Source organism: Harmonia axyridis, chromosome 5 (assembly GCF_914767665.1).
Source record: "Harmonia axyridis chromosome 5, icHarAxyr1.1, whole genome shotgun sequence".
Classification (NCBI taxonomy): domain Eukaryota; kingdom Metazoa; phylum Arthropoda; class Insecta; order Coleoptera; family Coccinellidae; genus Harmonia; species Harmonia axyridis.
Window position 1 is genome coordinate 12,510,050 of NC_059505.1, and position 72,089 is coordinate 12,582,138.

Sequence of the window (72,089 nt, forward strand, 5' to 3'; positions counted from 1 at the left end):
TCTAGCCCATCCCCACAACCCGCAAAGAAGATTCATTATTTGGTAAGGTCTATCTAGAGGAATAATTATCGGTCTATTATTTTCCATGGTTCTTTGACCGGACCCCGTTACATTAATTTATTAACAAGAGTGTTCGAAGAGTTTTTCGATGATCTTGATCTGGAGGCTCGTTAAATGATCAATTTTCAGCAGGATGGAGCACCAGCACATAATGTCAGTGGCGTAAAACGACTGCTGCGAGGCTGTTTTGGAAACAGATGGACTGCTACAAATAGTCCTGTTAAGTGGCCCTTTCGTTCACAAGACATGACACCTCTAGATTTTTATTTTTGGGAGATGTACAAAATAAAACAACCAAATTAATACAATTGAAGGCCGAACTGTGTTGAATGCCACATGTAGTGTCATTTGTCAATAGAAGGGCCGAAATATGTGTTCAACAAGAAGACGGTGTTCTGAACAATGGTGCACACTTAATTTAGAACACCCTGTGTAAGATAAAATCGATAAAATGCACGAAATTATTTCATCCTCATATAGGTATTCCCCTCCAAAAAAAAGTAGTTGGGTGACCCGCAGCTGAGTATACTCCTGTATACAATGTCTGCTTCCATCTAGGTACTCATACAAATATCCTTGAACTTCGTACCAAAACCCGAGGAGTATGGCGCAAAGTGAACAATCTAACACACCCTAAACACTCCATTTATAATAAGATGAGGTTTTGAATATTGTGAATGTGATGGGAACGGCAAAACCTAAATGCTTACTTTTGAAAAAAGTTCTGGGGGGCAGTTTTATAAAGAATTTTTCTATTTTTCATTATAAAGGACACTCCAAAGCTTCCTTCAACCTTAAAATTGGTTTTTAGAACACGTTTCTAAAGGAGACTTTATTTTCGATTATGAATCTAGCCCTTAGTTTGATATCGATATGGGGATGTTCAGTTGATTTATTTAGTGAATTGAATTGAAGATAACGATATTCAACTCATACTATTGTTGATTTTCATTTTCTAATTGATTATGCATGGATGCACACTCAATCTCAAAATTTTCTGCCCATCGTCATTTCTATTGAACGAGAAAAGACATCGAGTAATTCATATTTTTTTTATTTATTTTTTATCTGAGATATTTTCATGGTTCATCTTTTCATTAATGCATATAAATATTTTAATCCGTTTTTCCACCGAAAAAAAAAATCCCGAACTATCAACTAGAAATTTTCGCGTCGCCGATTCGATTTCCATAGCATCAAAAGGCCGTGAATAAGCGCATGAAAACTCAATATCCTGTTCCTTTCCATCCTCACAAACTTTTCCAATAAATCCTCGACAGAAGAAGAAGAAGAAAACCCGACTGAATTCCATTTCGTATCCGATCGCAGAGTGCGGCTTGGAATGACTCGAGGCTTTTGCGTTTCGTGAACACCTGCTGGCTTCCTTTTGCTCTTATTTCTGCAGGACTGCGGGACACATGTTGCTGTATTTTCATTCGCGAATAACGAATTCTACTCTATTTAGACATAATTATGGGGGCTCTCGACTTTTGTCATCTGTTCCGTATGGAGTTAATTCTTGCTTTTTGATGTGTACTTCCTAAGTGAAATTCCATGTTGCTGCTATTCGACTAAGTCCGCCTGTCAGTTGTTAAGGGATTGATCTCAATCGGGAATGTGAAAGTTTTTTTTCTGATTAATGGTACGAGTATATTGGGGGGAATATCTATCCTACTCCGTTCGTTGGATATTGATAATGAGTTGAGAAACTTTTTCAATCAGAATTAAATCATATTGAATTCGACGAACTTTCGAAACCACTTTGAGTTATTAATTTGAGATTATTAATTGATATGCATTGCTATTTAGTCCATTAGACCAAATTTAGGAATATTTTCAAAAGTTTACCACGAGAAACATTCACATTTTGGAAATATACTATCTGACAAAGAAACTGCAACACCCAGAAGGAGCTGTTCAAATTTAATTTTTTTTTGGTAAATCATAGATAGTATAGCAAGGAGTAAATGATTGAAATTTGGAGAAACAAACCAAGGGTTTGCATTTTTTTCAATGAATTTGCTAATAATGTGTTTGTCCACCGCGATTATTTATACACTCCCCAACACATCTCGGCATTGATGCAATAAGATGATCTATTTCTTCTTGAAGGATACTATCCAAAACTACTTGTACTTCATGTCTCAGAGCCGCCAAAGTCCGTGGGGGCTGGGGTAAATCTCCAAACCTTCTAACCATGATGGCTCAAACATGCTCCATTGGCGAAAAAGATTCACATGGGTCGCTACGAAAAAGTTTAAACTAACTCTAGCAACATGGGGTCGGGCATTATCTTGCTGAAATATTGAATTCTCGAACCGGTTAAGGTAAGGGAGAACACATGGCTCCACTATTTCCTGAAGGTAACACAGCGCTGACATTTAACCTCGAACAAAGACTAAAGATGACCTACTTGCATGTGTTATAGAACGCCATACCATAACGCCTACAATCCGGTGTACATGACGCTCAACATCAAACTGAGGTTCACGTCTTTCTCCCCGATGACGTCTAACCCTTCTTCAGCCATCATGTTCGCCCAATGAGAATCGAGATTCATCAGAAAAGAAGACCTGATGCCATTCCAAATTCCAATGAAAACGTTCTTTGCACCACTGTATTCGCTGCCGGCGATGTTCAACAGTCAGAGGTAACACAAGAAGGGGTCGATAATGCTGCGGTAAACCGTTCGGACAGTTACAAGATGGCCTTATTCTCCTAACCACCCACCAGCCAAAGATCTGATTTTCGCAAATCGGTCTCTAATTAACATAAGTCTTAGACGACGATCTTGATCTTCATTTGTGCCCCATCGGCCTCCGGTGCATACTCTTCTTCGATTTTGGTCATTATCAAACCACGCTTAACAACATCTCATAACAGTAGTTGGATTTCCGTTCGTACGGTTAGCGGTTTCTCGAAATGACAACCCCGCCTTCCGTAGACCAATAATTCGACCTCTTTCAAATTCACTTAGCTGGCGATAAATTCCGCGTACACGTGCTCTAGGCAACAACTAAACATCGACTTTGAATCTCCTCGGACAGCTGGTTTGTTGTAAAATTTGAAAAACTTGCAAAAAACGACTACGATATTTGAGTAATAAAAATTGTTCACATGAAAAAACCTTCACAATTTTTTTCTCCAAATTCAATTATTTACTCCTTGCTCTACTATTTGTTTTCTCAGAAAAAAAAATTTAATTCAAACATCTCCTTCTGCGTGTTGCAGTTTCTTTGTCAGTTAGTATAATAAAACAATATTAATTTTTTCAGATAATATTTATTTAACTTAGGTTACATAGTTGTGGGTATACGCTTTTTACTTTACGCAGAAAAAATAATGCAGGAAGGTGACGTCTCTTTTTCCAAGCAATTTGCTATTTTGTCCACGAAACTACTCTACACTCCTTCCAGTGTCTCCTTCGTGATCAATGCTACCTCTTCACGTATCATCAATAATGTTGCTAGTAGTTTAAAAATTTTTTAATCCAATTCATAATATTAGGTCGTATAGGGACTGCTCCATACCGCCCATGTTGAAATGAACGCGAAATGCTCGTTGAGTTGCTAGCACTGAGTCACTGTTTCTAACATACATATCGAATGTAAACACTCATTGCTCTTACGGCCACTGCTCCATTGTGACTGAAAACCTAAATAACCGTTCTTTGAAAAGCGAATGAAGGCACTCCCACCAAGCCATGTCTCAGCATTTCTGAGTACCGTCCCATCCAAAATGTAAATGTTCCCTTACCTTGTACATTTTTGCCCATCACTTCATAAGAATATAGATTCAGCATCTCATTCATACAACATACACATAAAAACTAAAAAATCTTTACTGTGGAAAAATGAAAGTGGAGTCATTATCTTATACTTTGACTCTTCGAAATCAAATTTGTTTTAAATATTCATGGATGATTGGTTATTTAATCCTGTACTGGCGTGGCCAGTACAGTACTTCAAACGTATCCCAGAGGACTTGGCTTAAGCCTGGCTGGTCTCTTTTATCCTTTCGAATGATTCGTACAAACTTGAGGAGATATCTCGGGAACCATTAGAGATATTTTGGATCTGTTAACACCAACACACTAATTCCTTAATAACGCAACTTTTTTGTAATTCAAGCCATCCTGTATCTCTAACGGTTTCAGATATACCTGTAGTGCTCCTCTAAATAGTTCTCACCCTGTATAATTTCATCAAGTGGATATAAAAATGTTGTAATATTTTTCTCTCAAAATACCCTGAATTTTGTACAGAATTTCGACATTCAAATCCCTAATCCCTATTCGTTTTGGGGTCCTCTGAACCAAGTGAAATTTTATTCTCAATTGAGGAAATTTGAAATGAATATTCACAGAGACATAAGTGAAAATGATAAAACATAAGCAAGAAATAAACATTAATTACCCGAGGATAACTTCATTCGATACAATATCTCATCCTCAAGACCATTTGCACTTGACCTATAAGAGAGTTGCAACTATGAGCTTTTACGATATCGAAGTAAAACGGCAATCAGTATTGATATCAAGTGCTTCCCGAAGTCATCATAAACTTGACCGTAAACCATTTATTGATATATCTAATTTTATTGAAGTGTTAACGGCCCGAGTAGAACGATAAAACTTTTTCCTTGGTACACATCTATTCCATCTATTAAGTCGGATTGTTTGTATCATCATTCATATGGGAATGCGATGCAAAAGGAGCAAAATGATGTTTAAGTACGGTAATTGTCGGTAACCCGTCAGAGAGGAAGAAAGTAAGTCGACCGTGCTGAGAACAGTATGGCAGACGTTGCAATATGTCTTCGATTCTGCTATAACTTTGATAAGTTAAGAGGGATTACCAGCACGTGATTTTTCGCGTATCAGTCAAACTTTGGAACCCATTCATTTCCTCTCTGACGCTCCTGCGATTACCAATCTTCGTACGGTGTACGAATAAGTAGAGGGCAGCACTGTACGAAGACTTTCACGATATTATAATTTCACCTCTTGTAATGGTTTTTGGTAGATTTTTTCAAAAATATTCGTAAAAAAATCTAGCACTTTGTAAAAAGTGAATGAATATATTCAATTACTTTGCGAAAAACGGAAAGTTATAATTCTTTTTAATCCCAAATTAAAAGATTCACTTTCTCCTGTGTATAGATTATTGTTCAAAGAAATTATGTGAAAATCCCATACATTTCGGTAATTTTCAAGAAGAAATATCTCTAATTCGTTTAGAACTAAGCAACCACGTGGGGTGTTTGCTCTTAAGCTTAATCCAAGTAGAAAAAGCTCGCGTTCTTGATCTCTCCATCGTCGAACAATGTGATCAGATAATATAGCTGTATATTGTGCTACCTGTATAAACCTTTTTATCATTACACTCTTTTGGTAAATTTTAGAGTTGTTTGTTCTGACTAGAGGGTATTTTCGGGAAGAAATTTACCTGGCTTCCATTTCATTAACTACTAGCTGACCCGGCAAACTTCGTTCCGCCCTATAATCAAGAAATATCTGTTACCTTTTTATCTGAATTAAGTTAATTTCTTTAATAAATATTTATTAAGTTCATTGTTCCAATAGCAACAATATGCAGTGTACTGTAGTCAATTTCTTTGTTATAATTGAATGCAGCTCTATAGGGGTTGAACGCAAGACTTCTATTTTGTTGGTTCCGGTTCCATCGATTCCGTTCAACTTCATTCCGCGTTTCACGTTGCTCATCAGTTTGACTTGCTCTTGTATTTCTTTGATTCGCAGCATTACGGGTTCTGCGACTTAAGTTTGTACGTCTAATTGCCGGCATTTTCAGAAACAAAAATTCAACTGAAAATAAAAAAAAATAGTACCTATTTTTTTGTAAAAGTATGAAAATGGTCTATCAAACTTTCCCACACTATATTAATTTGACTAACCTTGTTGAACAAACACTTCAGAAAAAACACACACTACAAATTCTCCTGTAGAAACCAATGTGAAGAATACACTAAGAAATAGTAAATGAATTATGTAGGTATCTTGTTATTATAACTCCGATCATAGACCAACTCCGACCGATATTCGTTCATTCATTCTTTCTCGCTTGTTGGGCTAAACCTTTGGTTATGAACCCAGTCACATTTGTTTGATTTCTCCTAATTTTCCCACATGTATTACATATAATTCACACTCGCATTCATCCTTATGTCAACATACAACTTTTATTATTTCTCAAAAACTTGAACAACCACTAAACATCCATGCCCTCACCGGGATTCGAACCCGGACCTTCAGTGCCGCAGTCGAGGTCTCTGTCGACCACGTCACCGAGGCGGCTCTGACCGAAGTATTTGCAAAGAGCATATAAACATTATAAACTACCTACGTTTCTTTGTTTCAATGTCAACTACGTGAATTATGCAACTTTTGTATTTTTTTTTACATAGGAACCTTCTCCTAACAATAACAATAATAAAAAATACAACAAAAAAAGAATTAGTGAAATCGGTCCAGCCATTCACGCGTGATGCCGTGACCAAGGAAAAAGGGATTCATTTTTATATATATAGATTATATCTTACCATCTTGAAGAACTCCCCAGTCTCCACTGAGGCAAGCCGCGGATACCCAAGTAGGTAGTTCATGTAACAACCTCAGATTTGAGGTTACGAAATTTTGAGGTTACAAAATTTCGAGGTTACAACTTTTGGCACTGTAACTTCACAATTTGGGGCCAGGAATGGTCTTAACAACTCGACTGGCTAATGAAAAATACATGATCAAATTCAATTCATTTCAGCCGTCCGTTAATACGATAAGTCTGTAACGAAATAAACTACACCTTTTTCAATTGTAATGCAGAAAGCGTTAAATGTTGTTCGAAAAAGCAAATTGAATATTAGAAGATGGAAATTGTAATTCAAAATGGGATGTTGTTATTCAGAAACGGTAATTTGTAATACTTTATTCAGAAAATATAAATTGGAATCCATATTTCATAAGAAGTTTTTCAAGAAGTATTTGGATTATGCACGCCCACTAAAACACTCATCTATTTTATTTATTGCGTTTAAATAGAATAAATTTACACGTAATTGAGATTCGGCATGATATTACATTGAACTTGTTGCTTCAAGTGTACAAAAAAAAATAAATGTATGTAATTCCATAAAAGTCACTTCCGGTTTCAATTAAAAGAATTGTGATTTGTTTACAATAATTTGCAAGATAAATAGGAAAACAGGGATATATGACGCACCTTTTGTAAAATGCGCAGGAAATCTACCGTTTTGAACTGGTCGTGGTTCTAAAATCATAAATAATTCTTTGGTTATTATCCTTTCGTATTATAACATCAACATGGAAAAAAACTCAAACATTTCTCAAAAATAAAATGAAATACAAAATTCTGATTTTGGCAATTTCTCCCGCATTCCATGGGTGAGACGACGCATTGGGTTTGGGAGAGATTGCTCAAGGGCTCAACATAACATGCTTACTTTTCAGCAATTGTTTTATTCCAACAGTAGTTTTTAAAGGATTTGCACTACTAAATCCATTCCACTGTAGATTTGGTATTTTCGTAGCGCTCCAAGCAACCTAAGCATTCATTTTCGTCAAAAGTTTCGTCGTCTATGGAACCGTTTACCATCGCCATTTTCTTCAGAGAAGAACTTAACAATCGTCGTTTTACACGTTTTATTCTAACAAGGTTGTTTGTCATCAACTTCTTGGGTATGTTTTTTTCTGATGTCTTTTGTGATGTTTTTCTAATTATTTCTTCTAACATTTTATTCTTCTTACGGTTTCCTACTTTTTCCCCCACCAATCTTTTTTTTTATTTGCAATCAGTCAAGTTTTGTGCAGACAAAAGCTCAAAATATTTATGCGCCCTTCTTTGTTCATACCTTCAGCTTTGGACATGGAAACATCTTTGGCTTTCAAATGCTGAAAGTGGGATTTCTTTTTGAAAATAGTTCAAAAAGTCGGTTTTTTGGGTCTGAAAATAAAAAACTATTATGCGTCATCTGTCCCGAAATATCATGAGTCATCGGCCCCAAACTCATGGAATAGATGACGCACCTGTTTAGGTTACAAAAAATTTCGAAAGATAGAGTTAGCTTAGTGAATATAACTTTTATAATAACCCAACTCCAAACTAAATTCGTCAGAACGTCGGATTCAGCGGATTTTTTTTGTCCACCCTGTACCAATTGGAATCAACATGTGATACATTGTTGGAATCAACTCAGCTAGAGAAATCGGAAAATTAAAAAAAAATGACGGTGACGTCATTACTCGAAAGTATTTCACCCTGTATATAAGTTTATTATTTTGAAATACGTAAATTTAAATCAAAAATCGACGTGTTTCAGGATTATTTCTTAAAATGGTCTGTTCAGCTAAAAATGAATTTGTTCTATACTTTACGGACACAGTGTAGGTCACTGGACAATCATTTCACATTGCATGGGTAAATATTAGAAGCATACTGAACGAATATTAGTCTCACATCGCAAAAACTTAGACTAGAGTATTAGAACAAGATGATCTTGTTCTCAAAATATAGTACCTACGTTACATGATTTCATAATTATTTAAATTTGAATAGTAGTGTTTATATTTCCTCCTATAAACGTCAACTGCAAATTCTAGCTGCACTACGAGTTTCAACGGAAATGATTTATACCCTAATTCGATTCAATAATTAGAAATACGCTAACGATAATTTATGCCCTGCTAATCCAATTTATAATCAATAAATGGATTCCATCTTGAAACTCCTTGTCCTTAAAGTCGTGAAAAACAGATTGAGATATTATCAGTTTTATTAAAATCGAAATAAAAATCTGGGAGATTTATAGTCGAGATTCTGTCATTTTTCATGTGCCATTATAAGCCGGGAACACTTTGCGGTTCGTGAGGTATAAATTTCAATAATAATCATGCACATTTTCAGCAATATGGATGTGGTTTCCTGTCAGTTGTCGGATTTTTTCAGGGTGCCGGAATTGATTTATCTCTGTTTCTAGTTTCGGACTTTCCACCCACATCGAAAATCACTGAAATTCTCTGGAGTTCCATCTTCCATCATTTGATTATGCTTGTCGTTTACGTGTGTTTTACAATATGTTAGTTACATGTTATATTTCTGAGAATAGTTTTTGAAGATGAACAAATTATATCAAATATGATGAAATATTATCATATTCAACAAAGAAAATAGGATTCTCATAGAAAACATCAAAATGAAAAAAAACATTCTGAAATATCACAATGAGAATTTAAATTCGATCGCACCTACAGAGCTCATCAAATTGTTGAAAATTTAGTCTGAAAGGATTTCCAATAATAGGTTGAATTTTGATATAAAAAAAACAAGTATGTTTTAAGATAAATCAAAGGATGTTTAATTCATTGTAAAGAGGAAAGTATGCTATCAAATAAAGAAACGATATAAGGCGTAGTGAAAAGAAATCCATTATTTTTCGAATAGATCGTTTTAGTTCCCGTTGTATAAGTCCAAACAGGTTCCAATAGATGGTGTAAGAAATATGAGATTTTGTACTACAAAAACTTCTTTGACAGTTTTGTGAGTAATTGACTCAGTTTAGTTTAAGCGCCGATCAAAGATGATACTATCAAAGAAAAGTACATTAAATTTCGCAGTTTTTCTTCGATAAAGGCGAAAATGCAAGCCAGGCGGCTGGAAATGTAATAGTTATTTATGTACCAAGTACGTTATATAGATCATAACGCCCAGAGGAAAACATTCGGCCCGAGGGCCTCTGGCCGAGGGATGAATGTTGCCCGAAAAGCTTTATGATCTAATAACGCTGATTTTATTTTTCACGAAGAAATCATTTTGTTACAATAAAATCGATTGTTCCTATGATTCTCTTCCCTTTCAACTTCTAGTTGTAACAATGGCATTTGTTAATATCTCGAAGTTTGTTTTGCTGTCATCATATTAGAGAATGTCATTACTGTTTTCTCTGAGAAGAAATAATGGAAATGAATTGTAATTCACCAAATAATATAATTGAAAATGTTGCCAAAGCGACAAATAATTTATCACCGAAAAACTCCAGAACGATTAACGAACAGGATTAAAAAATATTCTATCAATGGAAGTTGAAAAATAAAATTATTTCCATAGATGGTTATTCGCATATTTTCAAGATGTGGTATGCTGTTTCACTTTTCATTTTGTTTACCTATGTGTTTAATTTTTTTTTTATTTCGGTCTGAAAAATTTTGTCCTGCGTCATTGTGGACGAAATATTGTCAATGAAGATATCAACATTTCCCAAATTTTCCGGCTAGTAGCGTTCTTAAAAATGAAATCTAAAGGATATGTTCCGTAAAAATCCAAAGTTTTGAAAGCAGATCAAGTTCATACGTTTATCAATGAAGCTCCTGATGAAATTTATCTATCACAAGTAGTTTTGATAATGGGTGTTTTTGGAAGACTAAGAAGAGATGAATTGTTGAAAATGTCTATTAAATATATAGAAGATAAGGGTAGGTGTTTACTTGTTGAAATACCCAAAACTAAAACTGGTATGTCAAAGGGATTTAGTATTGTAGGGGAAGTGAAATAGGGGCTTTGGTGCTCGTCAGAAAATATATATCCCAGTGAAGTGAAAAATCTCAGATTGTTCCTCACGTTCCGAAATGGTCGGTGCACCGTCCAACCTTTTGGCAAAAATACCATAGGAAGTGTGCTTTCGATGATTGCCAAATACCTAAAATTGGATAATGCCAAGACATATACAGGACATTGTTTGAGACGGACTTCATCAACTCTTTTAACTGAGGCCATTGCATCGTATGTAACCTTAAAAATGTACGGAAGATGGAAGGGTGCATCTGTGTTAGATGGTTACATAGACAAGAGTATTTTCTCCAAAATCAAAGTATCGACAATGATTGAGAATTCGGTTAGTGACCCTAATGAATTTTCAGGTGGTTCTCTTGTGAGAGAACTTCCAAGTAGTTGTAGTCAAGTTTTCGCTTCATAGGTTTCGAAAAAATTTGAAGATTCACTAGTAAATAATTTTTCCGGGAAATTCGAAAACTGCACATTTAATCTTAATTAGACTTTGTTGTTGTTTGTTGTAGTTTGTTGAGTTGTCACTTGTAGTAGTACCAAAATTCTGGGAAATAAATAATTTCATTTTAGCTTTTCCTTCTCTCACAACGAGCGGGCATAATGGTCCATAACGCCCGCTAAAAAAGCCCTTGGGCGCTATGGGTGTATTTAGAGCAACCGTTTTTAAGGTAAAATAAAGAGATAATGTACAAGTGAAAAATAGCAGTATATTATTCAACGAGCGGTAACGTAGGTCATAACTCACGCAGATAGGCGATTGCTGTAATGCATCAAGTGAGTTATGACCATTTCCGCAAGTTGAATACTCTAATTTATCTACGACTATAACAATAACTACTAAAATACAAGAATAGAGAAAGAACTTTATTGACAAACCTCAAAAGGAACCTATGAACGTCAAAATTATCAAAGTGACATTCCTCCCCTCAATAACAATAATGGAATGTTCCCTTCCGGCCAACCGAATAGAAGCACAGAAGTATAGAAGCACAGAGCCATCTTTTCCGATTTATTTTAGTGAGTTATTAAAACTCACGTTGTTTGTTAATAGATACTATTAACTGTTCAAAAGCAGTTGAATAATGAATATATAATTCAATAGGAGTAGATGAATAGTGTTATGGTCCCGATACTGCAACAGCCAATCACACGCAATTTCGATATCAAAGATGCACCACAGACGGAAAAGCCAATTCTCGAAAATGTCGATAAAATCATGGACATCGTCGAGTCTGACAGTCATGTAAGCAATGATTCGAAATTATCAAGAGCCAAAGAATGCACAAATAAGCGTTGAGAACCATATGCATAAGGCTGGTCTCAGGATAGACGAGCAATCGTTCAGAAGCGGCCAGTTTTGGCCAAAAGGAGAGAAACTGTGCTCCATCAAGACAACGCCAGGCCACATCGATAGTGACTTAACAGAAGCTCCCGGAGCTTGGTTGGAAGGTTCCTATGCATCCACCTTATAGTCCGTACCTGGCACCAAGTGATCAACAAATGTTGCTGTCCATGGTGAACAATTTAACTAGTGAAAAATTCAATTAAACTGAGGGTCATAAGAGTCGACTGTCTTAATTTTTTGCCAAAAGTGTCGAGGGTTTCTATGAGAGATGATATAACCTTCAAAATAGCAAGTTATCGAACAAAACAGCGCATATTTGAGCTAAATCAGATCATTCTAACTATGGTAATTAAAGGGTTGTTTTTTATGAAAATTAATGAAGTTCTTTTTGCTTCAACATATTATATCAGCCAAATGGCCGCCACGACTACGGTTTCAGCACCATTTCCTTTTCATGAAATTTTCCATGATCAATTCGCACATTCGTGGCTGTATGTCGTCGATAACTTTACGAAATCCATCTTCAAGATCTTGAATCGATTGTGAAGCATTGTCATAGACCTCATCTTTCACATGGACCCGAAGAAAAAACTTTGAAGGTGTTAAAGCACAAGATCTCTGTGGCCAATTGTGATCACTCCTCCGAAAAATAACACGGCCAGGAAACTTTTATTGCAAAATTGCGATTTTGTCGTTATTTGTGTAGCACGTAGTGTCGTCTTGTTGAAAATAATTATTGCCTACATCGATATATTCCATTTCTGGACATAAAAATCATTCATGTCATGTCATGTCTAATTCCAATGATCGATGAGGAATCGACACTATGTTTTCATAAACACTACGGGCTACAGCAGCAGTTGTTCTTAAGCGACGCACATGATTTTGATTGTTCACATCACTAACTAGATCCATTAGCTCAAATTTTTCTACCAGTAATGATTTTTCAGTATGCTACCACCACGGTAACGAAATCTACAGAACAATATGTAGGTCAATTAATATGGTCATACATTTCATGCAAATTGCAAAGAATCCTTATGGATTGCTTAGAACAATTACAAGCTAAGAAAACCAAGAAACCACTTGCATAAGCCATCCTATAATCTCCTCCACAAGTTGACAAAAGTGGAACCAATTAAAGAACTCATCAAGGTTCCAGTTGTCTGTCTCATAAACATCCTGTAAATTGTTGGCCAAAACCGACCACAGTATTATAATAGTATATTCTAAAACAAGTTGCAGAATAAGCTTCTATTCCAACACGAATGCGAAATTCGAAAACGAGCGACGAAGGAGCGAGTTTTAGAACGCATGAGTGTTGGAATTGCCTTCTGCAACGAGTATTAGACGATATTTTCTCTATTTGAGTCAAGTTTTGTGAAATATTGTCGACATTCAATGAAAAATTCAGATTGTATATCCTAGTGACTTTTGTATTGTATATTGGCAGTTGGTGTGACTGTTACGAAAATTGACAGATTACGGAATTTGAATATGAATCGTACATTTCGAATTTTGAAATAATTAAAGTTACGCATTAAATTCGTGAATTATGTCTGACGAAATCAATTTAACACCAACAGAATTAAGAAAAATTGCGAATAATGTTGCAAATCATTTCGCTATATCCTAATTAAATCATATTGAAAAATATTGACGTTTGTTGAAATTTGATAGGATTTGAAGTCAGTATAAACAACCACAAAACGAAAAATTTAACTGAAAGCTATGCTGTAATGACTTCATCACAGCACTCTTTTTAGAACTGTAATGATCTCTTTACGATACTGAAATAGAGAAAATTGCTCTTTGGCACAATTGAAAAGGATATTTTGAAAAAAACTGTTACAATCATTTTTCCAGAAGAATCCCATTAACTCATGAACCGTTGAGTTTTTCCCCAAGTTATTGCTGAAATTGTCATCAAATCAGCTATCTAATGATGCGATAGTATACTGGGTGCTCCATTTGAAATATGAAAGTAGTAGTCAGTTTCCGGAATAACCGAAAGTTATGAAGGAATAATCATTGTCTCAAACCCCAACATGCAACTTTTCAGCACAAAATTGTGATTTGTTTTCCATAAAAGTCTAATAGGCCATCACCCTGAAAAATGTTATTCCGAATCGATTCGATTTTATTTCAAATCTATTACGAGAAGTACGAAGTTCTGATAGAGCAGAATTTTGCATCGTTCTTTCGGTCAAAAAAAGCGAAGAATTTCCAAAAATCAACGCACGCCACTGTCTAAATTTTAACAGTATTTCGTATGAAGGGGTCATCAGACCGTATCTCAATATAATGAAGTAGCTATATTAAAATAAAACTGCAATTATGAACATTCGCATATGCATTGAATTTTCACGCATGTGCTACTTTCGAGTGCCGCTTGAGGCAGGTCGGAAATCAACGGGCGCAATCAAAATAAAAACAGTCGAACAACACGTAATCGTTGTTCGCCCAGGTCAGTGACAGAGCACCAAGCTGCCAGCCTTCTTTCTTGCCAGCAGAGCGATCGGAGAGGAGGATCTGCTTCTTCTTTCGTCTTACCCAAATTGTTTCAGCTGTCTGATGGCTGTCGATTGCGCCAGCGTTGCCAGATATTCAGGTTTATCTCGCGGACACTTTTATTTTCTACTGAAGGTGTCATCAGAGTGTAATCATTAAATAAATGCAAAGTATGAGGTATATAATTTGTTTCTTCATTTTTGGAAATCGCTTTCGCTATTTTGTCACCCTTCTTGGCTCCTCTCCTATAAAAGTATTGCTAACATTTTCATTATTATATGTACTGATAACCTTGGGTTGGTATCGCTATGTGCACGATAGTTATAGTTATATTAATGATAGTTATGCCCCGAATATTCTTGATTTTTCACTATTTTTCACTATTACACTTCACTATGACATGACGTGATTAAAATTGAGATTAATATTTAATTTAGGAGGTTCGATTTCACTGGGACCTAATGGTCTATTGTGCGCCCAATCAGAGCTATTCTCTCCATAACGTGATCTACAACTCTACTATGGGTACCAGGGCACTGTGGGGTTGAAGGAAACGAAAGAGCGGATTGCAAAAAGTGCATCAAGGTTAAGACCTGCTGGACCTGAGCCTTTCTGTGGGATAGGAAAAGACCAATACAAAGCTGCGGTCCAGCTATGGAAGTTGAACAGTAGGACAATCCACTGGACTAACACTCCTAGACTTGCTCAGGCAAAGAAATTCGTGAAGATTTCACCTACCTACGCCAGAAAGCTCCTGAAGCTGTCGCGAGCAGAGCTTCGGGTGATGGTGGGACTGCTGATGGGGCACTGTCGGTACAAACATCATTTGTACCGTATGGGAAAGTCAACAGACGAGATTTGCAGGCTCTGTGGATCGGAAGCAGAAACGGCCGAATACTTGTTATGCAAGTGTCCGGAGCTGGCTGGCCTAAGAACCATTCACATGGGTAAGCCGGTCCTGGATACCAGAGAGGTAACGGCCAAGGCCCCTAAGGAGGTTGTCAATTTTATTAACGTCGTTGACGACCTCCCTGGTTTCTATGAATGAGTAGGGTAGTGAACAAAAGATCGGCATGGTCGCAGTTCCCGGAAGGCTTACCGAAGCAGAAGGACCCCAGTTCAAATAATAATAATAATAATAATGTTTGCAGGAAATGAATATAAAGAGAGACACGATGCAGTAGGAAAGATACTACACCAAGAATTGGCAACCATATTAAAACTTATTCATTCTCAAAAAATGCCATATTACAAGTACCGACCGGAGACCATCCTGGAAAACGAACGCTATAAGCTGTACTGGGATCGTACAGTTTCGACTGATGAAACAGTGCCTCACAATAGACCAGATATATTACTAGTCGATAAACATCAAAAGACAGCATTACTCGTTGACGTAGCAATACCAAATAACAACAACCTGCGTCAAAAGGAGGTCGAAAAAATTTCAAAATATAGGGAGCTCGAATTTCAGATAAAGCGTCAGTGGGGAATGATATCAACGAAAACTATTCCAATTTTCATCTCAACAACTGGAATAGTGCCCAAAAATCTCAAGAGGAATATCAAGCAACTGGGACTTAGTGAGTATTATGTAATATAATGCAAAAAGCTGTTCTTTTAGGTACTGCAAGGACGGTGAGAAAATTCCTAGGAAGCGAAGGACAGGTCCAAGGATCACGTGTAAGAGGACCAGAAATTCGACGAGAACCAGGGAGACCACAAGGACCGGACACGACCGAGCTCTACCCTTCCGATATTTTAAAATTCTGGGATTGAGTGAATGTTCCTCTTAGCGAGGAGTGAGAAGCCGACGGCGAGGAGAAATCCTACGCGTATAGACAAAATTCGGGGATAATAATAACGTGATCTACAGCTAGCCTTCTAATTTCAGAGTTCTAATGAACTCCAGTACCTGGGATATCTTCAAAGAGGCTAATTCCTCATTCTACAAGTTTCTTATCCAAAGCAGATTTTGCGTTGACTAGTGATAGCAAGGCTGTCACCAGGTATCCGGAGTTTCTTTTGTAATAAACCCCTTTTTTGGGGGTATATGTGTCAATGGAAGAGCGTCTTTTCACTGACTATAAAAGAAAAAAAAAAAGAATGTTATTGTGGGGTTCGGCCCGTCGCACTAGGGACAGGTCTTTTTAATGATTTTCTTGTTTTGGGGCAGGATTAGATTTTCAGATTAATTAAAATCAATTTTTTCTTTAAAATTGAATATAATAAAACAAAAACCAAAATTATAATATTCACAAAATTTGTATAATTTGACTCAACGGCCAAAACTTCAATACAGAAAAATATCTCAAATGATCCACTACTCAACAAAACGAAACAGAATCATTTATTGCACGTTGATTTTGGGAGAATCAGGACTACTCAACAAGACAAAACTGAAAGACACCCAAGAGATCGTAGTTTCTAACCTCTAACTAGACATATGATGCTTTGGATGAGAGTTTTGATCGAGATAATATGTCATTGAAACGGCTGAGAATCCGAACCACCACATGAGTAACCCATTATATTCATATGAACTAATTAATATTCTGGAAAGTCCTATCTTCTCTAGAAAATCAAAATTTGATTGTGCATTGTGTTTTCGGACAACAATGTGAAATGTTCAAAATCTAACAACTACCAAATGAATAAAAAAATGGTATGTATATTCAACGATTTCGAAAGCGTCAATTCTAAAAAAACTTCAATTCCAATCGGCATATTGATAGTTGTGCAGAATGTTTTCATTATACAGTGTGGTCTAATGAAAAATCAACATCTCGATTTTCCGGATTCGAAATGAAAATGTGGAAAATCGTTCAGACCCGTCAATTTCAGCTTCGAGAGATAGAACAACTTTTTCGCTCTTCGCATCCCCGTAACTGCAACCTCCTAACGGGGGTGAGTATAACCCCTTGATTTTCAATAAGGACGATTGAAGATCTTATCGAGTACTGTCTGATCCTCAAAACGAAATAAGAGAAAAAATAGTGAAATAGTACTTATTATTATTTGAGCTGGGGTCGTTTTGCTTCGGTAAGCCTTCCGGGAACTGCGACCATGCAGATCTTTCGTTCACTACCCTACTCATTCATAGAAACCCAGGGAGGTCGTCAACGACGTTAATAAAATTGACAACCTCCTTAGGGGCCTTGGCCGTTACCTCTCTGGTATCCAGGACCGGCTTGCCCATGTGAATGCTTCTTAGGCCAGCCAGCTCCGGACACTTGCATAACAAGTGTTCGGCCGTTTCTGCTTCCGATCCACAGAGTCTGCAAATCTCGTCTGTTGACTTTCCCATACGGTACAAATGATGTTTGTACCGACAGTGCCCCGTCAGCAGTCCCACCATCACCCGAAGCTCCGCTCGCGACAGCTTCAGGAGCTCTCTGGTGTAAGTAGGTGAAAACTTCACGAATTTCTTTGCCTGAGCAAGTCTAGGAGTGTTAGTCCAGTGGATTGTCCTACTGTTCAACTCCCATAGCTGGACCGCAGCTTTGTATTGGTCTTTTCCTATCCCACAGAAAGGCTCAGGTCCAGCAGGTCTTAACCTTGATGCACTTTTTGCAAGCTCATCCGCTCTCTCATTTCCTTGAACTCCCCAGTGCCCTGGTACCCATAGTAGCTTATTTCCTCTGGTCAGTTGCTTCATGGTGTTACGGCACTCCCAAGTCAGCAGAGACCCCTGACAGCACGATTCCAGGGATCTCAGCGTGGTTTGGCTGTCCGTGGTGATGTAGATATGCAGCCCTTTGAGGTTCATTTTGAGACACTCCTGGGCGCATACATAAACAGCCATTATCTCGGTCTGTAGAATCGAGGGCTCACTTCCCAGGGCTTTAGAGATCCTCAGTCTAGGTCCATATATCCCAATGCCGGTGCCCTTCTCTGTTTTTGATCCATCTGTAAACCATATGGATGACTTTTTGTCCAGACGATTTATGAAACTTATTGCACTATGACGGTCATTTATAACCGTTTCAACAGGCGTTTCAAAATCGTAGGTGGTTGGCATAATATCTGATGGTTTTGCGAGGAGGTTTGAATCTAGTTGATTCAGTATCCTCATATGTCCAACCCAGTTCCCAGGAAGGAGCTTTCCATTATGGGAAATCCTTATTGCTTCGAGCAGGCTACATTTCCTTACATGTAGGTGTAAGGGAGGCAAGTCTAGTATGACCTCCAGCGCTGCCGTAGGAGCTGTGCGCATAGCTCCTGTGACACCAATGCACGCCAGCCTTTGCATTTTCTGCAACCTGATGCGTGTGGTGACCTCCTCGGTTTTTGTCCACCATGCTAGAGATGCATAGGTGACAATAGGGCGTACCACCGCTGTGTATAACCACAGTACCATTTTCGGTTTCACTCCCGATGTCTTTCCAAAGAGTCTTTTGCATGCCCACATAGCCGCCGTGGCTCTGGAAAGAGTCTTATCTATATGTTACCCCCAGTTCAGTTTACTGTCCAGGATAACTTAGTACTAAATACTTTTGAAAGGTGTCGGATACGAATAATATTCTCGAGATAAATTCCACATTGTCTCTTTCACTATTTTCGCTGTTATCTATTTCATTATCGATGGATATTTTGAAGCGAAATTTTAGGATCAGATGGAACTCGATACGATCTTCAAAATTAGTTATCGCAACATCCTTCTTTCCTATATTCAAAATCAAGGGGCTGTGATCACCCCCTTTAGGCAGTTGAAGTTACGGGGATGTGAAGAGCGGAAAAGTTCCCCCTCGAATTAGAAATTGACGTGTCATTGCGATTTTCCACGTTTTATTCGGAACATTGAGATATTAAGTTTTTGTTGGACCATCCTGTGTATGAATAAAAATGCGTGAAACCTTCAAACCTTGGTCTTCTGCGAAGGCGCAATGGAATTTTTGAATTCTTTGAATAAATGAATAACCTTGAGATATATTTCCTTCATTAAATCAAGCAAATCGTAAATTTAGGTACATATTTTTGTATATTTCATACAGGTGTCAATTGTGGTTAGAGGTCACCAAGGCTATCCTAAATGAATGATGAATCTCTAACCACTTAGGATATACATTAAGATCTATTCGATGCCTTATTTTAGTGCATAAGTGGGTGTAAAATTTGTTGAGTAACTGTCTTTTTTTCAATTTGAATATAAATTCTTCAAGAAATTCACCAGGCAGTGCATTTAGAATAACCCATTGATCATTTTCTTTAATTTAAAATCTTAAGAGTCTGTTTTCACCACACTGCTTGGGTAGCAGAGGGGTCGCGACGTGAAGGGGCTAGAGCGGGTGGGCGTTGACTATTGTGGTGAATATATCGTGAACGTATTAGGCCCTCAGCCCAGATTGAATGAATTTGTAACGCATTGGGATGATCTCGTTTCTTTCTCGTGTTCTACTAGTGCGTGTCGGAATATGTGGCCGCATTCTTGACATTTTGATGAAATGAAATTATTGTCAAATGGTCATCTATGATTAAAGTTGTAAAGACGGTTTCTTTATAATAAGAATAGACTTGAGAAATACGAACTCTTTTTTAGGTTTTGAAAATGACCCTTCATTTCCATAATTACTTCATATCAAATTGCGAATCCAAATAAGCTTTGATATAGGTACCATTATTCTCATTTTTTGAATTGTTAAAAACCCTTATGAATTAAATGGAATGAATTTTGAACGAATCAAAATTGTTAAGTTTCTTTAAGAATGTTGATGAATTTATTTCATAAATATCTACAGTTAGGAATTCATTGGAGACTAGAACTTTGTATAGCTCAAATAAATAATGAAGCTTGCTTGATAATGATATATTTAATAATAATAATAATAAGGCCTTTATTTCTTTAAAGAAATTTCAAGGGGAAGTTTACCCATAGGTGTTCTACCACTTAACCCTTGTTGATACATGAATGAAAAAAAATTAAATACATACATACATTGTGTGTTATCCATCCAATAACATTGATTAAAAAAAATATAATAATAGAGCATAAAGTATTGAAAAAAAAATTTCCTTTGTACCCTCTCGGAGATGGAAGGTGAGTTAGGAGGAACTGAGCAGGTTTTCTTTGATTTTGTTCCTGAATCTGTGATCAGTTGTTTCAATTCATAAGGTATAACATTGTACAATTTACAGATGTTGTGTCTGAAACTTCTTTGAAATGTTGAGGTTCTACGATGAGGACATGTAAGCAAATTTCTATGTCTGATATGAACATTGTGAACATTAGCTCTGTATTGCAACTTATTGAAGAGATAAGGTGGTCTTCTCTTCACAACTAATTTATGGAAAGTACAGAGAGCATGATAGTTGAAACGAAGTCTCATAGGAAGCCAACTCAATTCTACCAGCTTATGAGATACATATTCAAATTTTCTAATCCCGACGATAAATCTTATACAGTTGTTCTGTAACCATTGAATTCGACCAAGGGAGTCCTGATCCAAGCAATAGCTATACACAGGGGAGCAGTAATTGAACAATTTCAATTTGCCTTTTTTCTCTTCAATTTTTGCTCATCTTGAAGATCTAATTTGTATTGAGGATCCCTTATTTTTAAGCCTCTCGTATGTCTTGGATCAATAATTTCAGGTAAAACAACAAGAGACAACCCTCATCTGAAGAAAAGTTATAATATACAACACAGATTTTCTGCTAATATTTGGCTTGGAACAATAGACGGAAATTTAATAAGCCCTCACATTTTTGCGGAGAGATTAAATTTCGAATTTGGAAAAACTACTTTAGAACTCAGAAAGAGCTTTGTATTGGACGATACAGCTTTACTATCTAGTTCAGAATATTATCACTTCCTTGGAGCGAAATAACGATAGTGTTTATTTTTAAAAAACATTTCCAGGAAAACTGGACGTGTGCTAAAAAAATAAAAACGCTCCAGTAATGTGAACTTATGGTAGAATCTTAAGCAGGTAGCGAATTTTTGAAAACGAAATGTACAGGGTGTTTTTTCAACCTGAAAATTTAATCTGAACTTATCATAATTCCCACCCTGTATTTTCGATAAAGTGTTAGAATTATTGAAAGTAGACAATTATATTGTTAACCATTGAAAATTTCATGAATATTGATCAAGCCATACCAAAGTTATCAATAAAAAAAAAATCGGTCGAATCGGACAAATCACCCTGTAGACTCTCAATAATGGCTTCCAACTATAAACCAAACATTGTTTCGAAACTGTCATGACTAGTGTAAACTTCTCCTAAAATCTGACTGTTTCCTCCGGAATCACATGCCAAATTTGATAGTTCATGTTGGGGACAAAATTTTCGTACTGAAAATGACATATGCTTCCTCTATCTTTGTTTATTACTCTGAAATATTCATCCATGTTTATTACTCTGAGATTTCAACACAATATTTGCTCCTTTCGAAATTTCACGTACAAGTTTCGATGCTATGGCAACATCTCACGAATCTCAAATAGCAAATGTCGAACGCTCTGCTCCAACTCTTTCACGCGTCGCAGAACTTCTGCAAGATCTCCATTCTTTTTACTCTCCCAAATGCCGTTGTCCAACTTGAATTACCCCATTAGAAACCGACAGCCCGGCAAGACAACACGAAATCACAATCCATGAAGTCGTCATCAGTTGATTTACATAGCTGAGATTATGCAGATCACATATCTCGGGAACTCATTAGTCCAAGGCACTAGTTGAGGTAACAAGATTAATGCCATTTGGTTATCGAATGATGTCTTCAGGATGCGAGAGACATCTGATTAGGAGGAGAACCAATTAGCGCTTGAGATGTTTATTTTTGGAGTTTTCTCCGAGTACGTAATGGAGCGAAAAATTCTTAAGAAAGATGACCTGAGGATAAGACCTTGTTCGAAAGTGATAGGTACTGAGTTTTGGTACATCAGATCTTGCAGTCCGAAACCATTAACCAAAAATTTTATTCGTGATCATAATGAAATTATCCATTTTCTCTATGTCAGTATCGTAATGAGTTTATTACAGTACTGATAATAGCACTGTTATGAACTTTAATTGTTAGGGTCTGAGAAGAACCTTTTGCAAACTAGGTAATTTTTTAGAGTTCATATTGAGGGTATCCGGGTTTGAATCCTAGTCATCTTGATTGCATCTGTTCACTCTCACCACTGTTCTGCCAACATCACTGATGATAACTGAGCAGGTACAAACGATCTAAACCCAACTTTCAGTACACATGTGCTAACCGGCGTTCAATGAGTTCATAGTTACACAGATTTTATGTTAAAAAAGGAAATTCAAATCAGAGGAGAAGTTCGAGGACTGATCCTTCAAAGATATGCGCTTCTCTTTGAGGGATGTGTCCTTAAACTTTTCCACAGAATTATGTTAGTTTCCACTGCGCCACTCTGCTGATACAAATAGAAGCTGCTTTAGAAAATATGATCGTACATTTGTCATCTGTGAAATTATAGTAAAGAAGAAATACCAACAAAAATGATTTGTGTCAGCTATAACACTATAAATTTCATTTTTGTTAATTTCGAATATTTTTAATGACTTCTTTCCGCGTTTCCAAAATTTATTATATTCTTAACGACTTCTGAGCACTTTCAACTTACAACCCATTTAGATGTGTTGAAAATTCCCATGTTCCGACAAATTTTGGCATTCTCAAATCTGAGTGGACTAAATTCCTCCCGAACATCACCAAAATTTTTTAGCAGAGCGTGGTTTCGATCCACGGACCTCTGGGTTATGGGCCCAGCACGCTTCCACTGCGCCACTCTGCTGATACAAATATTAGCTGCTTTAGAAAATATGAACTTACACATGTCATTTGTGAAATTATAGTGAAGAAGAAATACCAACAAAAATGATTTGTGTCAGCTATAACACTATAAACTTCATTTTTGTTGATTTCGAATATTTTTAATGACTTCTTTCCGCGTTTCCAAAATTTATTATATTCTTAACGACTTTTGAGCACTTTCAACTTACAACCCATTTAGATGTGTTGATAATTCCCATGTTCCGACAAATTTTGGCATTCTCAAATCTGAGTGGACTAAATTCCTCCCGAACATCACCAAAATTGTTTAGCAGAGCGTGGTTTCGATCCACGGACCTCTGGGTTATGGGCCCAGCACGCTTCCACTGCGCCACTCTGCTTATACAAATATTAGCTGCTTTAGAATATATGACCGTACATTTGTCATTTGTGAAATTATAGTAAAGATGAAATACCAACAAAAATGATTTGTGTCAGCTATAACACTATAAACTTCATTTTTGTTGATTTCGAATATTTTTAATGACTTCTTTCCGCGTTTCCAAAATTTATTATATTCTTAACGACTTTTGAGCACTTTCAACTTACAACCCATTTAGATGTGTTGATAATTCCCATGTTCCGACAAATTTTGGCATTCTCAAATCTGAGTGGACTAAATTCCTCCCGAACATCACCAAAATTGTTTAGCAGAGCGTGGTTTCGATCCACGGACCTCTGGGTTATGGGCCCAGCACGCTTCCACTGCGCCACTCTGCTGATACAAATATTAGCTGCTTTAGAATATATGATCGTACATTTGTCATTTGTGAAATTATAGTAAAGATGAAATACCAACAAAAATGATTTGTGTCAGCTATAACACTATAAACTTCATTTTTGTTGATTTCGAATATTTTTAATGACTTCTTTCCGCGTTTCCAAAATTTATTATATTCTTAACGACTTTTGTCACTTTCAACTTACAACCCATTTAGATGTGTTGATAATTCCCATGTTCCGACAAATTTTGGCATTCTCAAATCTGAGTGGACTAAATTCCTCCCGAACATCACCAAAATTGTTTAGCAGAGCGTGGTTTCGATCCACGGACCTCTGGGTTATGGGCCCAGCACGCTTCCACTGCGCCACTCTGCTGATACAAATATTAGCTGCTTTAGAATATATGATCGTACATTTGTCATTTGTGAAATTATAGTAAAGATGAAATACCAACAAAAATGATTTGTCTCAGCTATAACACTATAAACTTCATTTTTGTTGATTTCGAATATTTTTAATGACTTCTTTCCGCGTTTCCAAAATTTATTATATTCTTAACGACTTTTGAGCACTTTCAACTTACAACCCATTTAGATGTGTTGATAATTCCCATGTTCCGACAAATTTTGGCATTCTCAAATCTGAGTGGACTAAATTCCTCCCGACAATAACCAAAATTGTTTAGCAGAGCGTGGTTTCGATCCACGGACCTCTGGGTTATGGGCCCAGCACGCTTCCACTGCGCCACTCTGCTGATACAAATATTAGCTGCTTTAGAATATATGATCGTACATTTGTCATTTGTGAAATTATAGTAAAGATGAAATACCAACAAAAATGATTTGTGTCAGCTATAACACTATAAACTTCATTTTTGTTGATTTCGAATATTTTTAATGACTTCTTTCCGCGTTTCCAAAATTTATTATATTCTTAACGACTTTTGAGCACTTTCAACTTACAACCCATTTAGATGTGTTGATAATTCCCATGTTCCGACAAATTTTGGCATTCTCAAATCTGAGTGGACTAAATTCCTCCCGAACATCACCAAAATTGTTTAGCAGAGCGTGGTTTCGATCCACGGACCTCTGGGTTATGGGCCCAGCACGCTTCCACTGCGCCACTCTGCTTATACAAATATTAGCTGCTTTAGAATATATGACCGTACATTTGTCATTTGTGAAATTATAGTAAAGATGAAATACCAACAAAAATGATTTGTGTCAGCTATAACACTATAAACTTCATTTTTGTTGATTTCGAATATTTTTAATGACTTCTTTCCGCGTTTCCAAAATTTATTATATTCTTAACGACTTTTGAGCACTTTCAACTTACAACCCATTTAGATGTGTTGATAATTCCCATGTTCCGACAAATTTTGGCATTCTCAAATCTGAGTGGACTAAATTCCTCCCGAACATCACCAAAATTGTTTAGCAGAGCGTGGTTTCGATCCACGGACCTCTGGGTTATGGGCCCAGCACGCTTCCACTGCGCCACTCTGCTGATACAAATATTAGCTGCTTTAGAATATATGATCGTACATTTGTCATTTGTGAAATTATAGTAAAGATGAAATACCAACAAAAATGATTTGTGTCAGCTATAACACTATAAACTTCATTTTTGTTGATTTCGAATATTTTTAATGACTTCTTTCCGCGTTTCCAAAATTTATTATATTCTTAACGACTTTTGAGCACTTTCAACTTACAACCCATTTAGATGTGTTGATAATTCCCATGTTCCGACAAATTTTGGCATTCTCAAATCTGAGTGGACTAAATTCCTCCCGAACATCACCAAAATTGTTTAGCAGAGCGTGGTTTCGATCCACGGACCTCTGGGTTATGGGCCCAGCACGCTTCCACTGCGCCACTCTGCTGATACAAATATTAGCTGCTTTAGAATATATGATCGTACATTTGTCATTTGTGAAATTATAGTAAAGATGAAATACCAACAAAAATGATTTGTGTCAGCTATAACACTATAAACTTCATTTTTGTTGATTTCGAATATTTTTAATGACTTCTTTCCGCGTTTCCAAAATTTATTATATTCTTAACGACTTTTGAGCACTTTCAACTTACAACCCATTTAGATGTGTTGATAATTCCCATGTTCCGACAAATTTTGGCATTCTCAAATCTGAGTGGACTAAATTCCTCCCGAACATCACCAAAATTGTTTAGCAGAGCGTGGTTTCGATCCACGGACCTCTGGGTTATGGGCCCAGCACGCTTCCACTGCGCCACTCTGCTGATACAAATATTAGCTGCTTTAGAATATATGATCGTACATTTGTCATTTGTGAAATTATAGTAAAGATGAAATACCAACAAAAATGATTTGTGTCAGCTATAACACTATAAACTTCATTTTTGTTGATTTCGAATATTTTTAATGACTTCTTTCCGCGTTTCCAAAATTTATTATATTCTTAACGACTTCTGAGCACTTTCAACTTACAACCCATTTAGATGTGTTGAAAATTCCCATGTTCCGACAAATTTTGGCATTCTCAAATCTGAGTGGACTAAATTCCTCCCGAACATCACCAAAATTTTTTAGCAGAGCGTGGTTTCGATCTACGGACCTCTGGGTTATGGGCCCAGCACGCTTCCACTGCGCCACTCTGCTGATACAAATATTAGCTGCTTTAGAAAATATGAACTTACACATGTCATTTGTGAAATTATAGTAAAGAAGAAATACCAACAAAAATGATTTGTGTCAGCTATAACACTATAAATTTCATTTTTGTTAATTTCGAATATTTTTAATGACTTCTTTCCGCGTTTCCAAAATTTATTATATTCATAACGACTTTTGAGCACTTTCAACTTACAACCCATTTAGATGTGTTGATAATTCCCATGTTCGGACAAATTTTGGCATTCTCTAATCTGAGTGGACTAAATTCCTCCCGAACATCACCAAAATTTTTTAGCAGAGCGTGGTTTCGATCCACGGACCTCTGGGTTAAGGGCCTAGCACGCTTCCACTGCGCCACTCTGCTGATACAAATATTAGCTGCTTTAGAAAAGATGAACTTACACATGTCATTTGTGAAATTATAGTAAAGAAGAAATACCAACAAAAATGATTTGTGTCAGCTATAACACTATAAACTTCATTTTTGTTAATTTCGAATATTTTTAATGACTTCTTTCCGCGTTTCCAAAATTTATTATATTCATAACGACTTTTGAGCACTTTCAACTTACAACCCATTTAGATGTGTTGAAAATTCCCATGTTCGGACAAATTTTGGCAATCTCTAATCTGAGTGGACTGAATTCCTCCCGAACATCACCAAAATTTTTTAGCAGAGCGTGGTTTCGATCCACGGACCTCTGGGTTAAGGGCCTAGCACGCTTCCACTGCGCCACTCTGCTGATACAAATATTAGCTGCTTTAGAAAATATGAACTTACACATGTCATTTGTGAAATTATAGTAAAGAAGAAATACCAACAAAAATGATTTGTGTCAGCTATAACACTATAAACTTCATTTTTGTTAATTTCGAATATTTTTAATGACTTCTTTCCGCGTTTCCAAAATTTATTATATTCTTAACGACTTCTGAGCACTTTCAACTTACAACCCATTTAGATGTGTTGAAAATTCCCATGTTCGGACAAATTTTCTCATTCTCTTATCTGAGTAGAGTACATTCCTCCCGAACATCACCAAAATTTTTTAGCAGAGCGTGGTTTCGATCCACGGACCTCTGGGTTATGGGCCCAGCTTTGCTTTGCTTTTATAGTCTTTATTATATTTTAATATATGTACATGTTATAATGGTTTACATCATTTGTTGTTTGATATTTTAGTAGTTCCTATCTATACATGATTTACCTACAATAATAATAATATTTTGGCTGGACGCCTTTAGATATTCAGAGGTTTTGTTTTTTTTTATGTTTTATGTTAGCACTAAAATTCAAAGTATTCACAGGAAAATGTAGAGAAAAACCTGTTTTCATTGTCTCCCAGTATCCTGGGCTTAAGCAGTATCAACAATATATAAAATGAGATATAAAAAATAACATCAACAATAACAACAACAACAACAAAAAAAATTACAGTAGCAATTACAGTAGTAAATAGCTACATGTTAGCTATTTTTGTAGCTTATGTGTTTTCTATTGAATATGGGTAAATGCTCGTAGGGAAGGGCATGTTTTTCATTGACGTTTTTCGAGTTCCTTCTAGTCAAAGTTATTTCGTTAACGGGATCGCTCACGTATCTCGTTTTTTCGTAAAAGTTCGCGGAAATTCTATGTGATTTTTCATTGTTTCAATACCTGCTAATTCGTGCAAATCTGTGATTCTTGTGTATCTATCCTGATGATAACTGAGCAGGTACAAACGATCTAAACCCAAAATTCAGTACACATGTGCTAACCGGCGTTCAATGAGTTCATAGTTACACAGATTTTATGTTTAAAAAGGAAATTCAAATCAGAGGAGAAGTTCGAGGACTGATCCTTCAAGGATATGCGCTTCTCTTTGAGGGATGTGTCCTTAAACTTTTCCACAGAATTATGTTAGTTTCCACTGCGCCACTCTGCTGATACAAATAGAAGCTACTTTAGAAAATATGATCGTACATTTGTCATCTGTGAAATTATAGTAAAGAAGAAATACCAACAAAAATGATTTGTGTTAGCTATAACACTATAAATTTCATTTTTGTTAATTTCGAATATTTTTAATGACTTCTTTCAGCGTTTTCAAAATTTATTAATATTCTTAACGACTTTCGAGCACTTTCAACTTACAACCCATTTAGATGTGTTGATAATTCCCATGTTCGGACAAATTTTGGCATTCTCAAATCTGAGTGGCCTGAATTCCTCCCGAACATTACCAAAATTTTTTAGCAGAGCGTGGTTTCGATCCACGGACCTCTGGGTTATGGGCCCAGCACGCTTCCACTGCGCCACTCTGCTGATACAAATATTAGCTGCTTTAGAAAATATGATCGTACATTTGTCATTTGTGAAATTATAGTAAAGAAGAAATACCAACAAAAATGATTTGTGTCAGCTATAACACTATAAATTTCATTTTTGTTAATTTCGAATATTTTTAATGACTTCTTTCCGCGTTTTCAGAATTTATCAATATTCTTAACGACTTTTGAGCACTTTTAACTTACAACCCATTTAGATGTGTTGATAATTCCCATGTTCGGACAAATTTTGGCATTCTCTAATCTGAGTGGACTAAATTGCTCCCGAACATCACCAAAATTTTTTAGCAGAGCGTGGTTTCGATCCGCGGACCTCTGGGTTATGGGCCCTGCACGCTTCCACTGCGCCACTCTGCTGATACAAATATTAGCTGCTTTAGAAAATATGATCGTACATTTGTCATTTGTGAAAATCTAGTGAAGAAGAAATAACAACAAAAATGATTTATATCAGCTATAACACCATAAATTTCATTTTTGTTAATTTCGAATATTTTTAATGACTTCTTTCCGCGTTTTCAAAATTTATTAATTTCCATATCCAACAAATCTCGTCCTTGCATTCAACTCAGGAAATAGGGATCTTGGCTTCAGGACTGCTAATAGGGTGAATAATACACTCAGTTTCAACTGTCAACGTTTCGATCCTATTTGGGATCTTCTTCAGGACTGTAAAAGTATTTATTAAGAATTATTGAAAAAAATTATAAAAAATCAAGCATCTAACATCAAGCTTGCTTTCTATCCACTCACAAAACTAGAGAACATATACACAAAATTAAAAGACTCTGTTCCGAAATTAATGTCATCTAATTTGGTTTACCAAATTCCTTGTAAAGATTGCATCCTATCGTATGTGGGCATGACTAAACAGTACCTAAAAAATCGTATACGTCAACATAAGTACGATTGCCAGGGAAAGAATATAGACAAAAATGAGAAAACCGCTCTAGCTGTGCACCACTTCCAAGAAAATCATAATTTGGACTTTGATGAAGTGAACATTTTGGATAAAGAATGCAATTATCATAAAAGATGTATCAGTGAAATGATACACATTTCCATACATGACACAATGAATATTAGAACAGATACTCAAAAATTAAGTATAATTTACAACAATTTATTAAGAGAAATCAAATAAATATAATGAATTCGTGTCAGTAAGAATATCATCAGAACATGTTTGAAAATCCAATGATAACATATTTATACTCGAATACAAAACACCAGTATCATATCAGCCAAGCAAAGAGAACAACCGCATAAGTTTCGTGGCAAAAACCAACTATTAAAAATAAGATTATTGACGAAATAGAAAACCTCAACATAGGTCTAATGGAATTCAACAACTCCACCCGCATCGTAATACATATGACTAAATTGGTGAGTGTTTATATTTATTCGTACCGTGGAGGAAAAAGTATGATTCATTTCATAATAATTATATAATAAAAAATCGAAAAGAAAATAACCTAATTCCACCTGAATCCTAGTCATTTCTTGTCTTTCACTATTATTGATGATTGTATATAGAAGTATAGTATAAGCCTATAAGACCGTTTTTTAAATGATTTTGTGTAATTTTTTTTTTCGTATTGTTGTAACCAGATTGTTCATTTGTCCAATAATTCTTAATAAATACTTTTACAGTCCTGAAGAAGATCCCAAATAGGATCGAAACGTTGACAGTTGAAACTGAGTGTATTATTCACCCTATTAGCAGTCCTGAAGCCAAGATCCCTATTTCCTGAAAATTTATTAATATTTTTAACGACTTTTGAGCACTTTCAACTTACAACCCATTTAGATGTGTTGATAATTCCCATGTTCGGACAAATTTTGGCATTCTCTAATCTGAGTGGACTAAATTCCTCCCGAACATCACCAAAATTTTTTAGCAGAGCGTGGTTTCGATCCACGGACCTCTGGGTTATGGGCCCAGCACGCTTCCACTGCGCCACTCTGCTGATACAAATATTAGCTGCTTTAGAATATATTATCGTACAATTGTCATTTGTGATATTATAGTAAAGAAGAAATACCAACAAAAATGATTTGTGTCAGCTATAACACTTTAAATTTCATTTTTGTTAATTTCGAATATTTTCAATGACTTCTTTCCGCGTTTTCAAAATTTATTAGTATTCTTAACGACTTTTGAGCACTTTCAACTTACAACTCATTTAGATGTGTTGAAAATTCCCATGTTCGGACAAATTTTGGCATTCTCTAATCTGAGTGGACTACATTCCTTCCGAACCACCAAAATATTTTAGCAGAGCGTGCTTTCGATCCACGGACCTCTGGGTTATGGGCCCAGCACGCTTCCACTGCGCCACTCTGCTGATACAAATATTAGCTGCTTTAGAAGATATGAACTTACACATGTCATTTGTGAAATTATAGTAAAGAAGAAATACCAACAAAAATGATTCGTGTCAGCTATAACACTATAAATTTCATTTTTGTTAATTTCGAATATTTTTAATGACTTCTTTCCGCGTTTTCAAAATTTATCAATATTCTTAACGACTTTTGAGCACTTTTAACTTACAACCCATTTAGATGTGTTGATAATTCCCATGTTCGGACAAATTTTGGCATTCTCTAATCTGAGTGGACTAAATTCCTCCCGAACATCACCAAAATTTTTTAGCAGAGCGTGGTTTCGATCCACGGACCTCTGGCTTTTGCTTTTATAGTCTTTATTATATTTTAATATGTACATGTTATAATGGTTTACATCATTTGTTGTTTGATATTTTAGTAGTTCCTATCTATACATGATTTACCTACAATAATAATAATATTTTGGCTGGACGCCTTTAGATATTCAGAGGTTTTGTTTTTTTTTATGTGTTAAGTTAGCACTAAAGTTCATAGTATTCACAGGAAAATGTAGAGAAAAACCTGTTTTCATTGTTTCCCAGTATCCTGGGCTTAAGCAGTATCAACAATATATAAAATGAGATATAAAAAATAACATCAACAATAACAACAACAAAAACAACAATAATTACAGTAGCAATAACAGTAGTAATTAGCTACATGTTAGCTATTTTTGTAGCTAATGTGTTTTCTATTGAATATGGGTAAATGCTCGTAGGGAAGGGCATGTTTTTCATTGGCGTTTTTCGAGTTCTTTCTAGTCAAAGTTATTTTGTTAACGGGATCGCTCACGTATCTCGTTTTTTCGTAAAAGTTCGCGGAAATTCTATCTATGTGATTTTTTATTGTTTCAATACCTGCTAATTCGTGCAAATCTGTGATTCTTGTGTATCTATCCTTGTTAGTGATAAGCCTCAGCATTCTGTTTTGAAAAATTTGTAACGGTCGTGTCGGCCATGATTTCAAGTGACACCAGGCCGGTGCCGCATACGTTATTATTGGTCTTATTAAGGAGGTGTATATTAATTTTTTATTTTTTTGATTCATACGGCTATTCTTGCACATTAGAGGATACAGGATTCTGATTGCCCCGTTGGCTTTTATTAAAGTTTTTTCAATGTGTTTGTGAAAATTAAACGGACCTCTGGGTTATGGGCCCAGCACGCTTCCACTGCGCCACTCTGCTGATACAAATATTAGCTGCTTTAGAAAATATGATCGTACATTTGTCATTTGTGAAAATCTAGTGAAGAAGAAATAACAACAAAAATGATTAATATCAGCTATAACACCATAAATTTCATTTTTGTTAATTTCGAATATTTCTAATGACTTCTTTCCGCATTTTCAAAATTTATTAATATTTTTAACGACTTTTGAGCACTTTCAACTTACAACCCATTTAGATGTGTTGATAATTCCCATGTTCGGACAAATTTTGGCATTCTCTAATCTGAGTGGACTAAATTCCTCCCGAACATCACCAAAATTTTTTAGCAGAGCGTGGTTTCGATCCACGGACCTCTGGGTTATGGGCCCAGCACGCTTCCACTGCGCCACTCTGCTGATACAAATATTAGCTGCTTTAGAATATATTATCGTACAATTGTCATTTGTGATATTATAGTAAAGAAGAAATACCAACAAAAATGATTTGTGTCAGCTATAACACTTTAAATTTCATTTTTGTTAATTTCGAATATTTTCAATGACTTCTTTCCGCGTTTTCAAAATTTATTAATATCCTTAACGACTTTTGAGCACTTTCAACTTACAACCCATTTAGATGTCTTGATAATTCCCATGTTCGGACAAATTTTGGCATTCTCTAATCTGAGTGGACTAAATTCCTCCCGAACATCACCAAAACTTTTTAGCAGAGCGTGGTTTCGATCCACGGACCTCTGGGTTATGGGCCCAGCACGCTTCCACTGCGCCACTCTGCTGATACAAATATTAGCTGCTTTAGGAAATATGAACTTACACATGTCAATTGTGAAATTATAGTAAAGAAGAAATACCAACAAAAATGATTCGTGTCAGCTATAACACTATAAACTTCATTTTTGTTAATTTCGAATATTTTTAATGACTTCTTTCCGCGTTTCCAGAATTTATTATATTCTTAACGACTTCTGAGCACTTTCAACTTACAACCCATTTAGATGTGTTGAAAATTCCTATGATCCGACAAATTTTGGCATTCTCAAATCTGAGTGGACTAAATTCCTCCCGAACATCACCAAAATTTTTTATCAGAGCGTGGTTTCGATCCACGGACCTCTGGGTTATGGGCCCAGCACGCTTCCACTGCGCCACTCTGCTTATACAAATATTAGCTGCTTTAGAAAATATGAACTTACACATGTCAATTGTGAAATTATAGTAAAGAAGAAATACCAACAAAAATGATTCGTGTCAGCTATAACACTATAAACTTCATTTTTGTTAATTTCGAATATTTTTAATGACTTCTTTCCGCGTTTTCAAAATTTATCAATATTCTTAACGACTTTTGAGCACTTTTAACTTACAACCCATTTAGATGTGTTGATAATTCCCATGTTCGGACAAATTTTGGCATTCTCTAATCTGAGTGGACAAAATTCCTCCCGAACATCACCAAAATTTTTTAGCAGAGCGTGGTTTCGATCCACGGACCTCTGGGTTATGGGCCCAGCACGCTTCCACTGCGCCACTCTGCTGATACAAATATTAGCTGCTTTAGACAATATGATCGTACATTTGTCATTTGTGAAAATCTAGTGAAGAAGAAATAACAACAAAAATGATTTGTGTCAGCTATAACACTATAAACTTCATTTTTGTTAATTTCGAATATTTTTAATGACTTCTTTCCGCGTTTCCAAAATTTATTATATTCTTAACGACTTCTGAGCACTTTCAACTTACAACCCATTTAGATGTGTTGAAAATTCCCATGTTCCGACAAATTTTGGCATTCTTAAATCTGAGTGGACTCAATTCCTTCCGAACCACCAAAATATTTTAGCAGAGCGTGGTTTCTATCCACAGACCTCTGGGTTATGGGCCCAGCACGCTTCCACTGCGCCACTCTGCTGATACAAATATTAGCTGCTTTAGGAAATATGAACTTACACATGTCAATTGTGAAATTATAGTAAAGAAGAAATACCAACAAAAATGATTCGTGTCAGCTATAACACTATAAACTTCATTTTTGTTAATTTCGAATATTTTTAATGACTTCTTTCCGCGTTTCCAAAATTTATTATATTCTTAACGACTTCTGAGCACTTTCAACTTACAACCCATTTAGATGTGTTGAAAATTCCCATGTTCCGAAAAATTTTGGCATTCTCAAATCTGAGTGGACTAAATTCCTCCCGAACATCACCAAAATTTTTTAGCAGAGCGTGGTTTCGATCCACGGACCTCTGGGTTATGGGCCCAGCACGCTTCCACTGCGCCACTCTGCTTATACAAATATTAGCTGCTTTAGAAAATATGAACTTACACATGTCATTTGTGAAATTATAGTAAAGAAGAAATACCAACAAAAATGATTCGTGTCAGCTATAACACTATAAATTTCATTTTTGTTAATTTCGAATATTTTTAATGACTTCTTTCCGCGTTTTCAAAATTTATCAATATTCTTAACGACTTTTGAGCACTTTTAACTTACAACCCATTTAGATGTGTTGATAATTCCCATGTTCGGACAAATTTTGGCATTCTCTAATCTGAGTGGACAAAATTCCTCCCGAACATCACCAAAATTTTTTAGCAGAGCGTGGTTTCGATCCACGGACCTCTGGGTTATGGGCCCAGCACGCTTCCACTGCGCCACTCTGCTGATACAAATATTAGCTGCTTTAGACAATATGATCGTACATTTGTCATTTGTGAAAATCTAGTGAAGAAGAAATAACAACAAAAATGATTTGTGTCAGCTATAACACTATAAACTTCATTTTTGTTAATTTCGAATATTTTTAATGACTTCTTTCCGCGTTTCCAAAATTTATTATATTCTTAACGACTTCTGAGCACTTTCAACTTACAACCCATTTAGATGTGTTGAAAATTCCCATGTTCCGACAAATTTTGGCATTCTCAAATCTGAGTGGACTCAATTCCTTCCGAACCACCAAAATATTTTAGCAGAGCGTGGTTTCTATCCACAGACCTCTGGGTTATGGGCCCAGCACGCTTCCACTGCGCCACTCTGCTGATACAAATATTAGCTGCTTTAGGAAATATGAACTTACACATGTCAATTGTGAAATTATAGTAAAGAAGAAATACCAACAAAAATGATTCGTGTCAGCTATAACACTATAAATTTCATTTTTGTTAATTTCGAATATTTTTAATGACTTCTTTCCGCGTTTTCAAAATTTATCAATATTCTTAACGACTTTTGAGCACTTTTAACTTACAACCCATTTAGATGTGTTGATAATTCCCATGTTCGGACAAATTTTGGCATTCTCTAATCTGAGTGGACTCAATTCCTTCCGAACCACCAAAATATTTTAGCAGAGCGTGGTTTCTATCCACAGACCTCTGGGTTATGGGCCCAGCACGCTTCCACTGCGCCACTCTGCTGATACAAATATTAGCTGCTTTAGGAAATATGAACTTACACATGTCAATTGTGAAATTATAGTAAAGAAGAAATACCAACAAAAATGATTCGTGTCAGCTATAACACTATAAACTTCATTTTTGTTAATTTCGAATATTTTTAATGACTTCTTTCCGCGTTTCCAAAATTTATTATATTCTTAACGACTTCTGAGCACTTTCAACTTACAACCCATTTAGATGTGTTGAAAATTCCCATGTTCCGACAAATTTTGGCATTCTCAAATCTGAGTGGACTAAATTCCTCCCGAACATCACCAAAATTTTTTAGCAGAGCGTGGTTTCGATCCACGGACCTCTGGGTTATGGGCCCAGCACGCTTCCACTGCGCCACTCTGCTTATACAAATATTAGCTGCTTTAGAAAATATGAACTTACACATGTCATTTGTGAAATTATAGTAAAGAAGAAATACCAACAAAAATGATTCGTGTCAGCTATAACACTATAAATTTCATTTTTGTTAATTTCGAATATTTTTAATGACTTCTTTCCGCGTTTTCAAAATTTATCAATATTCTTAACGACTTTTGAGCACTTTTAACTTACAACCCATTTAGATGTGTTGATAATTCCCATGTTCGGACAAATTTTGGCATTCTCTAATCTGAGTGGACTACATTCCTTCCGAACCACCAAAATATTTTAGCAGAGCGTGGTTTCGATCCACGGACCTCTGGGTTATGGGCCCAGCACGCTTCCACTGCGCCACTCTGCTGCTACAAATATTAGCTGCTCTAAAAAATATGAACATTTTTATTTGTGAATTCCTAGTAAAAAGTAAATACCATCAAAAATGATTTGTGTCAGCTATAACAATATAAATTTCATTTTTGTTTATTTCGAATATTTTTAATGACTTCTTTCCGCGTTTTCAAAATTTATCAATATTCTTAACGACTTTTGAGCACTTTTAACTTACAACCCATTTAGATGTATTGATAATTCCCATGTTCGGACAAATTTTGGCATTCTCTAATCTGAGTGGACTACATTCCTTCCGAACCACCAAAATATTTTAGCAGAGCGTGGTTTCGTTCCACAGACCTCTGGGTTATGGGCCCAGCACGCTTCCACTGCGCCACTCTGCTGATACAAATATTAGCTGCTTTAGGAAATATGAACGTTCACATGTCATTTGTGAATTTATAGTAAAGAAGAAATACCAACAAAAATGATTCGTGTCAGCTATAACACTATAAACTTCATTTTTGTTAATTTCGAATATTTTTAATGACTTCTTTCCGCGTTTCCAAAATTTATTATATTCTTAACGACTTCTGAGCACTTTCAACTTACAACCCATTTAGATGTGTTGAAAATTCCCATGTTCCGACAAATTTTGGCATTCTCAAATCTGAGTGGACTAAATTCCTCCCGAACATCACCAAAATTTTTTAGCAGAGCGTGGTTTCGATCCACGGACCTCTGGGTTATGGGCCCAGCACGCTTCCACTGCGCCACTCTGCTGATACAAATATTAGCTGCTTTAGAAAATATGAACTTACACATGTCAATTGTGAAATTATAGTAAAGAAGAAATACCAACAAAAATGATTTGTGTCAGCTATAACACTATAAATTTCATTTTTGTTAATTTCGAATATTTGTAATGACTTCTTTCCGCGTTTTCAAAATTTATTAGTATTCTTAACGACTTTTGGGCACTTTCAACTTACAACTCATCTAGATGTGTTGAAAATTCCCATGTTCGGACAAATTTTTGGCATTCTCTAATCTGAGTGGACTACATTCCTTCCGAACCACCAAAATATTTTAGCAGAGCGTGGTTTCGATCCACGGACCTCTGGGTTATGGGCCCAGCACGCTTCCACTGCGCCACTCTGCTGATACAAATATTAGCTGCTTTAGGAAATATGAACGTTCACATGTCATTTGTGAATTTATAGTAAAGAAGAAATACCAACAAAAATGATTTGTGTCAGCTATAACAATATAAATTTCATTTTTGTTTATTTCGAATATTTTTAATGACTTCTTTCCGCGTTTTCAAAATTTATTAATATTTTTAACGACTTTTGAGCACTTTAAACTTACAACCCATTTAGATGTGTTGGAAATTCCCATGTTCGGACTAATTTTGGCATTCTCTAATCTGAGTGGACTACATTCATCCCGAACCACCAAAATATTTTAGCAGAGCGTGGTTTCGATCCACGGACCTCTGGGTTATGGGCCCAGCACGCTTCCACTGCGCCACTCTGCTGCTACAAATATTAGCTGCTCTAAAAAATATGAACATTTTTATTTGTGAATTCCTAGTAAAAAGTAAATACCATCAAAAATGATTTGTGTGAGCTGTAACACTATATATTTTATTTTTTTCTTTCAAATGTGAATATTTCTCATAACTATTTTCATCGTTTTTCAAAATTTTTCAATTTTTTACCGATTTTTGGGCACGTTTAACTTCCAGACCTGTGAACTGAAGAGATTCTTTAGTTCAATATTTCAGCCCAATTACATGTCTTGAAAATGTCTATGTTCGATAAATTTTTGGCATTCTTTCATCTTAGTGGTGTATGTTCTTTCCGATTCATTTTTAACGTATTGTCGAGAACTAAGGATTGAGTGTATTTTATTATTATTTGAACTGGGGTCGTTTTGCTTCGGTAAGCCTTCCGGGAACTGCGACCATGCAGATCTTTTGTTCACAAGGATTGAGTGTAACTCTACTTCTAGTTTTTTAACAGTTTCATATGGAATTATTTTATGGTTATCGTAGTTTAAATGTGTTATGATTGTATTTTTTTGCTGAATACTATTTGTTGTGTTTTCTTGCTATTCATCTTTATTTTTCATTTAGAATAATTTCGTTTTATTAGCTCCATGGGATATTTTAGGAGATAGTCAGCTGCTTGAGTAGAGAATGAATGGGCGAAAATAGAATCATCCGCAAATAACTCATCGTTTGTGTTATGAAATTGAGGTATAGTTTCGGGCCTAAGACTGATCCTTGAGAATCACCAATTCACAAAATTTTAGGTTGTAAAACTGAGGTGTTTATTTTCTCTTGGAATTTTCGGTTTCATAAAGTGAATAATTTTTATAAGGTTGGTTGGGAAATTTTTCTTTTTCATTTTTATAACCATCTATCCAAACTGAATGTTATGTTTTTTTAAAATATTCGATGCTGTAATTATACGAGATACTGTATCCAGTATCCAGTTGTACTTACCTGAAGAAGTCTTAGCGTAACAATTGACGAGGAAATAAAAAAAATCAAAAAGGAGTCAAAGTTACCCATATAAAATTTGTAACCGACTAGCTGAATCCCGCTTCAAAGAAGAGAGACTAGATTGATGGAGTCCCATCCAAAATGCTGTCATTATATTCGTTTGCCTCTTATACTTCAATAAAAATAGCAAATAATAAACGAATGATGAAAATGAAACATTTTAATAGCAAAAGAGCTGAGGAGATACGTTTTCCTCCTATTCATGTAGCTCATAACTAAAAATAACGACTGCTCCTAAAAAAATATTCAAAAATAGAAAAGCTACACGTAGAATAAATGATTATTTCTTTTCCTTTCATAAATATGCTATAACAGAACAGAGCGTTTTATATGTGAGTAAAAGCTTCTTCGACTTTTTGCCTAAATTTGGTAAAAATAAATATAAACACTTATTAATTTCCACAGATAAATTTTTGCCTAAAGTCATGAAAGATATAAATGAGTTTAGAATTCTCAGGAAAACAATTTATTCAATTATTGTCATGTAACGGGAGTTTTTTTTCGAGGTATATATACTGTTCAAGATGGCGACCGATTTAACAGCTGTCAAGTGATTTATTCTTTTTTGGCAATTCATCATGAATAGACTCACGCCTGAAGAACGCTTGCAAATAGTGCAATTTTATTTCGAAAATAATGGTTCTGTGCGGAATACGTATCGCGCACTAAGTCCATTAGCGATGAAGCGCACTTCTGGTTGAATGGCTACGTCAACAAACAAAACTGCCGCATTTGGATTGAAGCTAATCCTCAAGTGTATGTCGAAACACCGTTACATCCAGAAAAACTGACTGTTTGGTGCGCTTTATGGGCTGGTGGAATCATTGGTCCGTATTTCTTCAAAAACGATGATGGCCAGAACGTTACAGTCAATGGTGATCGGTATAGAGCCATGATTATACCAACTTTTTCATTCCTGAATTGAACAACCATGATGTCCAGGAGCTGTGGTTCCAACAATACGGCGCAACATGTCACACAGCTCGTGCCACAATCGATTTATTGAAAGACACGTTTGGTGACTGCCTAATTTCACGTTTTGGACCTGTGAATTGGCCTCCAAGATCTTGTGATTTAACACCGCTAGACTACTTTCTGTGGGGCTATGTAAAGTCGTTGGTCTATGCGGATAAGCCACAAACCCTTGACCATTTGGAAGACAACATTCGCCGTGTTATTGCCGATATACGGCCACAAATGTTGGAAAAAGTCATCGATAATTGGATTTATCCGAGCCAGCCGTGGCGGTCATATGCCAGAAATCATATTTAAAATGTAATGCCACAAGATTATCTTTCGGATAAATAAAATTCATGTCAATCGAATAATCGATCGTTGTTTCATTGCAATTTAAAGTTCTATAGCTCTAAGAAAAAAACCCTTTATATTGGCATATACAATACTTAAATTTAAATATTATTGTAATCATTTATAGCAAGTGTGGTTCTTTGTGAGAGACCTTTCTACTTGATTTGCTGCATGTTTCAGAAATTGTGAAATGTATTTCGGGTGTAACTTACCCTTGTTTTATTTATTTTGTGTTCTAATTTTGACTTGTTTCCTCCTCTTTCGATTTAGAGTACTTGTTTTTATATCAATGATTTCGGTAATAAAAATTATCTATTCTTTTCTAAAAAACAAAAAACCTTATTGATCAATGAAGGATTTTTTAGTTGCAAAGTAACGAAAAAAGTATTCGAATATGATCAACTGTTCAAAAGTTATGATTATATTGAATTTGAAGATTTCATCACTATGTTTACTTTGAAAACCCTCTAACTTTGGAACTAGCGTTGACCAGAGTCTTCTGATTAGTTTTTTTCGTTAAGGACTTAAAGGTCTACAAAAAAAACATTAAAATTTGAAATTAACCAGTAACCATTTTTTATACATTCAGTTGCCTATTTCTTTTAATCCATTAAAATGCATAAGTTTATCTGATCTTCTGACATCTTCGGTGCCCCAGGCGCGCGGTTCCTGCGTCTATGCGATGATCCGCCACTGGCTGCGTACCTTTAGGTAATTCGAGTAATTTTATACTTATTACAATCAGGTTGGCGGATACTGTCGAACATCTATCACCTTTTAAATGTTGGGAGGGAAAGATCATCTACTTCGGGTTACCGCCACAAGCTTTCGTGATAATCTCACTCAGTACTCTGAATTTCTGATGTTTAGTTAGAGGCGGTCAACGGTATGATCCCATTCTAGATAGCCGATTTTGAACTAGTAGTTGTAAATATAAGATGATTGCATCTTGAAGTTTTGCCAGAGCCAAGGATGCCATAACACGCGCAAGTAGCATATTGGTTTTGACCGCGAACATGAATCTTCTGCACCATACCTTTTATTGAATTTATTTTTTAATGATTTATTAAATGGAATGAAAAAAAAATCAAATTCATAATACTCTACCAGTACCCTTAACAGGTATCGATGATAATAGCACAGGGCAACTTTAAAAAAAATTTTTTGGTGTGGGCTGGGATTTTAGAGCTCATTTTAAATATATTTGGGACGCATAATCTGTACAGGGTGGGCAAATTTCGATGTTTTAGCACTACAACTTTTAAACCAGAGGAGATAGACAAAATCTGATACCCACTTCTCGGTCTCCTTTTTTCAGAAACTAACAAGGGTAGTATTCATTTTTCGCCACCTTCTTTTGTTTTCGAGTTATAAGCGAAAATTGGAAAAATGGCGATATCGAAAAACATCTATATCTCCGCTAATACTGATGACAGAGCTCTGAAATTAAAACATTATACAGGCACATTTTTACGTGGAATCCAGTGGCGTGCTCGTCTTTTCAAAAGGGTTTTTAATTGCGAAGCTTTGACCCAAAGTTATGATTTTTCAAATGGGAACACTAGATTTCTGTGCTATTTTTTGAAAGCTTAATTTTTCCTGATTTCAAAAATATATAACATCTTATGGTTCGTATCAATATAAATAATAGAAAATTGTCAAAAACCTTTTTTTACCTAAGATTCTCATTATTTCTATAATTTCAACTGTTGACGAGCACAGAAAAATTGAGCTTCCTATAACAAGAGTAGTGTCCTTTCATCAATCTGATTATTTCTATGCTTTTTACTAATTTATACAAAATTCGAATCTAGATATATTTTATAAATTTTATAGCTAAAAATAGATTCGGAAATAACGAAAAGATCCACAGGATCGATTGTTTCAATCGAAAGAGCTGTAATGAGATGGATGCATCAGATTATATTCATGGGTCTCCAGAATGAATACGCACAAGTATAGTTTATTCAAAGTCACTTGAACTATTACATAAAAACTCTTGGCCATAGATGTCCCTTTGAAGTGGATACCGCGATCTGCAAAATACCGGGATTTATCTAAAAGTATTGTTAGGCAATAAATTCACTGGGCCCAAAGGAATTTCTGGAAACTTGGACAAACCTTGTATAATTGAAATATTCATCTTCCTCCAAGTGACTTTGGATATACTATACCAATCCATTTCAAATAGCACCTGAAACAATGCATATATGATTGAACAATTTAATTACGAAGGGAATTAGTAAAAACCATAGAAAAAATCAGATTAACGGAAGGACACTTCTCTTGTTATATGAAGCTCAATTTTTCTGTGCTCGTCAACAGTTGAAACCATAGAAATAATGAGAATCTTAGGTAAAAAAAGGTTTTTGACCACTTTCTATTATTTATATTGATACGAACCATATGATGTTATATATTTTTGAAATCAGGAAAAATTAAGCTTTCAAAAAATAGCACAGAAATCTAGTATTCCCATTTGAAAAAACATAACTTTGGGTCATAGCTTTATAATTAAAAACCCTTCTGAAAAGACGAGCACGCCACTGGATTCCACGTAAAAAAGTGCCTGTATAATGTTTTAATTTCAGAGCTTTATCATCAGTATTAGCGGAGATATAGATGTTTTTCGATATCGCCATTTTTCCAATTTTCGCTTATAACTCGAAAACAAAAGAAGGTGGCAAAAATTGAATATTACCCTTGTTAGTTTCTCAGAAAAAGAGACCGAGAAGTGGGTATCAGATTTTGTCTATCTCCTCTGGTTTAAAAGTTGTAGTGCTAAAACATCGAAATTTGCCCACCCTGTACATGCAATCCGTTTTTTTTTCAGCTCTACTTCTTTAGATACATCGACTTATCCACCAATGTGGGTTTCATTCAGTATATTCATTTATGAGAGTTCTAAAATTATTATACATATAGGTATTCATTAATGTAGGTACAATATGGTTTTATTGTCAGTCTGTAATTGAATAAATTCCAGATAAATCTATAAATAGTGGAACCATTGCCTAACAGGTACCTGAACAGACCCTTTTAATACCCTAACTCGAGTTAGTAAGAGAAAAAAATCATACTTCCTCCGTTACATCTAATGTTGGGCAATTTGTGAAGCTTCTTGATAAGAATGGGTCATGTTTTGCATATATAGGGGAAAAATGCATCAGTTGAGCACAGTCAAACTCAAAACAAGGATATTTGACAGCCTACAAATAAGACAATCATTTAAGGATCCTGCCTTCATAAATTCAATGAATCAAGTTGAACAAGAAGCTTGGACATCATTTGTTGCAGTTGTAGAAAATTTTCTAGGCAAACATAAAGCTCAAAACTATGTTGAAATTGTTAACAAGATGCTCAATAGTTTTTCAATTTTTCAGGGTACAATATAAGTAATAAAATACACTATTTACACAGCCATTTAAAACGTTTTCCAGAAAATTTAGTAGACATGAATATGAGGAACAAGGTGAAAGATTTCATAAAGATTTTAAGGTAATGGAGTAAGTATTAAGTAATTGAGGTTAATTCAAAATGACATGAAGAAGTTATCAAACATATTGACACTTCTTATTCACAAAACTTCAATTTGTATATTTATTGTAGTAGATTTATGCTACTTTTATAATGTGCAAGTGAATGGAATAAATGAATAAAGTTACTCTACTTTTCTTTAAAATTATTGGATCATATCAAGTTAAAATTTATTATCTATTTGATGAATTTGCTGTATTTTCCGAATGATAGAGTCTGGTAATGTATTCTCATTGATTTTATAAGTTGATAATACCATTCCATAACAATATATATATATATATATATATATATATATATATATATATATATATATATATACAGAATGTTCCTTTATTAGAGGTACAAACGAAAATGACAGAATCCTTGGATCATTTAAAAAAGAAAAAAGTCGTTTTGACATGGCCCCCAAACTCTTTTTTTCTCGGCGTTTGGGTGTTGAGTTTGATTTTTTATAGAACTTTCCTTCACATAGTATTTAACTCAAATTTGGCATCTGCTACCGATTTCGAAAGAAAAATTTGAAAAAATTCTCTAGTAATCTTCAGGAAAATCCAAATTATTTCAAAGATTCAGTTAGTAAGCTGTGATAAATAAATAAATTATTTTTGTAGTTTTGGAAGTCATTCCAAACTAATTATGTAGGAAAGATTAATATAGATTCGAAACACTGGAATAATCATTACATAAGAGAAGGACTATAAGACCATGCAAAATTCGATCTATTATATTTGAAATATATATTGAGTCTTTTCTCTGGTTCTGGAAACGGACGGACGGACATAATTGAATTTGAGCACAGAATCGCAAAAAAAAACGAACGTCCATATTAACGGAATTCCTAGACGGATTATTGACATTATCGCGCCGTGATATTCGAGATCTGAACCTACAAAAAAAATTTCAAGTTTTTAGGATTCTGTCCAAAATTTATCAGGTTCACGAACGGGTCCGTCGGACATAATTGAATTCTACCATTTGTTCGTCATCAGTGTATAGAACGTTATTGTTTACGACTAAATAAAAAATACAGTCTTAGCAGTCGGCTGGACGGATAGAATTGATATTGATCTCGAATTGTTCATCAGTTGGTCGAACCAAATGAAACTATTGTCGTTATCGTTAATGCTGTTTCCCTGGAACAAGAAACACCTTCATTCCAATACCATTAGAATATTCAATTCACAAAACAATCCACAATTCAATCTGTAACTGGCCAGTTCCGGCTTCTTACAAAAAATGCGTATTCTGTTATGAGAGCAGAAATTAAAAGCCAGCATTAAAGCACCTTCAGTAATTCCCAATTAATAAATTCCATTACCCATTGTGATCCTCTAACAGCAACACAATTTTCTTGCTTGTTTCCTGTCCTAATAAGTTATGCAGATTCCGAATAGAATATGATTAAGATAAAGCACTCCCCATTGATAATTAGTCATTTTTCAAGAGAAGCTGAAATACAACTCTTTATTGTTCGCTGCACGTCCGTGTTTTTTGAGCTAACTGAATATTTTCAACAATTTATTTTCCCACTGAGAATAATTTATGCAACTAACGGTTGTCGAAATAAATCATTCACCTTGAATGAATATAAGTTTATCAAGGAAATTAAAACTAGACAAAACGTTCTAACGGAAAAAATGGCACTCTTGAGAGTATCTTGCAATTCATCCACCCGTTGGCTGACATATTCATTGCAGTTGAAATTTAATCCCATGAATACGTTGAGGAAAGCTTTTTGAGGATTATTTAGTAGAGAGTAGAGTTGCAAAATTGCTCTTCTACCTGCCTCCGACTGTCTGAATCTCAAATTTATACAAGAAAACTGTACCTACTCTAACGTTACAATTGCCCATGAGACTCTAAAGACTAATTTCTAGGGGTGGTTTGGCTTATTTGGCAAAAAAACTCCTACCCAGGTTTTTGCAAATTTAATAAAATTAAAATATACAAAGATCGATCATTTTCACTTTAACAAATAATATTTATTAAAAAACTTAACTTAAATCGGTTTTTAATGAATATTAGAATTTCGTGTGTTTCGTGTGTGAGTAGAAACCGATAATACAGAACAACAAAGGATAATTGTAAGCCAGTAAATTTACCATTTGATAAATCTGTATGCATGTAGTTCACATATATATGTACCTACATTTATGTATCTAGTAGTACAATATATAAAAACTTAGTCCATAGATCTACCTACCTTAACGGCTAGATCCTGTTTTAATGTCTATATAATAATATTCCCTTAAATTTTCAGTTTCACCTATAATTTCAAATGAATATTTATTCATTTATTCAAATGGAGTACCTGACAGGACAAACCCAAAATATGTAATCACTGATAGTTACAGTGGTGCTTATAAACTAACAATGCAAAGTAGAAAAAAAAAACAACAATGCATCTACAATTCGAGAAATGTGGGAGCTTTTACAGTAATTACAAGATCAAACCGCAGTGCAGCCTGCAAGTGTAACCTAACCATCCCCACTTCGCCATTGAAAGAGTACACTCATTTAGTCAATATCGTATTACGCAAATATTTTGATTGTTGCACTGTTCTATTGGACCATGAATATTCTATGGAATAGCGTTGACTATTTCCCTCAAAAAATTTCAACCAACCAAATTAACGCATGCTAAAAATCACTTAGCAACGAACAATATTTTTGAATATCAATGCAGCATGCAAATATCCGGATATTTGTACTTGAGCTTCATGTGAATATTTTTCGGCCTTTTAACTATCGAAAATATTTCGGTTTGAAATTGAGTAAAATTCTTTTCGGGAAACATTTCATCATATACCAAATTATCGAATATTTTTGACTTTCGAGTATTTAGCAAGCATTTGGTATATAACTTCCGACTATTACCCTCAAAAAATTTCAACTAATCATATTAACACATAAAAATATCCGAGTATTTGCACATGTGCTTTAGGTAAATATTTTTGCGAAGATTTGAACCATCGGAAAAATTCAGGATGACAAACCTTTTCATCGAAAATTAATAAATTTTTCGTTATGTATTACTTATACTCCAGAATTGAAATTGAGTGAATTTTTTCCCGGAAATAGTCCTTCGTGTTTGCCAAATTATCGAATATTTTCTCTACTGCATTCCGTGCAGTCGGGAAAAAATTCTAGTATTTGGCAAGCACACGGAATATAACAACTGAATATACTATCTTTCCGAAGGTATTTTCCGAATCTATATTAGGCCAATTGAAAAGTCCCTGATCGTGTGCTGATAAAATATTGCTTTTTGAAGAAAAAAAATATATAGTTGAAGCAAAATCTTGGCGTGATGAAGAGTTTCCGGAGCCTTCATCAGAAAAATCAACCATCATTCATTGGTCTTCTAAGTTTAAACGTGGTGAAATGAGCACCGAAGACGGCGAACGCAGTGGGCCCCCAAAAGAGGCTGCCACCGACGATAAAATCAAAAAAGTTCACAAAATAATTTTGAATAGCCGTATAGTGAAGTTGATCGAAATAGCAGACATTGTGAAGTTATCATCTAAATGTGTACATCATATCATTCACAAATATTTGTACTTGAGAAAGCTGTGTCCAAAATGGGTACCGAGCGAGCTCACAATCGATCAAAAGCAACAACGTGTTAATGATTCTGAGTAGTTTTTGAAGCTGTTTGAGTGCAATAAACCTGAATTTTGGAGTCGATATGTGACGATAGATGAACCATGGCTCCATCACTTCACTGCGAAGACCAATCGACAGTCAGCTGAGTGGACTGCACACGATGAACCGAATCCAAAGCTAGGAAAAACGCAACAGTCAGCTGGCAAGGTTATGACATCAGTATTCTGGGAAGTGCAAGGTAAAATATTCATTGATTACCTCCAAAAGGGCCAGACCATCAACAGCGATTATTATTTAGCGTTATCGGATCGTTTAAAGGATGAAATCGTTAAAAAACGGCCTCATTTGAAGAAAAAAAAGGTACTGTTTCATCAAGACAATGTGCCGTGTCACAAATCAATGAAAACAATGGCAAAGTTGCATGAATTGGGCTTCGAATTGCTTCTGCATCCAGATCTGGCCCCCAGCGACTTTTTCCTCTTCTCACACCCCAAAAGAATGCTTTCTGGAAAGAAATTTAGCGCCAATAAAGACTTAATCGCCGAAACTGAAGCCTATTTCGAAGCGAAAGACGAATCGTTCTACAAAAATGATATCGAAAAGTTGGAAGATCGCTATAATCGCTGTATCGCCCTCGAAGGCAACTATGTTGAATAATAAAATCGAATTTTGCCAAAAAAATGTTTTTTACTTTGGGACACTGGGACCTTTCAATTGGCCTGTTATATTTACTCAACTGTCACTTACAAAGGTGTAAAACGTAGGGACCATAAAGGCACTGAAGATTTCATTAGTGGTTCCGAGATGAAACACAGTATACTGTGTTTCATCCTCAGGTAACCTATAAGTTATCTCCTAACAGATTGCTCCGTGCTGAGTAACCTACGCCAAAAAAAGAAAACCAAATAGTTCTGAAAGTCTGAAAATTCATATGGATAACCTTCAACTAAAGATTCACTCAAAAATTAATACATGTACCTACAGGGTGTCCCATAAGTGGCACGTCACAGTGACACCGGAGGTAGGTCAGCTAAAGAGGGACCTAACCAGCCTAACATGACCCCAGTAAAAGTTGCATGGTTTTCGAGTTATTACCAAAATACGTTTTTTAGTGAATTTTCACCTTTTTTAACATTGTCAGGGTCAGAATTCTGCTGGAAAGCTCTCGAAGCTCATTTTTTTTGTTGTAATGGAATCTTAAATAGTTATTTAAGATGACATGAGTATGATTCTGTCAAAAAGTTATGTGGATTTCCGTAAATTAATGGATAAATCTTGATTTCAATTGCTAGCAAAACGAGAACTTCGACTTTGGACACCTGCTGTCAAAAAAAATCCTTGAAACAAAACGAGCAAGTAACATCAAAAAATTGGGCATTTTAGACAGATTTAGAAATGGTACAATACACGAATCTTATGCCCATAAAACTAGGTATTTTCATCATTTTACCGATGCCCTACTTAACTAAGTTGAAACTAGGAACCCCGCTATCAGGTAATTTTGCCGCTTGCTATGACATTACATTTGATACCGGGCTTTGTTATTATTTGTTAAAGTCACAATAGGGAAAAAGATGGATTAGGGGAAGCGAAAAAGGAATATTATTGAAAAAAAAGGTAAATTAATTAAAAACAGACTTAACTTTCGATTATTTATTTAACACATTCCCCGACAGGTGGATTGGGCGATTAGGACCCATACTGTGGCCACCGCGATCCCCGGATTTGAATCCACTGGATTTTTTTTATTGGGGATGTTTAAAGGACAAAGTGTATGCAAAACCAATAAGAAGCGAGGAAGAATTGCGTGAACGCGTATTCGACGCAGCCCGGACCATATCGGAAATTAGTTTAAGAAAATTGAATCGTAATTTTATAAAACGGTGTCATTTATGCATTAGAGTCCGAGGGAAACAGTTTGAACATTTACTGTAAGTTAGATTTAAGAATTAAATAAATAATCGAAAGTTAAGTCTGTTTTTAATTAATTTACCTTTTTTTTCAATAATATTCCTTTTTCGCTTCCCCTAATCCATCTTTTTCCCTATTGTGACTTTAACAAATAATAACAAAGCCCGGTATCAAATGTAATGTCATAGCAAGCGGCAAAATTACCTGATAGCGGGGTTCCTAGTTTCAACTTAGTTAAGTAGGGCATCGGTAAAATGATGAAAATATCTAGTTTTATGGGCATAAGATTCGTGTATTGTACCATTTCTAAATCTGTCAATTTTTTGATGTTACTTGCTCGTTTTGTTTCAAGGATTTTTTTTTCACAGCAGGTGTCCAAAGTCGAAGTTCTCGTTTTGTTAGCAATTGAAATCAAGATTTATCCATTAATTTACGGAAATCCACATAACTTTTTGACAGAATCATACTCATGTCATCTTAAATAACTATTTAAGATTCCATTACAACAAAAAAATGAGCTTCGAGAGCTTTCCAGCAGAATTCTGACCCTGACAATGTTAAAAAAGGTGAAAATTCACTAAAAAACGTAATTTGGTAATAACTCGAAAACCATGCAACTTTTACTGGGGTCATGTTAGGCTGGTTAGGTCCCTCTTTAGCTGACCTACCTCCGGTGTCACTGTGACGTGCCACTTATGGGACATCCTGTATAACAAAATATTCCTTACGTTAATTGAAATTCTTATTCAATACATAAACATAATAATCATTTTCCTAATATTTCGTGTAATTTCGGGCCATTTGAATTGCGATAAGAGAAAATCCTCCAAAACGAGCAAGAATTTTTAATCTGAAAAATTTCATATAAATTCAGTTATAGATTAATCAGTGACCAAAGAACCCGCGTCATCTATAGAAAAGCTATTCTCACAAACACTGAAAGGAAAGCAAAAAATCGTAGTCTCCGCATTTCCCATCAGACCATTTTAATCAATCTGTCGATTGTGCCATTCGTCAAAAGCAGGAAATAATATTCCAGCGACTATCTCCGGACGAAAAAGTAATAAATATTTGTTTCAGACACTACAATTGTTGGATTGCAGCAACACCACTTACCTTTCGTAGGATGCTTGGAAAATACATTCGGAAAGATGGAATATTCAACGTTATTCCAGAGAATTGTCATAGTCCAGTGGAACAGTGCAATAATCGAAACATCGGCGTGATGCAATATCGAATAAAAGAATGTTCTCTTTCAATGGCGAAGTGGGGATGGTTTAACTTGGCGAATACCCTGCGCGAATTAAAAGTCGAATTAATAGCTCTCCAATCGAATCAGGGCATGAGTTGTAAGACCATATCGATTCAAAATTAACTACATTGCGCAAAAAAATTAACGCACATTCTGAAAATCTCAATTTTAATGAAAGTTAAATCTACATTGACTTTATAACTTATTTTTTATATTCTCTCGGGAAGGTTTTGAACGAAACAAGACACATTAAATGGAAGAAAAGTTTAGGATTTCACCGAATCTTATGTGAAAGAAGAGAAATAAACAATTTTCAAAATACTGGAATGCTGATAAGTGATTTAATACTTGGTATTTCCACCCCTTGCGTTAATTACAGCTCGGCAACGACGGTTCATACTCAAAATGAGTGATCTTAAAATGTTCTGTTCTAATCCTTCCCAGATTTCTCTGAGTTGGATTCCTAAGTCATTAAGAGTAGCTGGATGATTTTCTGAACTTCTCCTTATATACCTATCAGCATTCATAGCTCCATTATCAACGACCACTAGGTCTGTGCGAGCAGTCAAAGATATTCCACCCCATACAATAATCGATCCTCCCCCGAAACCAGTAGTATTCAGGAAATTGCACTGAGCATATATTTCATGTGGACGTGTGTATACAAGGGAACGTCGATCACAATGGTAGAGGCAGAATCTAGACTCATCTGTGAAGAGAACTCTTTCCCAATCAGCCTGTTCCCAATGGATATGCTCTCTCGCAAAATCCAAATGCGCCCTTCGATGGGCTGAGTGAAGAGCTGGGCCTCTTGACGCGACACGAGGCCTTAAATCATATTCTCTGAGGCGATTTCTTATTGTCTGAGTGCTAATTTGCACCCCATGAGTTTGCTCAAGCTGATTTTGAAGGAGGCGAGCGGTTGCAAACCGTTGTCTCAACGAAGAAACTCTCAAGTAACGTTCTTGAATGGCAGTTGTTACCCGTGGTCTACCCTGTCCTGGTCTTCGGACATTCATACCTGTCTCCCTGAATCGCTGCAACATTCTGGACACATTTGTATGGGAAACTCCAAACCTTTCTGCAATTCTTGTGTATGTCCACCCTTCTTCTCACAAAACTACCGCTTGGGCACATTCCTCTTGGGTCAAATTGCGTGTTTCGCGTTGCATAGCGATCGAGTGTAAAAAATCAAACGAAAGAAAAACTATTGATCACTAGAATTGATCGAGAACAACTGATTTCACAATGGTGCCAATACATTAAAAATCTGATTCTCATCTTTTTTTATTCCTGCTAGGAAAAAACATCTGTATTGAAGAAAAACGTTGAAAGTGGATAACATATGCATGCATAATTCTGATAAAAATAATTATCATTGAGAACACCTTCAGTTGTAGAAAAAATTTGAGATATCCACAATGTGCGTTGATTTTTTTGCGCAGTGTAAATTCCTCGTAAATCCAATATTCAATCAAGAAATGGTACTTTGGTAGTCAATAAAGTCAAGAGAATATAAATTCACATATTGTTGCCTTTGAAGATAGGTCGATACCTTCAAATTCCGCATTTCCAAAAACATACAAAATACTGAAATGTTGATATGGATAACCTCCAACTAAAGATCAAGTCAAATGAATACATAGGTACCTAAAACAAAATATTTCTATGAAATACGTCTCAAACATAATAATTAGTTTTCTGATATTTCGTGTAATTGCAGGCCATTTGGATTGCGATAAGAGAAAATCCTCCAAAACGAGCAAGAATTTTTAATCTGAAAAATTTCATATAAATTCAGTTATAGATTAATCAGTGACCAAAGAACCAGCGTCATCTATAGAAAAGCTATTCTCACAAACACTGAAAGGAAAGCAAAAAATCGTAGTCTCCGCATTTCCCATCAGACCATTTTAATCAATCTGTCGATTGTGCCATTCATCAAAAGCAGGAAATAATATTCCAGCGACTATCTCCGGACGAAAAAGTAATAAATATTTGTTTCAGGATCCCGTTGTCAAACCCTTCCGTGCGTCATGTCGGAAAGATTAAAACTTCTCTCATCAAATAGCAAATAACAGTGTCGCCCGAAGAACAATTGGATATCAAATTTAAAATACATCTGAAATTCCAGCAGAGTCGCAAAAGAGAATAATACTGACGTCTGTACGGCAACATGGAGACAAAACGTTGCCTGAAAGAGTGGATGTCGATATCAGAAGCATGTCGCTTTCGCAGATGCAGCTCGGCCGGGACAATGGCAGAAATTAAAAATTCAACTATAGTCGTCAATCAAGATTGGACAGTCTGCCTTTGACCAACCATGTTGAAACAATGGATCGAACTGCCGTCCAGCTTTATAGCTGCAATATCGTTGCAGTAGCACCAGTAATAAAACTGAAATATAAGCCGTTTCGTTATTGGATATCGAAATCATAAAATCACGAAATTTACGATTTGAAAAATCATTCCGAATGTGCCGTGAGAAACTGAAATTCATCCTGAACGGTCTTTGCCTATTTTCTATTCATTCTGACTGAAAAACCTTTCATCACTTCAAAGCCGGTTAGTTTAATAACCTGCGATGCAATATCTTTCATAGCTACATGTCCAAGTGTTAATCGTTAAGTGCTGAATTAACTATAATTGACTTAAATAGTTATTTATGTTATGCAACAATAAGAAATAATTTCATTGCTCAGTGAACTCGGTACAAAACTCGAAATCTGAAAAAAGCCAATCGTTTTGTGCACTGAATTTTGAACTTACTTTACTGACTTAATTACAAATGATCAATGGTCAAGACTACTAGCTCAGAAGCTTTTAACCGATATTTATTTATGCGCCATTTGAGGACAACAGAACTATTGTAAAGGGTTCACCAATTCATAATGATATTGAAAAATGTAATAAAACTCAAATAGGTATTACCCGTTTCGATATTGGATGTCGAAATCATAAAATCACGAAATTTACGATTTGAAAAATCATTCCGAATGTGCCGTGAGAAACTGAAATTCATCCTGAACGGTCTTTGCCTATTTTCTATTCATTCTGACTGAAAAACCTTTCTTCACTTCAAAGCCGGTTAGTTTAATAACCTGCGATGCAATATCTTTCATAGCTACATGTCCAAGTGTTAATCGTTATGTGCTGAATTACCCATAATTGACTTAAATAGTTATTTATGTTATGCAACAATACGAAATAATTTCATTACTCCTTGGACTCAGTGATAAACTTGAAATCCGAAAAAAGCCAACCATTTTGTGCACTGAATTTTGCACTTACTTTACTGACTTAATTACAAGTCATCAATGATCAAGAATACTAGCTCAGAAGCTTTTCAGCTTTATTTATTTATGAGCCAATTGTGGACAACAGAACTATTGTAAAGGGTTCACCAATAAGAGATTTCATAATGATATTGAAAAATGTAATAAAACTGAAATATAAGCCGTTTCGTTATTGGATATCGAAATCATAAAATCACGAAATTTACGATTTGAAAAATCATTCCGAATGTGCCGTGAGAAACTGAAATTCATCCTGAACGGTCTTTGCCTATTTTCTATTCATCCTAACTGAAAAACCTTTCATCAATTCAGAGCCGGTTAGTTTAATAACCTGCGATGCAATATCTTTCATAGCTACATGTCCAAGTGTTAATCGTTGAGTGCTGAATTACCCATAATTGACTTAAATAGTTATTTATGTCATGCAACAATAAGAAATAATTTCATTACTCCGTGGACTAGGTATAAAACTTCAAATCTGAAAAAACCAACCATTTTGAGCACTGAATTTTTTACTTACTTTACTGACTCAATTAGAATTGATCAATGGTCAAGAATAGTAGCTCAGAAGCTTTTGAGTGTTATTTATTTATGCGACATTTGAGGACAACAGAACTATTGAAAGGGGTTCACCAATAAGAGGTTTCATAATGATTTTGAGAAATGTAATAATAATGAAATATAAGCCGCTTCGTTATTGGATATCGAAATAATAAAATCACGAAATTTACGATTTGAAAAATCATTCCGAATGTGCCGTGAGAAACTGAAATTCATCCTGAACGGTCTTTGCCTATTTTCTATTCATTCTGACTGAAAAACCTTTCATCACTTCAAAGCCGGTTAGTTTAATAACCTGCGATGCAATATCTTTCATAGCTACATGTCCAAGTGTTAATCGTTATGTGCTGAATTACCCATAATTGACTTAAATAGTTATTTATGTTATGCAACAATACGAAATAATTTCATTACTCCTTGGACTCAGTGATAAACTTGAAATCCGAAAAAAGCCAACCATTTTGTGCACTGAATTTTGCACTTACTTTACTGACTTAATTACAAGTCATCAATGATCAAGAATACTAGCTCAGAAGCTTTTCAGCTTTATTTATTTATGAGCCAATTGGGGACAACAGAACTATTGTAAAGGATTCACCAATAAGAGGATTCATAATGATATTGAAAAATGTAATAAAACTGAAATATAAGCCGCTTCGTTATTGGATATCGAAATCATAAAATCACGAAATTTACGATTTGAAAAATCATTCCGAATGTGCCGTGAGAAACTGAAATTCATCCTGAACGGTCTTTGCCTATTTTCTAATCATTCTGACTGAAAAACCTTTCATCACTTCAAAGCCGGTTAGTTTAATAACTATATATATATGATATGCGATATGCGATGCAATATCTTTCATAGCTATATGTCCAAGTGTTAATCGTTATGTGCTGAATTACCCATAATTGACTTAAATAGTTATTTATGTTATGCAACAATACGAAATAATTTCATTACTCCTTGGACTCAGTGATAAACTTGAAATCCGAAAAAAGCCAACCATTTTGTGCACTGAATTTTGCACTTACTTTACTGACTTAATTACAAGTCATCAATGATCAAGAATACTAGCTCAGAAGCTTTTCAGCTTTATTTATTTATGAGCCAATTGAGGACAACAGAACTATTGTAAAGGGTTCACCAATAAGAGGATTCATAATGATATTGAGAAATGTAATAAAACTGAAATATAAGCCGCTTCGTTATTGGATATCGAAATCATAAAATCACGAAATTTACGATTTGAATAGTTATTTATAATACAAGTGCAGAAGGCATTGATATTCTTCCACGAGTTCAAAATTCAAAAACGAGCCACGAAGTGGCGAGTTTTGGAATGAACGAGTGGTAGAATGAGACTTCTGTACGAGTATTATACATTATTTTCTCTAATTCATTGCATTTTCATTGAAATTAATGAAATATTTCCATAAATATAATTTAGTGATTTTTGCATTGAAAAATGTTGGTTGGCAGAACTGATTTCTTTAAGGCAATTTGATGAATTGACAGATAAAGCCGTAGCGGAAAGTTCGGAGTGCCAACATAGAATAATAAAATATAACCATGAAAACTGTGCGTTTCTGATATATTCTCGCACGATTTTGTTCTACAAGATGTGGAAGAATGAACGGAATAACCACAGAATTAGAGAAAAATCATTCCGAATGTGCCGTGAGAAACTGAAATTCATCCTGAACGGTCTTTGCCTATTTTCTATTCATTCTGACTGAAAAACCTTTCATCACTTCGAAGCCGGTTAGTTTAATAACCTGCGATGAAATATTTTTCATAGCTACATGTCCAAGTGTTAATCGTTATGTGCTGAAGTACCCATAATTGACTTAAATAGTTATTCATGTTATGCAACAATAAGAAATAATTTCATTGCTCAGTGGACTCGGTACAAACTCGAAATCTGAATATCGAAATCTAACCATTTTGTGCACTGAATTTTGAACTTACTTTACGGACTTAATTACAAATGATCAATGGTAAAGACTACTAGCTCAGAAGCTTTTAAGCGATATTTATTTATGTGCCATTTGAGGACAACAGAACTATTGTAAAGAGTTCACCAATTCATAATGATATTGAAAAATGTAATAAAACTGAAATATAACCCTTCTCGATATTGGAAATCAAAATCATAAAATCACGAAATTTACGATTTGAAAAATCATTCCGAATGTGCCGTGAGAAACTGAAATTCATCCTGAACGGTCTTTGCCTATTTTCTATTCATTCTGACTGAAAAACCTTCCATCACTTCGAAGCCGGTTAGTTTAATAACCTGCGATGAAATATTTTTCATAGCTACATGTCCAAGTATTAATCGTTATGTGCTGAAGTACCCATAATTGACTTAAATAGTTATTCATGTTATGCAACAATAAGAAATCATTTCATTATTCCGTGGACTCGGTACACACCTTGAAATCTGAAAAAACCAACCGTTTTGAGCACTGAATTTTTAACTTACTTTACTGACTTAATTACAAGTGATCAATGGTCAAGAATACTAGCTCAGAAGTTTTCAAGCTTTATTTATTCATGCGCCAATTGTGGACAACATGACTATTGTAAAGGGTTTACCAATGAAAGTTTTCATTTTGATATTAAAAAGAACGAGAATATATCAATAGAAATCAATGGATCCTCAATTCATTGTAAAAGGACGATACGCCATTAACGATGGAAAATGATTTCAGACTATGGTTGTGGCACCATATCCATGATGAATTCACACATCCTCGATTACTTCAGCAATTCTATCTTCAAGATCTTGAATCGATTGTAGAGCATTTGTATAGACTTTATCTTTCACGTGGCTCAAAAGTGAAAAGTTTGAAGTTCTAAAATCACATAATCTCGGTGGCCAATTGTGATTGAGAAATAACAAGATCAGGAATCTATTCACTGTAATAGTAGCATCAGCCTAATCCTCGAGTAGATGAGGTCCAATCACACACCAATTCAAGAAGGGCAACAAACGGTGATACGTATAGAGGATAGGAATTTTTTCAAAAATCATTTTTCCGAGACCCAAATTCGACCATTTCGGTTAACGTAGCTTCCGAGATGAAAATGGAAGGTGATTTTTCGATGAAAATCATTTTGATGCATTTCCAGGCCCCAATCAGCGAAGATACAGCGTTGCTGAGATCAATAGCCTAAAACTGCTTGAACAGTGCAATCTTATCTTTAAGATGCAAAATTATTCTTTTTAAGTCAACACAATATTGAAGCAGAATATGGATTATCTTGATTATACCCTGGGAACAGGAGATAAAATTAATTACTATTCCAAAACACTTAAGTCACAGAACTCGCCAATATATCGTAGTGTGCAAACGTATAACAACGTACCAAAGACATTGATGAATGAAAATAGAAGGGCTATGTGGTACAATTTAAAGATAGTTAAATTAAATTTAAGCATAATTCATTGATTTTTTCACTTTTTTGGATTTTTATACATGTTATATTTATAATTAGCTGAAGGCCTCGGTACCAGTCTGGTACAACTGTTTTGAAGTCTGAAATAAATGATTTAAAAAACTGAACTTTTAAAGCCTTGAATCCCTAAGTCTTTATGCAAAATACGGAATGATGTCGTTTTGGAAAGCCTAATACCCAACATCGACAAGGAATCGACAAACCTGAGTTTTCATCAAAACTACAGGCTACAGCAGCAGTAGCTCTACCTCAGTAGCTTTGCACATTAAGGAAAAGAGTTATATGCCTCAGCAGCCTCAAGTATTAATTTGAAAAATTTCACAATTTTAACATTATAACAAATAAAAATTTCATTATTTGTAATGTTGTATTATAGGTTTCTAATCTTTTATTAAATTTTACCTAAATGAGTCCTATCAATTTTTAAAGAACCATTTTAACTGTAATTTTAGTCAAAAATATATCTTTTTAATCTTCTGAGTTGAAGGAAATCATTTGAAACTCAAATCTCAAAATTCAATATATTTCACAAGTTTACTATCCTTACTGAAAAATACATTTAATTTGAGAACACTCCAGATCTGATGAAAAATTCGATATTTCCGCTTTGGGAATATCAAGGAATCCGAAATAGCTTTAATTGCTTCCAGGAAATCTCTGACCACATTCCACACGTATATTTTGTAAACATTTCAGGGAAGAGGAGAACCATTTCCATATTTTATTATAGGGAATAATAAATGAATATAATGATTAAAATAAGTTAATAATAATAAAATATATTAACATATGTATTTGAAGTTTAAATATGCATTTCTCAGTTATGGAAGTAATAATGTTGGTTGATTACGAATCGATAAGATGAATTTTCAGTATCCCCCTATGAACGCCAATGCCCACATTGCAGATGTTAAAAGTTAACTAGGCAGATTCATTTTCCAATAAAATGGAAGAGCGCGCTTCAATCATTAAACAAGTTCCTCCAATCTAGTATTACGTACAAGGAATATCTTTAACAAAATATCCAACAAGTTGGGCCGCTTTTTTATTCCTCTTTGTTGCCGATCTCCTTTGTGAAGCCGCTAAAAATGCAGAAATAGCAGTTCACTTACTAGCAACATAGATAATTCAATATTCATTCATTCCAGAGGGTATCGGATTGCGCACTTCGGCACGGTAATAGTAAACTGAACCTTAGAAATGCTCAAACACAATCAACCTCTTTGAGTAGAAGAGAAAAATGGATTTTGTGGAAATTGAATGTTGGCAGCTTTGTGCGCTGATGGGAACAGATGGCGGTCACTTGAAACTTTCGAATGGTTAAGTTGAACACATGACGCTTTTGATAAATTATATAGCATCGGTGCATTCTTCCAGTTATGGATTTGTCGGGTCACTTCGTATGTTACATGACTTCACACCTCCCTGGCGCCATGATAGATGTAAGCTGATATTAAAGGAAAAAATAAGTATCAGTTTCCATTCAATCGACCTGATTGGACAGGAAAGCACGAGGTAGAAGACAAGGAGGATCACTAAATGTCACAGGTCAGAATAATCTTATATGCCATTGTTTATTAATGAAGGAAATTATAACGATGTTTTTGCACAAACTCTCTGCAAAATTTTAGATTTTGCATGGGACTTTGTTGTGCTTATTGTCCCCATAGGGCAACACAAATATAGCCATGGAAATAATGGTTCCCACTTACCATTTTATACAGGGTTATTCAACTGTTTGGCCAATTAGGTTTTTATAGAAAACTAATCATAATTTTGTACTGAAATTTTGCATGTTTGACTTTGAAATTAAAATGTTTTCAGATCTCTACAATATACCTACCGGAAACAGAAAACTACTTCTTTATTTCGAATGGCACACCAAGTATATTATTGCATAATTAAATAGCTTCTTTCTGCAACATGCCATAAAGCAATGGTTCATATGTTAATGGGATTCTTATGAAAAAAATTGGGGGCGAGAACTGAAAATTTTTTGAATATTTTTGCGGAACTCTTGTTAATTTTCTATTTAGCAAATACGTAGTTCTATAAGACTATTTGTGATTTGTACCAAAAAGAATATGGTGTTTATGAGAGGATCATGAATTTGGACAACTCAAGTCCATCAAAACTCAATCACAACCTATATTTTTATTCTTTCAGTCAATGGACTAGTTTTCGTTTTTTTGTTAAGGATTAATTCTGAAAATTTAAGTAAAATGAAACACAAATGTGGAAGAATCATTGAAATATCTCTAGAAATGAAAAAGTTATGGGACTTTGAAGTTGCGCTTGGAAGAATAATTTCATAGTACGTGTAAGTGTCGCGACGTCACACACTAGACGGCTGGTATTGGCAGAGTGCTTACGAATTCATTGGTGTACAATCACTTGTGCCGTTCGTGTCGTGTTCTGTTCGTTACACGATGGTTGAAATAACTTACTATATACATACATAAAAATTAATTTTTTCTCTTTTTACTTTTTACTCCTCACATAAATATGTTTTGCCATTGATAGACTTCAACAACCAGTACTCAACTACAAACTGTTTATGAAACGTTTTTTAAATAAATCATCGTTATAAGTTGAACCATGATAAAGCAAACTCAAAAGTAGATACTTACTTGATAAGTTTAACTCCTTTTATTTCTGCACTGACATAAGATGGATTTGAAGAATCAAACTCCATCACTGCGAATATATCTATTTTAGGCAAATTGTCACTTTGTCCTTTCATGAAGCCTTCTTCCATTATGGTGACATAAAAACAAAACTCGAGTTAAAACTACACTGTTCAACTACAAACGGCGCGAGAGCCTTGGCGCGGCTAAGTATTTAAAAGCAATTTATGGTGTAGCGATCACAGGCAAGAGCCGTGATGTCACAGACCGAAGACGTTCCGCGCTAAAATACGTAAATTTAAATAATCTATTTCTCAGTCATTTATTGATGGATTTTCAAAATTTTTTCTCTGATTTATCAGTTTTGCTCTATATTTTAATTCTATTGTGTCAAACATAGTATTATCAACATCACTAAACTAGTCCATTCTACGTATGAAAATAGCTTCTGCCTTATACCTAATTTAATGAAAACCTCAAGAGTTATCGAGGAAGAACTTGAAACAAGGTAAAACCGCAATTTCTCACTGAGTGGAGTATACCGGTTATATAAAACTTGAAGGCGAGATTCTACATGTTATATTCAAAAAAATGTCATATAACACATGGTTGAAATATTGGCAGTAAGTCTTCAATTCAACATGTTGTGTTTTTACGAAATATCTCATTTTTGTTATAAAATCGATCACACTCCAGTTATCCTTGAAGCATTATCAAATAAAACCAGTGTTATGTTATGTGTACCCGACATAATCCAAGGAGCCCTGATCTTACTTCTTTGTATTTTTATGTCTGGTACACATTAAAAGAAAAAGTGAATCAAATACGCGTTCAAACTCGGGATGATCTTATAAATAGAATCGAATTGTATGAAGTATGAAAAGAAAAACAAACTGCTTTTAAGTATTATCTTTAATCAGCTATCGATTTCGGCAAAAAACTTATACCATCATCGGGCTGTCCTGAAATGACACTCATGTATAAAAAGGAAATGACATACATACAAACCAAAATCTTACTGTCATGAAACACACTAACACAGCAACAATCCTACAATTTACAAAAATGCAGTACAAATATGATAGAGTTTTAATCCAATACATGGAAACTGTCATTAGTCTAAGATATTAAAATTAAATAAGGTAATCAATTCAATGGCTGGATGACAGATGTAGATGCACCACAGGCATGCGTCACGTCCGAACCGCATAGAAATATACTAACACAGAGATAAAAAAGTTCTTCTTCCGAAAATCTTTACGATTTTGAATCGTTTGTGAAGTGTTGACATAGACTACACTTGGCACTATAATGTGTAAAGGTATAAATCACAAGATATCGGTGGCAAATTCTGATCACCTCTTCTAAAAATAACACAGCCAGGTCACTTTCCTCGCAAAATTGCGATTGTTCCGTCGCTTGTGTTGCACGTAGCACCGTCTTGTTGAAAATAAACGTTTTCCACATCAATATCCCACAATTCCGTTCAAAAAATTCATTAGAGATCGACTAGGAATCGACAAACCTTGGTTTTCATCGCCTTTACGAGCTACAGCAGCAAAATTCTTAGTTGTTCTCGAGCGACGCACAGGGTTTCGATTCTTCACATCACCAACTTGTCCCAACAGCTCACATTTTTCCACAAGTTACACCATTGCCGGTTGAGGAAGTACTTCTGTGACTGCAAAATTTTCACAATTTTTGAATGAATTTCAACAATTTCAATGCGTTCTTGGTGTACCTTTCCATTTTAGTTAGTTTTCACATGACAGCTTCAAAAGTGACAGCTGCTCAGGTAGCTGGCTATTCAAAATGAAACCTCTTACTGAAAAACCCTTTATATCTGTGAGAAACTTATAACCTAATGCATGCATTCTACCCTTTTTATTCTCCCTAGAGAATACAATTTGTGCAGTACCTATACTGCATTCATTCTTTTCAAGATTATAAATAGTATCAGCTCCTCAAATTGAGGTCAGTAGACCAATGCGTATTAAACTCAGCCAGAATAAAATAAATCTGATGTACTATGCTGATAGGTGACAACACTAGCTGCTGTCACCATTTGCATCTGTATGAAAGATATAAACGTTAAACAGCTCCAGCTTGCGCGTGGCTCAAGTTTATATGAATGCTCGACAAGTAATGGCTTTGAGTGTTTTAATGATAACATAAAATGGTTATCACAGAGTTATTACTTGTAGTTAATTTATGAGTAGACTGTGTCTCACCACATAGTTATTATCAAATCCTGTATATTGAGAAGATTCCTTTCCAAGTTTCAATGTTCCAATAAGTCAGCAAATTTTAATAAGCCCATTCAAAAGCAGTTTATGATTTTTAGTATTCCGAATCTCCTCAGTGGGTAATGTAAGACTTGCAGAAGATCAGAACTTGTGCGGATTAAAACCGGTAGTGTTATACAGGGTGATTCACCGGGATGGACTATTAGACGTTAATGGAAAACTTATCGTAATTTTTTGATGAAAATTTGTATGTTCGGGTTTGAGACAATGATCTTTCTCCTTAAAATATTTTCAGATCTCTACAACTTCCGGTTATGCCGCAAACAGACTACTACTCAGTTTCGGCGATTACTTCTTCATTGGCGCTAAATTTCTTTCCAGCAAGCATTCTTTTGAGAACAGGAAAAAGTCGCTGGGGGCCAGATCTGGCGAATACGGTGGATGCAGAAGCAATTCGAAACCCAATTCATAAAATTTTGCTATTGTTTTCAATGATTTGTTCACGGTGCATTTTCTTGATGAAGCAGCTCCTTTTTTCCTCATATGAGGCCATTTTTTACGAGTTCATCCTTTAAACGATCCAATAACGGTACATATTAATCGCTGTTGATGGTCTAGCCCTCAGAGGAAAGAAAAGATAGAGGTGCCCTTAGAAGTAAATAGCGTTGTATTGTAATCAATTGCAACAGCATGATGATAAAGTGAGATAGGACAACAACAAACCAGCAAAATTGACAACTAGAGGGGCGGTAAACATTTCAGTGGCGTAGTCAATGGTTCTCTTACTGCCTCTTATTAAGTTTTCGGTGCTGAAATGTTTGGAACAAACATATGCATATTTCGGCAAATTGTTCATTTGCAATATTAATACGTGGCACCATATTTTGCTAAATTCTCTATTTGAAGGAAACCTACAAATGTTAACATTCAATTAAGTTTTCGATATCTCACAAATACTACGCCATAGACGAGATATCTTCTACGCCTATGGACTCAAAACGTGAACTTACCTATGATAGGTTAGGTTTTCATTTCCGATGTTTTACACACTATACATGTTTTTCGAGTATTTACCATGATTAAAATTAACAATATGTAACTTGAAATTCACAAACTTGTATGAAATAACGCCGATTACAAACGTGAAATTAAAATGAACAGTTAACCCTTAATGCAGCTCTAGTTGACACGTGCAATTACAACAACAGAACCGTGTTGCCAAATCCTCAGAATATTCGCAAAACATCTATGCCACAGAACGGAGAAAAGATAACTTCTTCCTCAGAATGGCAACGCAGTACATTATAAGTGTTTGTAAACAAAAATGTTATAGCGATGTCAACAAATGCTATAAGGCACCTCTATCTTTTCTTTCCTCTGAGGTCTGGCCCTTCTGGAGGTAATTAATGAATATTATACCTTGCGCATCTCAGAGTACTTTCCCATGTACAAATATTCCTGAATGATGTGATGTACACATTCAGATGATATCTTCACCATGTCTGCTATCTCGATCAACTCCACTTTATGGTCATTCAAAATTATTTTGTGAACTTTTTTGATTTTTTCGTCGGTAACAGCCTCTTATGGGCGTCCACTCCGTTCACCATCTACGGAGCTCATTCCACAACATTTAAACTTAGAATTTTGCTCAGAAATGACGTTGAACACCCTGTATCTCACGTATGCTTCGAAAACGACGTATAGGTATGTCATAAGGCAAACATGATTCTCCCTACGCTACTATACGCCCTTTATATTAGATTATTATTTCAAAATACGGTAAATTAAAATAAAAAATCGACGTGTTTCAGGATTATTTCTTAAAATGGTTTGTTTAGTTAAAAATGAATTTGTTCCATACTTTACGGACACAGTGTTTACGGATGTTACCTAAACGCATTTGAAACGATCTTGGAACCCATTACGAAAATTAAGAAACCTATCATTAATCCATCCCCATTGTAAACTTTCAGAATTAGTGTAGAACAAGTATTATTCAAATGATTTACAAACTTTCAATTCAAATTCACCGATGCAAAACAAACTTTATGAAATTCGAGTTCAAAATCATTCATCAATATTTAATTGGCTAGAGGGTAGATGTTGGGGTCAAAGACCTAAAATTAAGACTTTCCTTACGCTTTAACCCAATCGTATCACTTGGTTCAGCACTCAATGGCGTAATAACAAGGGAACCAGTAATTTGGATATCGATTTCAATTTTTTCTCTTTCAATCAGATAATGCCTGAAGAAAAGCTTAATTAATTGGAAGAAAAAAAAGGATTAGTTTTCGTGAATACAGATGATAAAGTAGTAGATAATAATTTTTAATCGATCACAGGATTACACTACAATCATGATCCATAATTATTTTTTCTACAGGGCGGGAAAATTTTGATGTTTTAGCACTACAACTTTTTAATCAGTATAGATAGATAATATCTGATTCTCGTTCTCTAATTCTGAGAAACTTACAAGAGTAGTTTATTCATTTTTGGCCACATCCTTTAGTTTCCGAGTTATAAGTGAAAATTGGAAAAAAAACGGTATACATTTAGCCGTTGTTTTCGGTTTTTCGGTTTCTCGTCACAAAATTTCAATATGTAGTAATCAAAGAACTGAACTGAGTAATTCGCATCGAAAAATTGTCTGGGTTGTACCTACAATTTATTATGTTTCATTCAAATTGCGATTAATTTGTGAAGACATCAGTTTTGAATTGACTATATCTGCAGGGTGTTCCTAAATTGGAGTTACAAATGAAAATGACAGATTTCTCGGATCATTTCAAGAAAAAAAGTCCTATAACATGAGTCCGCAAACACTTTGTTTTTGAAATACAGGTTTTATAGTTCAAGTTTTTCTCTCATAGCACCTTCCATTCTCAAGGTATTTAACTTGAATTAGCATAGATATTCCAATTTAAAGTTTTCATCATGTGATATCCTAATTTTGAATGCAAATCTACAGGATGAATTTTTCTGGAAGGGTATCCGCTTCTTTCCTCCAGAATTATATTTTTGTGAACCACTGGTAGTTCAGAAAAATTAAAAAAAAACTTTTGTTCAGTACTACACTTTTTGGTTTGCTGTAGTTCTATCGTATCTGCAATCGATTTCGAGAAAAAAATTCAAACAGCTCTCTATAGTAATTCTCAGAAAAATCCAAATTATTATGAAGATCCAGTTAGGTAGCTATGATAAATACATAAATTATAAGTTTTGTTACTTATTTACCAACTCTGTAGCGAATATTGATGAAGATAGTAGGACTACAAGAAACACCTTGTATCGAAAACAAAGCGTTTGCGGGCTCATGTTTATGGGCCATTTTATTTTTAAAATTATCCAAGGAATCTCTCATTATCCTTCCTAACTCCAATTCAGTAACATCCAGTAAAAGATAAGATCAATCGAATTGGTAATACAAAAAAATTATTTCCAGTAATTTCGTTCAAACTTCGTTATCAAATCTCTTTCTTTCACATAATAGATATGAGTAAACCATGTCGTCAGAAATGTATTTTTCGATTACACCCCCCTCCCCCCAAGAAAAACGAAAGATCTACGCCCTTTCCGAAACCTTGAAGTTAGAGAGGCTTTTCAACAATTATTCTTGGATTTTCTGGTCCACAAACGTGACAAATCTGCTTATTAGCGTAGCATCCGAGGTGGTAATGGGAAAAATTCGAATCATTTTGATGCATTTCATGGACCCAAGCCTTAAGACCTGAGCTTTTATGCCAAATACGGTATAATGTCGTTTGTGGAATGCCGAATTCGCAAGATTGACGAGGAATCGACAAACCTGGGTTTTCGTCAACACTACGGCTACACCAACAATATTTTCAGTTGTTCTGAGCGACTCGTACGGATTCGATTCTCAACATCACCTGAATTTTTCAACCAGTTTCACTATTGCCTACTGAAAAGGTGCTTCACGAAGACCCAACAGTGCTTTAGTTTTGCGAACAGTTTGCAAAATTTTCAATCCTTTGTTTGTAGTGAATTTCAACAATTCCAATGGGTCGTTGAAGCCTGTACATTTTTAATAATGGTTTAGTTTTCACTCGTCAAATGTCAAAAAATGATACCTGCCCAGATAGCGGGCTATTCTTATTGGAGAACCCTTTATAGTAATAAACATAGATATAGGGAGCATATGTCATTTTCAATGAGCTAATTTTATCCCCAATATGAACTATCAAATTTCGAGTCAAATTTGACATGAGACATGAAGCGCGCGGATATCAGTGATGTGATATTTTACTAAATTCGTGGGTTTCTTCACAAAGAAGTCACAGTCTTTTATCCCATAGTGAATCAACGTTTCAAATTAACTCAAAATGTATTGAAATAAATACCTAAATATATCAGAAATTCAGAAAACAAACTTCAAGCGCGCCAAACGACGTGAAAATACCGGTGATACTAAAAGAGCAAAAGTTGCCAAACCTTGGATTTCAGCAGGTTGATACAGAAAATAATACATATTCTGCTTATTATAAATTCGACAATTAGGGAAAATATCGGATTCCAAATATTCAAATTTGTATATTCAATCGGGAATCATTCAAATAAATATATTTCATTCAATATAATATACATTCATAACGATATAGTAAAATAGTGGATTTGAAAATATATCACAATCCGACAACGTAATCTAACCGTTTTGGGGACGTGTAAAAATTGCGTATACTGCCTCTATCTATGTTTATTTCTCTACGGAAAAACCCTTTATTTATGAATTTTACTTGCTCATTGAACATCACTGAACAATTTGGTTGGATTTTGAAAATTCTGTCAAAACTTGTGGAACTTCAATAGACGAAAAAGACCAAAGCCTACGTAGATAAAACGTGCTTAGCAAAAGAAAATTCAATGTGAATAATAAATAGATATTGGTATACACGATTATAAGTAGAAGTTATATAAAAACAGAGCGTATACGTTGTGCACTCGAATTCCAAGGAACCCGTTCCAATTTTTCATCTAAGATTCCTATCGTGAAGCAACCTGGAGCGCGTTATTCCTCCACATTAATCCTCAAACCTCTTGACTATGCGAAACAAGCAGCCAACTCGAAAAATGATTCATGTATGAACAACCAATAACAAATGTTTACGTTGGCAATTTCGTCCGACCGCATAATTTAAAATTTTCAGTGAGCAAAAATGACGTTCAGATAGGAGAATAAAAAAAAACAAGAAATATATCAAATAAATATATTTCATTCAATATAATATACATACATTTACAATGATATAATAATATTGTGGATTTGAAAATGTATCACAATCCGACAACGCAATCGAACCATGTTGCGTATACTCCCGCTATCTATGTTTATTACTCTATGGGAAAACCCTTTATTTATGAATTTTATGTGCTCATTAAAAATCACTGAACAATTTGGTTGGATTTTGAAAATCTGTCAAAACTTGTGGAGCTTCAATAGACGAAAAATACCAAAGCCTGCGTAGATAAGCCGTGTTTAGCAAAAGAAAATTCAATGTGAATAATAAATAGATATTGGTATACACGATTATAAGTAAAAGTTATATAAAAACAGAGCGTATACGTTGTGCACTCGAATTCCAAGGAACCCGTTCCAATTTTTCATCTAAGATTCCTATCGTGAAGCAACCTGGAGCGCGTTATTCCTCCACATTAATCCTGAAACCTCTTGACTATGCGAAACAAGCAGCCAACTCGAAAAATGATTCATGTATGAACAACCAATAACAAATGTTTACGTTGGCAATTTCGTCCGACCGCATAATTTAAAATTTTCAGTGAGCAAAAATGACGTTCATAAAGGAGAATATAAGAAAACCAGAAATATATCAAATAAATATATTTCATTCAATATAATATACATACATTCACAATGATATAGTAAAATTGTGGATTTGAAAATGTATCATAATCCGACAACGTAATCTAACCATGTTGGGAACATGTAAAAATTGCGTATACTGCCCCTATCTATGTTTATTACTCTATGGGAAACCCCGTTATTTATGAATTTTAAACGATCATCACTGAACAATTTGGGTGGATTTGGAAAATTCTATCAAAACTTGTGGAACTTCAATAGACGAAAAAGACCAAAGCCTACGTAGATAAAACGTGCTTAGCAAAAGAAAATTCAATGTGAATAATAAATAGATATTGGTATACACGATTATAAGTAGAAGTTATATAAAAACAGAGCGTATACGTTGTGCACTCGAATTCCAAGGAACCCGTTCCAATTTTTCATCTAAGATTCCTATCGTGAAGCAACCTGGAGCGCGTTATTCCTCCACATTAATCCTCAAACCTCTTGACTATGCGAAACAAGCAGCCAACTCGAAAAATGATTCATGTATGAACAACCAATAACAAATGTTTACGTTGGCAATTTCGTCCGACCGCATAATTTAAAATTTTCAGTGAGCAAAAATGACGTTCAGATAGGAGAATAAAAAAAAACAAGAAATATATCAAATAAATATATTTCATTCAATATAATATACATACATTTACAATGATATAATAATATTGTGGATTTGAAAATGTATCACAATCCGACAACGCAATCGAACCATGTTGCGTATACTCCCGCTATCTATGTTTATTACTCTATGGGAAAACCCTTTATTTATGAATTTTATGTGCTCATTATTAATCACTGAACAATTTGGTTGGATTTTGAAAATCTGTCAAAACTTGTGGAGCTTCAATAGACGAAAAATACCAAAGCCTGCGTAGATAAGCCGTGTTTAGCAAAAGAAAATTCAATGTGAATAATAAATAGATATTGGTATACACGATTATAAGTAGAAGTTATATAAAAACAGAGCGTATACGTTGTGCACTCGAATTCCAAGGAACCCGTTCCAATTTTTCATCTAAGATTCCTATCGTGAAGCAACCTGGAGCGCGTTATTCCTCCACATTAATCCTGAAACCTCTTGACTATGCGAAACAAGCAGCCAACTCGAAAAATGATTCATGTATGAACAACCAATAACAAATGTTTACGTTGGCAATTTCGTCCGACCGCATAATTTAAAATTTTCAGTGAGCAAAAATGAAGTTCATATAGGAGAATAAAAGAAAACCAGAAATATATCAAATGAATATATTTCATTCAATATAATATACATACATTCACAATGATATAGTAAAATTGTGGATTTGAAAATGTATCACAATCCGACAACGTAATCTAACCATGTTGGGGACATGTAAAAATTGCGTATAATGCCTCTATCCATGTTTATTACTCTATGGGAAACCCCGTTATTTATGAATTTTAAGCGATCATCACTGAACAATTTGGGTGGATTCGGAAAATTCTATCAAAACTTGTGGAACTTCAATAGACGAAAAATGCCAAAGTCTACGTAGATATCTCGTGTTTAGCAAAAGAAAATTCAATGTGAATAATAAATAGATATTGGTATACACGATTATAAGTAGAAGTTATATAAAAACAGAGCGTATACGTTGTGCACTCGAATTCCAAGGAACCCGTTCCAATTTTTCATCTAAGATTCCTATCGTGAAGCAACCTGGAGCGCGTTATTCCTCCACATTAATCCTGAAACCTCTTGACTATGCGAAACAAGCAGCCAACTCGAAAAATGATTCATGTATGAGCAACCAATAACAAATGTTTACGTTGGCAATTTCGTCCGACCGCATAATTTAAAATTTTCAGTGAGCAAAAATGACGTTCATATAGGAGAATAAAAGAAAACCAGTCTGTGTGTGCCGAGAATGTATCTAATTCTCTGCCCGGGCCGGTTCTTTGCAATTCCCGATAAAAATACTCCGTTATTTTTGCAGGCTGCACTAGTCGGATTTTGCTTTTTTATTTGCGTTTCCCGTCCCCTTTCGGTTACTGACCTGAGTCAACGTCTACTCACAGAGGGCACTGATGTTATTCTTCATTTCATGTAGTTGGCCCGACCGATGGCATCGGAGATGTCCTTATACGTGATGGATATTTCCTTTTGCAGAACGTTTGAAGGACGGGTTGAATTTTGGTTCATTCAAAAATGGAACTGATCGGATGCTTTCAAAACTTACTTTTTTTACATCATTGATCGATTGGGAGAAGAGACATCAACATGAAATTTTGACTGATGATTAACGGAATAGGTATAGGTAATCTTTATTGCGCGCTTCTTTCATGGAGAGTACCTACTTGCTTTCATTATGCCCAATTTTCAACCGACAATGATCTTGAATGATTTCGACTAACTATTAAAGAGTTTGATGTCAAAATCAATTACCTATATCTGTCTGTCTGGGTTCCTTACACAGTGCACACGATAACTGTCGAACGGAATGTAACATATAGGGCGAATCGTAATTGTGAGGCAAAATTTCAGGAAGTGATAGTACTCATCAAAATAAGAAAAAAAATTTACAGTCATCCGAAGACTTCATTTTAATCATACATTTTCTGCGATAACTTTTGAAAACTTCGATTGATAGAAACTGCTGGTGATATTTTATTCACAAAAAAGTTTTAAGGGATAGTTTTCTCAAAAAAATTAATGGGTAATGCAAAAAACTCCCGTTTACCCTATTTCTTTCTTCTGACAAAAAAATGTCGACAGTTTTTTCAATCCAATAAATTTTAAGTGAGAACGTGTCTTGAATTTTTCGGATAAAATTGGATTCTCGAGATATAGGTTCTGAAAAAATAATGCCATTTTCAATTAACAAAAGTTAATAATTACTGGTACTATTTTTCTCTATTTCAGTTTCATAATGAGTTCATTACAGTACTAAAAACAATGCTCTACATATTTTTTTCTCAGTTATATTTTTCGTTTTGTGGTTGTCTACATTGACTGCAGATCCTATCATATTTCAACACACGTCAATTGTCAATACAATATAGGTAATTTGGTACAATATAGGTAATTTGGATATAGTGAAATGATTTACAACATTATTCGCAATTTATC

At 35.1% G+C, this 72,089-nt stretch overlaps 21 non-coding genes across 21 annotated transcripts; all 21 read right to left on the reverse strand.

The window, feature by feature from the left end:
- Window positions 1-23,191: 23,191 nt before the first annotated feature.
- Window positions 23,192-23,263, reverse strand: Trnam-cau. Its single transcript has one exon. It is a non-coding gene; the product is annotated as a tRNA-Met (tRNA).
- Window positions 23,264-23,570: 307 nt separating this feature from the next.
- Window positions 23,571-23,642, reverse strand: Trnam-cau. The gene has a single exon. It is a non-coding gene; the product is annotated as a tRNA-Met (tRNA).
- A 307-nt stretch (window positions 23,643-23,949) lies between these two features.
- Window positions 23,950-24,021, reverse strand: Trnam-cau. Its single transcript has one exon. It is a non-coding gene; the product is annotated as a tRNA-Met (tRNA).
- A 306-nt stretch (window positions 24,022-24,327) lies between these two features.
- On the reverse strand, window positions 24,328-24,399 carry Trnam-cau. The gene has a single exon. It is a non-coding gene; the product is annotated as a tRNA-Met (tRNA).
- A 307-nt stretch (window positions 24,400-24,706) lies between these two features.
- On the reverse strand, window positions 24,707-24,778 carry Trnam-cau. Its single transcript has one exon. It is a non-coding gene; the product is annotated as a tRNA-Met (tRNA).
- Window positions 24,779-25,085: 307 nt separating this feature from the next.
- Trnam-cau lies at window positions 25,086-25,157 on the reverse strand. Its single transcript has one exon. It is a non-coding gene; the product is annotated as a tRNA-Met (tRNA).
- A 307-nt stretch (window positions 25,158-25,464) lies between these two features.
- On the reverse strand, window positions 25,465-25,536 carry Trnam-cau. Its single transcript has one exon. It is a non-coding gene; the product is annotated as a tRNA-Met (tRNA).
- A 307-nt stretch (window positions 25,537-25,843) lies between these two features.
- Window positions 25,844-25,915, reverse strand: Trnam-cau. Its single transcript has one exon. It is a non-coding gene; the product is annotated as a tRNA-Met (tRNA).
- Window positions 25,916-26,222: 307 nt separating this feature from the next.
- Window positions 26,223-26,294, reverse strand: Trnam-cau. Its single transcript has one exon. It is a non-coding gene; the product is annotated as a tRNA-Met (tRNA).
- A 2,627-nt stretch (window positions 26,295-28,921) lies between these two features.
- Trnam-cau lies at window positions 28,922-28,993 on the reverse strand. The gene has a single exon. It is a non-coding gene; the product is annotated as a tRNA-Met (tRNA).
- Window positions 28,994-30,914: 1,921 nt separating this feature from the next.
- Window positions 30,915-30,986, reverse strand: Trnam-cau. The gene has a single exon. It is a non-coding gene; the product is annotated as a tRNA-Met (tRNA).
- A 1,915-nt stretch (window positions 30,987-32,901) lies between these two features.
- Window positions 32,902-32,973, reverse strand: Trnam-cau. The gene has a single exon. It is a non-coding gene; the product is annotated as a tRNA-Met (tRNA).
- A 308-nt stretch (window positions 32,974-33,281) lies between these two features.
- Trnam-cau lies at window positions 33,282-33,353 on the reverse strand. Its single transcript has one exon. It is a non-coding gene; the product is annotated as a tRNA-Met (tRNA).
- A 687-nt stretch (window positions 33,354-34,040) lies between these two features.
- On the reverse strand, window positions 34,041-34,112 carry Trnam-cau. Its single transcript has one exon. It is a non-coding gene; the product is annotated as a tRNA-Met (tRNA).
- Window positions 34,113-34,796: 684 nt separating this feature from the next.
- On the reverse strand, window positions 34,797-34,868 carry Trnam-cau. The gene has a single exon. It is a non-coding gene; the product is annotated as a tRNA-Met (tRNA).
- Window positions 34,869-35,176: 308 nt separating this feature from the next.
- On the reverse strand, window positions 35,177-35,248 carry Trnam-cau. Its single transcript has one exon. It is a non-coding gene; the product is annotated as a tRNA-Met (tRNA).
- A 1,062-nt stretch (window positions 35,249-36,310) lies between these two features.
- On the reverse strand, window positions 36,311-36,382 carry Trnam-cau. Its single transcript has one exon. It is a non-coding gene; the product is annotated as a tRNA-Met (tRNA).
- A 306-nt stretch (window positions 36,383-36,688) lies between these two features.
- On the reverse strand, window positions 36,689-36,760 carry Trnam-cau. Its single transcript has one exon. It is a non-coding gene; the product is annotated as a tRNA-Met (tRNA).
- Window positions 36,761-37,440: 680 nt separating this feature from the next.
- Window positions 37,441-37,512, reverse strand: Trnam-cau. The gene has a single exon. It is a non-coding gene; the product is annotated as a tRNA-Met (tRNA).
- Window positions 37,513-37,819: 307 nt separating this feature from the next.
- Window positions 37,820-37,891, reverse strand: Trnam-cau. The gene has a single exon. It is a non-coding gene; the product is annotated as a tRNA-Met (tRNA).
- Window positions 37,892-38,197: 306 nt separating this feature from the next.
- On the reverse strand, window positions 38,198-38,269 carry Trnam-cau. The gene has a single exon. It is a non-coding gene; the product is annotated as a tRNA-Met (tRNA).
- Window positions 38,270-72,089: the final 33,820 nt, after the last annotated feature.